At 53.6% G+C, this 51,338-nt stretch overlaps 1 protein-coding gene across 3 annotated transcripts; it reads right to left on the reverse strand.

Moving 5' to 3' along the window:
• Positions 1-2,502: 2,502 nt before the first annotated feature.
• On the reverse strand, positions 2,503-41,513 carry LOC122366254. Of its 3 annotated transcripts, none has more exons than XM_043338262.1 (4): positions 40,991-41,513; positions 13,204-13,517; positions 4,971-5,073; positions 2,503-4,476 (listed from the first exon to the last, which is right to left on the reverse strand). In XM_043338262.1, exons 2-4 carry the CDS (start codon positions 13,466-13,468, stop codon positions 3,642-3,644), a joined length of 1,203 nt encoding a protein of 400 aa, XP_043194197.1. In that variant the 5' UTR covers positions 13,469-13,517; positions 40,991-41,513; the 3' UTR covers positions 2,503-3,641. The 3 variants fall into 3 exon arrangements, with proteins under 3 accessions (XP_043194197.1, XP_043194198.1, XP_043194196.1); XM_043338263.1 differs by lacking the exon at positions 40,991-41,513 and adding an exon at positions 37,155-37,257; XM_043338261.1 differs by lacking the exon at positions 40,991-41,513 and adding an exon at positions 34,023-34,121.
• Positions 41,514-51,338: the final 9,825 nt, after the last annotated feature.

Genomic DNA, 51,338 nt, shown 5'->3' on the forward strand with positions numbered 1-51,338 from the left:
ATAGCCCAAAACATTTGCAATCGAGTCTGCTGGTTTCGAAAATCGCAATTAAACAATTATGAGCTATTGTCTTCAACAAGCGCAGTCGCGATTTCCAAAAGCTTGCACCTACTTTTCGGGCGTTGCAGTCTCCATTGGTTTTGCTTGGTGTTAGTGGCAGTAATAATACGGTGGTTTTCACGAAAGTCTCAGGCAGAGTTCGTGGGTGAAGAGTTTAAGCGTAGTTTCAGGTCGGTAGTTAATTGACTTTATTTAGTGTAGACGTTGTCAATACACTTTTAAAAGTCACGCCTGTAATGCGACCTTCGCTTCAGCGCAGCTAAACTCTGGACAAACCACGTCCGGCACCAGCCCATAATCTCAGTCGGAACTCGGACCAGACACGCTAGCGCCACAGACGCCTAGACGACACTCGAGCCCCTCGAGCCCGACCGCGGCAGCAGCACAGTGATAACTTTCGTCTGCTCTAACCATAATCATAGTACCCAAGCCACAATTGTGAGCCGTCTCGTGTCCAGAGCCTACTTGCCACTTGGCGAGGACGAGAACGACTCACCGCCTGGAGGCTTAGTGAGTTTCACCTCGAGGGGCTGCGGCCGCCAGTGTTGATTGAACTCTCGTGATGGTGTCGACTGTCGATGTATGCATTGGTGGTGAAGTTACTCATTCATTCTCAGGCCATGGCAAAGCCCGGTCCAAGTACCCGTAACCAGACCGTGGTCCCGGTCCTAAATGTCCACCCAGCAGAGCTTCCTCCAGCTCCAATGGTCTCTTACACTGGCGGATCTGCAGGGAGGGGGCATTTAGGGCTATGCCCCCTCAAAGGCCTAAAGTGGCCTGTTCGCCCCCCCCCCCCCCCCCAACGATAATGAAACATAGTTCAATTAGTGCGTGGCCCAGGAGCCGAGTTAAACAGGGGGTGTTTTACCAACTCCCGGCCCGCAAAGGTTGCGCCAAGCACCGATCCGGAGCGGGTTAGCTGGTCGACAAAAGCAATGTGAAGTGTTTATACAAAGTGATATAAAGGCATGGGTCGGGTGGGTTACCATTTCTATATTTTTTCTTTTTAATTAAAAAAATGTTTATCGTGTCAGGGCTGTGACGAAAAATAAGTGGCCTAAATCCGATGAGAAAATAGGATTTGGGGTTACGCTAGGTTTGGCTCCTACATCGAGTTGCCCCCCCCAAAAAAATGCAAATCTGGATCCGCTAGTCTTCCTCGCACGCAGCTTCCGTGGAGAAGCGATGTTCTCCGATGATTCCTGAAGCAGAGGAATGCTGCTAACGCAGAAGAGTGTCGCAGAAGCGTGTCGGCCATGACGGCCGATATCATTGTCAGCCGTGCGAAGTCAAGGCTCGACCTCCCACTTATCTGGACAAAAAAATTGGAATGGAGTGCGCTCAAGAGCAAGACAGAAACGTAGAAAACGCCATATATCATGTGTGTTGGCATTTTTACTGCATTTTACCTCGTCAGCGACATGGATATTAGCTTTTAGCATAACCTACTGTCAGCAGGATGATTATCACTCCAGGTAGCAATTTTTGGATACCTATGTTGCGCTAGGAAAGTGTTTTAGTAAATGTTTAGGCAACAAATGTATTGATTCATTGAAAGATCGCAAGCTGAAGCGAGAACGCATTTATACGGTTTACGTGAAAATAACACCGAAGAAAGCCTATGGAGACTGCAACGCCTGAAATTGTCAGGAAAGGGTTACAATAGACGAGGTGCGCTGGTTCTTAACATTAAATGAATTTTTTTTAATCATCATTTCATGTCATAATAAGGCTAGATGCAAGTGGTTTTTACTATAGGAAGTGAATTAATTTTTTTGACCCCACTTTCGAGACACCCTATTCCGCACTCCTTCCGCTAATTGCAGGGAAAATGGCAGCGCAGCTCGGGTAAAGATGACCGGTGCTAGTCCCCCGTCATATAGCGCTATGGCGCCGATCGGCTTGCCGATTTCATGGAGTAATGGCGCTGCTCTGATGACTCGACATGTCCTGTCGGACTGTCAACTCGTCTACACGGGAACAATGCCGCTGATGATTTTAAAGATGAACATTGGACACGTGCCGTAGGTGTCAGCACGAGTGGTGGCGAGTGATCGCGGGGGCGGATGGCGTGCTTTTAGGTCGGTATAACCGTGGCTGAGCTCGCGATATTTAGGTAGATCAGTCGCCCACACAGGCAGCGGACCAGTCTAAGTAGAGCTATCGACTCCACTGCTACGGCGTGGCCGTTTCGTACGGTTTGAGTTCGCCCGTCATGCCGATTTCGTCTTCAGTAAGATATAAGCTAAATAATAGGATAGACTAACTAATTTAGACTTGTGTGGATAATCCTAACGTACCGAGAACAAGACGTTTCGTATTCGCCGTTTCGTACGTGTAAATAGTAAATTGTACTTGGTACGTTTGACCCCTACATGTATGAGCACTCGTCGGTGAATCAAATCAGTTATCGCTTAGAGGGCACCTTTCAGAAGTAGAAACTGTTTCTGGGACTAGTTTGTTTATTTCGCATCCATCATTCATGTTCTATGTACATTGCACACCGTTTTATCCAAACATTGTGCATGACACAATTATCGATTGTTTACCATTTACGTATTTACATAGCTTGGCATCACACTAAGGGCGCACAGAAATTGCATGGCACATCTATAACTTGAGACTGTGACGTCACAAGAGAGGAACGAAACGGTGAGGTCGTCACGATAACACTGACGTCACCGGTCAATTAACCTGTCAAATCCGGCAATTAAGTAACACTCGAGTAGGAATGGCGACAACTGGAGAAAAAGGGAGTGAAGTCGAATCATGTTTCTTTTATCTGAAATAGTGCATTCAGTTGCGCTGACGCTTAAGCGGATAAAAGGTGTTCAGTTACACTAGCTAACAACCACTTCTGGTTGAAAGGGTACAGCAAGAAGTAGAACACGGCGATACATTACACTCAATATCACATTAAATCGCAAATACTCGTCTTTGGTATCAATATGCCACCTGAAGCTTAGTCAGCGTGACAATCGGTTAAAAAGTCCGACTCCTCAAACCTGGCCTTTTCTTCTGCATTCTGTACTATACTTTCCAGATTCTCCATCAATGTATCAGTCTCTGAGGCAACGACAAAGCAAACGACACTGAACAGCCAATGTCTGACCGACCAAAGGACAGAGTTGCATCAGTCTCGATGTTTTGTTGCAGAGCGGGCTCAGTCGGGCAAACATCCAACGCCTGAATTCATCTCATCCAAGCACATGATCGAGCTTCCTTTGCATTACAAAAGGGTCTGACAGTCAGTAATTGCTTCGTCTTGCCAGCTAGGGCCTGCTCGCAGACCAGAAGTGGCTTGGAACAGACCATCGAGAGTCCAAGCATCAGTCAACCGGGTGACCAGCTCTAAAATGACTAACATATCCTGGCCTTCACCACTGCGATGGTCAGCACAATTGCAGTACATGGCGGTCATTGCATTTCGGCACCTGGTCGGGCCATTTCGGCACTATTTCAGCACCATGCCGGCACCAAATCGGCGCCTGGCCTGCACCATCTCTGCACCTGGTCTGTACCAATTTAGCTGCAGCCTCGCAGCCTCCAGTGAACCTGATCTGGAACTCTAAAACCGTCTCTCAGACCACTGGCGAGGGGTAGGAGACATTGAGGCGTGCCTGGGGAGGTGTGTACTTCAGGAGACGCCCGTCCTCCGTCCGACGGTGCTGCCGTCCATTCAGCGGCGGCAGCTGGTGGAACTCGAGACTGCGGGGACTGGAGATAGACGGCGCTGCACGTCGCGGCCGCGGCGAGTTGCGGCTGAGGCTGTTGAGCAGCTTTGGCCGGTTCTTGGGCGATCGTCCCACCGAGCGGAACTGCGGCTTTTCGTAGATGTGCAGCGTCAGATCGACACCGGCCGGGGTCTGGTATCGCTCGTCCGGAGCCAAAGGACGGCCGGCTAGTGGCTCCTCGTAGCAGTGCTCCTCGTACTCCGGCTCTGCCGGCGGGTCGTCGCTGCGCCTCCTCAGCTGGTAGCTCTCCGTGCGCTGCGGACGGGCCCGAGGCGAGGCGGTCACCACACAGCCGTCCGGCGCCACGCGCGTCACCTGCATGGCCTCGTCCGAGGCGGCGTACGCTGTGTTATCGTGGGCCGGCAGGAGGTGGACGCCGTCCGGGATTCCAGCCCGGTACGCCTGAGGAGAGATGGACGTGTACCCGACCGAGCTGTAGTCGTCTGGAAACTCGAAACTGGAGGCTGTGATGCTCGCGGACTTCTGTTCGACCGGCTGCACATGCTCGATGGTGTAGTGGTTCTCCCGGGTACGCAGGCCGGCCCAGAGGGCACGGCTGGAGCGGCAAGCTGCAGACGAGGCGGTGCTCGGTGGAGGGTACAGGACTGCCTCACACTGACCGCTGCCCAGCGGCGGTTTGTTGGTGTCAACTGAGTCCAGGCCCAGTCGACTCTTTTTCTGCCTGTGAACGGGAAATAGATGGGGTCAAAGATAGATAAAGGTGGTGGCAAGTACATGGGAGCGCCTTCGTGACATGAGTAGAGCGGAGGACGATCCAGCGGGATTACAGCCGGTTTTTGGATTCTGCTTATGTGCAGTTCTGAGTCATCTCTGTGGTTTTAGGATGGTCAGAAATCACGTCACACTGGTCGGACGGTTCAGAGTTGCAGAGAAGCTCCAAGAATTTCATCTGAGCTCTGCACCGACTAGGAAGACAATGCAGGGAAGGAAACATCACAACAGCACAGCACACGAGATAAACGGAATAGGCAAGTGCGATATACTCGTATAATCAAGAAATCCTTGATGAGCTCAACCTTTCAATGAATTAAATGGATGTCAAATAGGCATGTACATAAGAAATTGACGTCCAGCTTTCCCGCCGGTATGCGGGTCAAAATAAAGAAAAGCCAGCTTGATCTCGTATGTGCATGATATATTCAATCTTTCACTTACTCTTTCAGCCTGAGGCAGAATATGGTGAGTAGGATTCCGAAGAGGGTGAGACCAACACACGCGCAGATGATGACAAAGAACCACGTGTCGTCGATTGCCGGACCTGTAACAAAAGAAAGGTGCGTTTGTAAGATGTGGGAAATATACCACGTTCTGCATGAAACGGAGTCGCATGACGTTAATCCATGACTGCTATGATGTGTCCATATCACCAAAAATTATAGCCATGACACGCATCAGAATAGGCCACTGCAGCTAGACAAAGGAGAATGCCTAAGGTAGAAGTCAATTTCAAGATGGCTTAAGCCATTTGTTTTGGTTAATACCGTCAATCGTCATGTCTATCACAGAGCACAAGGGTGGACCTCTGGTGATGTTCTACTGCATATTTAGTCTGAATAAAATATCACTCATGATTTCGGCCTAAAGGGCAGACCGAGAATGGATCGAGCTAGGAGTGCGCCCGGTGATGAGATCCCTCGCCAGGCCAGCTCTGTCATTTCATAACAATTATGTAGTTACGACCATAATGATACCAAATGACTATGCACGTCATAATGAAAATAAAAACCTCTCCTGCAAATAGTTAATGCTGTCAGCGGGCAATGTTTGACGCTGTGCAACAGGCCCGAGCAGATATATGTAACGTCCCAGCAGAAGACTGCGATTTCCTTTGCACCGGACTGGACCTGATGACTGGGATGTTTGGTCACTCATACACATGTATCCACTTCTTGGATCCATTTCTGCACTTAGCCTAATCTGGGATCTCTTTCGTTCGTGACATGGATGGAAACTCTGAAATTGACGACATACAGCGTGAGAGTTGTGGTTCCTATTCACGAGGCAGTAGGCACCGAAACATGGAATCTCGGAGATTGAAGTTGTAAAGAATTTCTGTAACAAGAGTAGGACGAATTATATCCACCTCATGGTCGTAACGCTATTGACGCTTATTCCATGTGGATGTGATTAAGTTGAGTTTGCTTTCAAGTAGGTACTAAAACATCGTGACAAAGCTCGAACAAATATCACGGGTATTGACGACTGTATAGTTTGTGGTGATGAACCAACACGGTTTGGTGATTAAGCACTTCTAAAATCCATCAGAATGGCTGTACACGAGGATTAGAGCGTCATAAACACGGGAGCCGACTTCAAGAGAGACTCAGTCATCCAATTATCACTAAAACCTCAGTCACGGATACTACTATCCAAGGGTGTTGCGTGTGACTATTTAGAGAGCCTGCTTTCAATCGTAGGTCCTCAGAAGGCAGCCCTGCCCTATTCCCACGATATGATACACCTGCGCAAAGCCTCCATCCATTAACATAATCTTCTGAAGCATTCCGAATGGGCGGTACTCCACCCTTATTCGATAATGCACCGATTTCGACCACCTGCAGGTACACACAACGGATTTACATGCTTCAAAAATAGTCTGCACCGTCCAAATATGGGATCGGACATACCAAATGTGTTTTCTCTATCTCTCTCCCTCCTCTCTCTCTCTCTCTCTCTCTCTCTCTCTCTCTCTCTCTCTCCAATCACCCCCCCCCCTCCTATCCCCACAAATGTCACCCATTTACAACCAGCGGCAGCGGCAGCCCATATGGCCCAGATCGACCAGCAGCACCTCTTTTATGGGGCGCCCGATCACGCGCCGGTAGCGCCGGCTTTGTCACTCGTGCGCCGCCACTGCCACGCCACGCCGCTCGTGACGCGAGAGCGCCACGAAAGCCGCAGGCGCTCCGACTTCGGCCGGCTGGCCACTATTCGGTATGCGGCCCTGGGGCAGTTATCAGTAAGGAACTGGAACCCACGAGAGATGCAGTCGCCAACAAAATTGAACTTCGAAACGTTTAGTAAGAGTGAGGCTCGACCGGTCGAATGCATCAATCTGTTAAAATGTTCACTCCTGGTAAACGTACTTGAAAAGAATGTTCATGATTTTGTATCCAAGCCAAAGATAACACCCGAAACGGGCATTTTGATGCTTATATAATTCATCTCTTCACCATTGTCACGCAATGCGCAACTCCGCTCCTCTCAGAATTCAGAACTCGTTGAACGGCTGCCTCGTCACCGTCTGCGCTCGGAACTCACACCCCCCCCCCCCCGGGCTGTGGAGAGCCATCACTATGCACGTGACGCCACCGTTCGGTCTCCACACCTCGTGCTGTTCGCCCCGGGCCGCATATTTACGTCTGGACAACGAGTTGCGGGGAAAAGTGCCGATTGTGTTGCAGTTTTAGGAGCCGGTGATTAGGCTGGATTTTTGGGTTACTTTTTCGTTCCGATTCATGTATTTCATAGTGTTTGGCTTTTGAATATTTTAGTTCTTTCAGATAAATATTACTTGCCTTACAACTTTTGTAAAAACGTTTCATTTTTTTATAAGCCGACGTTCAGAGTCCTAAAAATACATCAGCACTACAATCAATGTAAACAAACAAATGGAGCACCACTTGGCTCTGTTCCAAGGCCATTTTTTAGTTTATCTGGTGGTTTTCTTGCTCTTGTACGTCGTTTTGTTGGATGTTTTGAATCCCTTAAGATTGACTTATATCATATTTAAGAAGCATGTTGACTGAAAACAATCTGAAGTATCCAGGAGGCTGACAGAGGTCCTGACTACTGAGCAATATCAATATCAAGTTGAACAAATTATGAAATTTTGGTTGATAAACGCAAGTTGATCGGGCTCATATATCAGCAAGAAAAAGTAAAATTAAAAGAGCTTAGGTATTGTCCAAAAACAAGCTATAATATTGCAGACCTTGGAGCAATACTGAAGAGCACGCTGAGCAGGATCGTGCCAGAAAATGTTGACTGATGAGCGCATATTGATGTATTGGTATGAATATTGAATGATAACTTACAACAGCAAGATAAATTAGTGCTAACTGTCAAGTTAAAATCTAGAATGAATGGACTTGGGCAGTTTTACTATGCTTAAATGCTATGCAGATTGTAATGTGCATCAGGTACTCAGTGTCTGGCAAATGAAACAGGCGATCATTCCATTGCTACTGGAGGAGAAAGCTTGGATCACTAAATCCACTTTATGTTGATTTTGATGTTAATCATCATAACTGTATTTCTTGAAAAAAGGATTGTAGTAAAATTGTCAATGTGACAATCCATGCAACAATGTGATCATATTATGTGTTCATAGTCATTCGTGATAGTCATTATTGGTCCAATATACAATGACAAAGCTCTCAGTCTCAGCGTTTCTTCCTGTGGATGGCCAGCAGTGACTCAAAGCTTAGAAGTATTAGTTTTCTTCACAGGGCTGGGATAAACAGTACTGAGGGTAATCTTCCACCAAGGAACTCCACTTTGACATGGTATGAGATGTAGGCACAAGTAGGTAGGTGCTCAGTTCCTACTTCCTATAGTCAGTAGTTGTGTATGTTTACCTAAGATCAGATTGTTAGTTTTTTAATTTGCCAAATGTCCATAAAAATGTGACCTGAGCAATGAGCATACCTGAACCTGACTAACCTGACAGCTGACCTAACCTCAATCATCACACATATTTGCAGCCTACCCAAGACCTGCATGGCAGTGGCACCCAGTTATAGGTAGGTACTCACCCTAACTCAATCGTACCTGCTAACCTCCAACTTGCCAAAAGTAAGCTCACATTGCCACGCTGTGTCCAGGGAAACAGTCAACTGAGGAACTGGCTCATTGGGTGGCTGGTGTGAGACTGTGCATTTAAAGTGTTTCTTCTCTGAAGCTGCTCTGCACTGCTGTATGTCATGTTAGATGCTCAGAAAATGTGGGAAATGATTACTAAGCTACTTTAGTGCTTTGTTAATGCTCGAGACATGAACAAGTACAGATCCTGCAGGGTACAGCTATGAGTTAGGTGCTAACTGCTAGGTGAGTATGTTATGTGAATGTGCTGTTCCCTGTTTGACCGTAAGTATGCAAACAAGCACAGGGTCACAGTTATATTCAATCTCCACATAAACATACAACAAAAACGGCCATATAGCCTTACTCCGAACACACCACAGATAACTTAAGCCTTTGAAGGCACAAAAATGTTTTGATTAACAGGACAGGTTTACAATATATCCTCTGTCCTTGGGGGATCTTGCTGCCAAGTTGAGGTATGATGACTGAACTTCAGGATTGATCAACCTTTTCTTAGCCACTGCTTAGGTATATACGAGAAAGACCAAATGCTTGTTTGGTTTGATTTACAGGACATGTATACAATATATCCTCTGTCCTTGGGGGATCTTGCTGCCAAGTTGAGGTACGATGACTGAACTTCAGGATTGATCAACCTTTTCTTTGCCACTGCTTATAAACGAGAAAGACCAAATGCTTGTTTGTAAACTGCGTTGAAAATTTAATGATCCACCTTCAATTCTGACATGAAGGCACAAATGAAATAGTTCCCTCTTCCTTTGGAATACACAAAGCAAAATATTTAATAAATTTTAGTGGATGGACAAGAGCAATTAGTATAGCTTAGTAGCTGGCACTGTTGATGAATTACACTGACGCTTATTCGCTTCATATTTTGTAACAAACGCGCTAAAACTGCAATATAACAGCACTATATGCTTCTTGACAAAATGCAATAGTATTAAAAATTTAGCCCTGATGGCATTCATTCTTGGTGGAAACGTAATTACAAAATATTTTGTAGTAACTATTAAATTCCGGCCGAAAACAGTGCACGATTTAAAAAAGAATCATTCCAATGGCGGTCCATTCTTGCGGTCCTGAAATCGCCACTATTTCCGGCCTCTCCAACGCAACTCGTTGTCCAGACGTAAATATGCCCCCGGGCCACGCTGTCCTCCCTCCAGGAGACGCCGTGTCTTAATTAGACCTGGCGACTGGCGGGCAGGATGGGAAGCTGGGGAGAATGGCGTGTCGAGGTAAGAATACACGTGGGTTGTGCTGCAGGGTATGAGCAGCGGAAGAAGAGGGGGGATGAGGGATGGATGAGGAGATAAGAGATAGATGAAGGTAGTGAGGGAAATGATAAGGGATAAAATAGACGATGAGGAGAGAGAAAGAAGGGAAAAGGAGAGGAGAAAATAAGGGATGCGGGAAGGCGGAAGAAAGATGAAAATGAGGGAAGGCGATAGTTGATGGGTAGGAGAGAGAGAGAGAGAGAGGGAGAGAGAGAAAAAAGAGAGAACGGGATGCTATTGTTCAGGCCCCTGCACAATGCACATGCCACGGTGGGCACTGGGCAGCCTATCAAATCGGTGTAATCATTCGTGTTTCCTCTTTGTGCATACCGTTGCTGACGGTAAACACTCTCATACGTCAGCTCACTCGGCTCATCACTTAAATACTATCCGTGCAATATAACAGGCTGTGCACAACTAGTCTTGAATACAATAGGAATGACGGGTAAATGTTAGTGTTTCATGGGCCTCAAGCAACGGAGTGTTTGGCGGCTGCCGCCAAAGACAGTGCAAACATTGCAACAATGAGCACTTAATTAGTTCGCCTATTCGCTGTTAAGGTCGTTACACATCTTAGTCCAAGGAAAGTTTCCTCTTTTAACTGTTATACCTTGAGGCTAAGACGAGCATCTTGATGCGATCGCAAAGCATACACCAATGTGCGATTGGACGCCACAAACCCATCACTACACCACCTTGAACAAAGTCACCACCAGCACCGTCACCACTGCCCTCCCCTCCCCTCCCCCCCTCCGCCGGTTCCTCCTCGGTGATTAGCACCTATCATTAATCACCGGTCCGGCCCGTGCAGCGGCGCTGCAACTGCGCGGCAACTTCAACTGCAACTTTGGACGATCGGCGCGGCTGCAGTGTGGGGCTGGAGGAGAGACGCAGTGGACGGTGGTGGCGACTGAAGTGGTAGACTGTGGTAGGGGTCTGAGTAGACTGCTAAGGTGGGACTAGGATTGTAGACAGGGTTGGGTGGGTGAACGGATGAGTGGACGAGGACCTGATGAGCTTAGTGGATTGGTGCTGACTGCTGACAAATTAGTTATGAACAGGAGCGGACGAGTGAGGACAGATCGGATGTGCAGACTATACAGAGAGTGGTCAGAGGTGGACTGGACCGTAGATCAAATGCGGACTGGTAAAGGTGGACAGATGTCGACTGGGAGCGAAGACATATTTGATGTGGTCTGGTGAAGGCAGACAAACTGAAAGATGGGAAAGGGACACACAAATGCATAGAAGAGGTGGATTGAATGGTAACGCTATAATGGCAGCAGTAATGTCGAACGTAGACTGTTAGAGGATCGTGGGTAACTGACCATCAGAGAACCGTGAGTAAAACTGCCAGCTAGCCACGAGTAGCTAAGCGACCGTCAGAACACCGTGGGTAAGATCTTCGAGGACCAGACAACTGACCGCTGACCGCCAGCTCAGCGCCATTTACGGGCCATTAGTGAGGCAGTGTAGCGAAGCGGCCCATCCGACCATGCAGGCAGGGTCAGACGAAGAGGGCCGCCCGGGCGTTCACTGGTTCTGTTCTGGTCCGCTGGACTGGTACAGAGTACTGGTTCTCCAGACGGAGCAGGAGGCACAGTGTACTGGTCGGCTCGATGGCTTTTCGTAATATGTAATGCACAGGTCACCTGTAGCCAAAGGCAGCTTTATCCATTTTTCAACAAATGAGATGAAATCTTCTCTTGCTTGTGAGGAATATTTTAAAATATCCGATGCCGAAACTAAGTGCTATGCACAAAACCGACCCTACAATACGCACTTCTGTGTATCATGATGTAAGTGAAAATGGTGTATGTTTCTTTTTGTTCAGGTCTTATGCCCTCTTGTGCCTTACGATAACCGTTAATTACGACGTTAAACCGAGCCGCTGTGGGTACAGCTGATGGCTGTCGTTGGTTTGTGGTGACAGTAAGACGCAGAACAAGGCTGTTTTTGCTTGCAACTGCCATCCCTAAGCACCCGAAATGCTGTAACCCGAAACTAATCCTCCAAGGTTTGTGTGCATTTGTTGAAATACAACCTTTCATAACTTATGACTCTCCTACAGCAAAAACGCAGCGAACAGAGGATCACATTTTCTCCTTGAAGGCGTCAGAGCTTAAACGTGTCTCCAAAAATGCGCATTAGCTTCCTGTCAGAAGAGTGTGGTGAAGCACCTTGTACCGCCAGTAAATCTTCTTTGGCCTTCGACTCCAGCTGAGACATGATGGTTGGTGTACACTGTACTGTACATACAGGTGTGCAGACTGGCCGCTGAGCCATGCTGAGATGATGGTCGATCGAATCTACTCCGGGTCATGACCCCGAGCACATGGCCGGAGCGTGGCGCAGTGGGCTCGGAAAGGCTCGGAACGGCTCGGAAAGGCATAGCAACGTGCACGAGCAAAAGGGGAGAATGTAGGTAGAATCGTCTGAAATGGCAGACTATGCTGCTGTGGAAGGTAAAAAGACCAGCAGAAACTTTGAGAATTTGACATTCAGAAATGAGCGTGAGCTAAAGTAAGTTCATGCGTATGCATTTGAATTTTGACGTGTGGCAAGAGCAGTTAATTAACGCGTATGCGACTATATGTGTGATTGTTAGCTCGTGCTGTAGAAACTTGTGAATCACACTCATAAAATAAAAACCCGATGTTTTACTAGAGTTAAGGGAATGTTTCACATACTTGGTCACGCAAGAAATATTACAATGCATTATCTGGCCGTGTCCGTACAAGTTTGGGCTGTGTTAGGCCGAATCGAACCAACGGACACACCCATTCGGTGTTCAACCGGTGTAGCTGTCATTGAAACACCATAATGCAATTAAGAGCGGGCCGTCTTGAGGCGAGAGACTTGTAATGAAATGTCTTGAGCATACCTTATTGCCAATTACCGGCTAAGATAGGCCAGAGAACAAAAATCATTTTTCAAAATACTTTGAAAAAGTATTACCTGCGACAGAGTGAAAGTGAAATATCCACTCCCATCACATCTCAGATTGTAAATCCTGGGTATAACGGCATTGAACGGTGTGTGAACCTTCACCACCTTCACCAAATTGACTGTGCCGAAACATCTTCGAAATGACTAACTGTTACTAAGCTTTCAACATCGAAATCAGATATAAACGCTGGTAAATTAAAAAAAAAAAAAACTCTGCTGAGCTGAATGAATTCCAGAACCAATATACCACCTTCCAAAAATATTTTCAGATAATCCGTTCCGTCCACTGACCTCCCACACCCTCCCACCCCAGCCCGTCCACACTGTCCACTGACCTTGCCGCGGCATCTCCACATAGTCCACCGCTCCTCCGGACGCCCAGCGGCAAAGTCCACAGCTGTGGTTCATGAGCTGCGGCGCAGATTCGGCCAGGAAGGAGGGCAGCGGCGGCGGTGGCAGCGTCAGAATCATATCCGGAGGTGGACCGAGCTCCTCCAGCAGCGCGCACTCGCCGCCGGGGCATGAGGTGTTCGTTGGTTCCGACCAGACGTACGGAGCGCCGCCGCCCGCCGGCACCGACACCTCGTAGAACGAGCTCATGACGTCACTGGAGTGGTCCGGTGACGTCACTAGAGTAGCTCGATAGACTCTGGGGACACAGAGAGAAGCAGTGTTAAACTGGTGATCACAGAGCGTTGTGTTATTCTTATGCTGTCACTGCCTGGCACGGATATGGTGGCATATTTATTTTAGGCAGTCGAATAGAAACCAAATAGGATGCTTACAAAATACCGCTGTGAAATATCTTATCATTAAATCAAATTATGTTTATTCATCGGAGATCAAGCATCCACGTAGCTGATCTATCAACATAAAGAGCGAAAATTAGTAACTCGATGCAGGATTTTGAAGTACTGCGTGGTGTGGGTAAAAGTGTAACTGGAATGGCGGACGAAATTGCTGGAAATTGCAGGAGCTCTCTGGGATAGTGCCCCAATTTAGCCCCATTTAAAACAATACCAACAAAATGGAGACGGATGTGAGCGAGCGTGAGTACCGTCTGTTCAATTATGAGCAAACAGCTCACCGAAAACAATGCTCCCAGTGTTATGGCACAAAGACGGAACGTGTAACCTGAGCTTCATCACAGTTACGTATGGTATAATTCAGCGACAAATTGTTCATAATATCTCGGTAATTACAAGTTACAAAACTGATTACTTAATAGCCGCCTGGCCAAAGAGCCTTCACATTGGCAAGGTTGCCTGCGCTGCGGTTTTGAACTGCCATGTGGGCAGGTGACCCAGGCGGGCCTACCCGGCCTCCACACCGACAGCGCCGGCGACAGATGCCGCCTTCTGCGCCCGACAGAACAATAGACTACAGATGACTGTTCGCACGATCAAACAGACCGGCCCGGCCCGGCCCGCTGTCCTAACGACCACTCCTTTGATGACCATTTCCTCTCGTACAGTCACTAACGCAGTTAGTCAGGGCGCCAGTTTTTGTTCGGATTCGGCGGTGCACCAATAAAGCCATGAATTCAGTTGGAGGTGGGTGGGAGCGGGGCGGCGTTTTATGATCTCGAGACAGCCTTTCCGTCCCCAGTCACAGGCGGTGGGAGCACCTGCTACCACCGTCTGTAGACAGTCCGGTTACCGAGTTTTGTCGGTCTCTTTGTTTCTTCCGTCACGGAACAGGTCAACAGTGGGGTGGTGGGTTTGTTTAGTTAACCGTTCAATCGACCAACTAGCCAAATAAACAGTCATTAGGCCCCCCGTTGCCCGCGCCACTATCACCAAGCGTTCGCCTCAGTTGGCTGTCAGCGGCCGAAACCACTCGCGTCGGCTCGTTTGTAGGGTAGGACGGCCCCTAAAAAACGCACCGACGGAGTGATAACGACGAGGTATATGGTCGGGATTAAGGATATGCAGGTTTGACGAATCTCGAAGTCGCATCTATTAAATAGGTGAGGGTGGGTGGGAAACTTCTCGCCCACTCTCTGCTCCACTCGCCGTCCGTCGCAGTCGACGACTGCCGTTCGCGCCTCTCGGCTCTCCTGCCAGCGGCGCGCCCGTTCCTACACTCCCCTTCGCACCACCCCTAGTCAGGGTCTGCCCCGCGTCTGTCGGCGGGGTGATTTATCTATCTCCGACCCCCGTCTCCCTTTGCTCCGGTCACGTTCAGTGGCGCCCGGGCAGGGTCCTAACCTTCCATAGCCGCGTCGCCGCTATGAGTTGATTAGGCCCCCCGTTGCCCGCGCCACTATCACCAAGCGTTCGCCTCAGTTGGCTGTCAGCGGCCGAAACCACTCGCGTCGGCTCGTTTGTAGGGTAGGACGGCCCCTAAAAAACGCCAAATACACCCAATGGAATGAAAAAGTCTTAGGCTAAGCGTCCGCTGCCCACACCTTTCTCGATCTCTGCTGAGCAGTTAATGGTTTGACCACGAATCCGGGCACATGCCGCATGCGGAAGGTTCCCAGTGTGTTCCGCTGGCGATGCCCGGTCTGTTATTGCGGCATGGCTCTTGGTGGTGAGTTTGGGTCGAACCAGTTAGTGTGAACCGGGGCGGCGAGGGACTCCCTCCACCCCAAGGTCGGCTCCCGTCCTGAGTCAGCTGTGACTGGACCCCATACTCCCCGCACAGTGACGCCAGTGACTCACTGTCGACCGGCGTGGGGGCGCCGCGACCCACTAATGGAACGTGACCGTGTTCGGGGTGTTCGTTAGTCGTCTGCCTCTCGTGGCCGCCGGGGGACCAGCGGGGGAGCCGGGTCGTGCGGCGTCGGCTGGTATCAGGTTGCGGCGGGCGGCCCGTCCCGCCGCTGTCGCCCGGTTTGAGGACCGTGGCGGCCCCACTGTGAGCCTCTGTGGCCCCGCGGACAGTACCGGCAGGCGGGCCCGCGGCTGCCCCGGCGTTGACTGTCTCATCAGCCGGTCCGGTGTCATGGCGGTGCCGGGGCTGTGACAGCGGCCGGCGGCCGGCTCTGGCTCCGCCGATGGCTGTCTTTTCTGACTGGCGGTCGGCGGGGTCGGCCTTGGGGGAGGGGGTGGGGGGGGGGGAGGGGCGACTGTGGTTCCCGGCGGCCCTGCCGTGTCGTTCGCTGATATTCCGGTGTGTGTGAAGCCATGCCTGGACACACTGCGGTGAGAGGGGGGGGTCCGATCCGATGGTTTTGTCCTCGTGTCGGTCTTGGACCCCCGTGTTCACGGCCTCGGGGTTGTGATGTTTAGCCCGGCACGCTTCCCGGCGCCTAAACCGACGTCATCGGTGCTGGCTAAAATGGAATGCCGCGAATCTGGGATCAGTGGCCTGGTTTCGTCTTTGATATCGTGCTGCAGATTATCTAGTCGTCTGCAGCGGTCCCGTAGACCTATGTTGCGCGCAACTTAGCCGCGGCGTCGGCGGCGGACCCGGTTTACGTGCTCATACGACCGCACATACATAAATGGGGTTTGTATGGCCATGTGGCCGTGAATGACTGGTAGAAAAGGTTGTGCATAGATTCCGGTGCTGTGATGGCACCGCACGCAAAGCACAGTGCCTCACGGAAAGTAGGAACGGTGCATTGTTAGGGTACTTTAAACGCACCTACCCCTACCTAAGAATCACGTGCTGTTCATGAGGCCTGTGAGCACGGGCGCCGATGACTTTTCTGCCGCTCCGTTCTGGCCTGCGGGATGACAACTTTGCATTGCCAGCGCATATGGGGACTCACATTTGGCAGCTGCTCGCACGGGTTACCGTGGGTGGGCAGGGTTCGCGAAAGTGTCGGCTGCCAGCTTGCCGCAGATTGCAGTGTCGCGACGCTTACTCGGAGTCTCGAGAGTGGGGAGCCGGCAGGCAGCGGCGTAGTCGGTGTAGTTGTGTCCGGGCATGATCTTGCATGCATTTTGTCTGTGCTTGCTCGATTCCTGCACTCAGAATACACTTTGAGAGCAGTTTGAATATAAAGACTCAATTGAGCGCTGAAAACCAGCCTCAAATGTGTCTGATTTTAAAACGGTTTCAGTAAGGCTTCCTAAGGGCTCATGTACCCGAATACTGGATTCAAGCGATACCGAAACTGGGGTTCGGACTGGAAACTGGTTTCATAGTAAGACTAATTTTTAAAAGCTTGACACCGAAAATAGGTACCGACTGAGCTCTGTTTCTGCGATCAATGGCGTTGCTCAGAAAATATTCTCAAAATGTGTGATCTGTTTTGAATCGGGGACATTAGCCCGAAACTGATCTCTGAGACCGAAAAAGGAGAAACTGTTTTCTCAGTGTGTGCGGATTGTTCGTTCGGTCTCGTCTGCCACCGTTGAGCCCAGTATTTCAGACATTGGACGAAAGAAGTTCATAGTCTGTCGATAGCTAGATGCCTGTCGAGTTGCAGAGCAGCCGATGCATGACGCAGACCGGGTGTGTATGTGTGTGTGTGGGGGGGGGGGGTGCGTGTGTGTGTGTGTGTGTGTGTGTGTGTGTGCGTATGTGTTAAGCGCAAAGTGGCCGAGGCGTCGGCAGCGGACCAGGTGTGTAGTGTAGACAGAGTGGCCGAGGCGTCGGCAGCGGACCAGGTGTGTAGTGTAGACAGAGTAGCCGAGGCGTCGGCAGCGGACCAGGTGTGTAGTGTAGACAGAGTGGTCGAGGCGTCGGCGCCGGACCGGATGTATGCGTATGCCGATTTGCAGAAATACGGAGGCGGCCACTTAGAAAATACTTTGAGACCTTTTCACAAAGAGACTCCTTGAGTGCTAAACCGAGCCTCCGAGGTGACTGGCTGAGATGTGTTTCTGCGGCAGCGTATGTCCATCAGGTTGCGTTCGGAAGCGCTTCTCGAAATGCGTGGTCTGTTTTGACAAGGGGCCTTATCCCATCTAACCAACCCCGCCACGTTGCCTCGTCAACAAGTGCTGCTTTATCTCGCTATTGAAGCGGCTCCCAGGCAGGTTCGTGTCAGGTTTCGTGGCAAGATGTTATATGCGATGACAATAGCGTGTCTGAACTACGCCTGCCAGACTCCGATCGAATCGCCGGCGTGACTAAATGGTCTGCGTTCCGTGTTGTACGGTACGGCGGTGAACACCTCCACGAGTGACCAGGTCGCCGGCGATCGACTCAGGCTCTGATGTCACTAAAATGCGCTTTAGTAAGCTAAGTGCCTACCGTGTTGCAGAGGGCCGAGGTGACGGCGGCGCACCTGGCGCCTGTAAGTTGCAGAGTAGCCGAGGCGTCGGCGGCAGGCCTGATGCGTGTGCATGGGTTGCAGATTAGCCGAGGCGCCGGTGGCGGACCCGATGTGTGCAGGGGTTACAGTGCAGCCCAGGCGTCGGCGGCGGGCCCGATGTATGTGCATGAGTTGCAGAGTAGCTGAGGCGTCGGCGGCGGTCCTGATGTAGGTACTTACGTGCAAGGGGTGTAGCGTAGCCGAGGCGTCAGTGGCGGACCTGATGCGTGTGCGTGAGTTGCAGAGTAGCCGAAGCGTCGGCGGCGGACCTGATGTATGTGCCGTTGCAGAGTAACCGAGGCGTCGGCGGCGGACCTGATGCATGTGTGTGAGTTGCAGAGTAGCCGAGGCGTCGGCGGCGGACCTCATGTACGTGCGAACATGGGTGGAGAATTGTTTTCAAAGTTGGTATGGCGCCAGTTGCTCGAAACAATACTATCGTGTTTTATTCTTATCAAACTGAAATCCTTAAATTTCGTAGCTGTTACCCTGAAAAGTTGGTATGGCATTGCCATACCATCTTTTAAGTTGGTGTGGCGCGTGCCATGCCTGCCATACCATATTCTCGACCCATGCCGGTGCAGATTTTACGGGGTGGCTGAGGCTATACGACGGCGGGCCTGATGTGTGTGCATGAGTAGCAGAGGGGCCGAGGCGTCGGCGGCGGACCTGATGCATGTGCATGAGTTGCAGAGTAGCCGAGGCGTCGGCGGCGGACCTGATGTATGTGCGTGATTTGCGGAGTGGCCGGGGCGTTGTCGGCGAACCTGATGTGTGTGCGTGGGTTGCAGAGTAGCCGAGGCGTCGGTGGCGGACCTGTTGTATGTGCAGTGCAGTGTATTGATGTCAACTACGGAAAAACGGAATACCGATACCAAACCAAGTACCAGCCTATGGTTCATTATACCATCAAAATACCGAACACATTAGGAATCAAATACCAAGTACCGAGTTGGTATCAGTATGGTATCGGTATACCGAAAAGTTGTATCCGAGGACATCTCTACTGCAGAGTAGCCGAGGCGTCGGCGGCGGACCTGATGCGTGTGCGTGCCGAGGCGTCGGCGGCGGACCTGATGTATGTGCGGTGCAGAGTAGGACGTCGACTACGGAAAATCGGAATACCGATACCAAACCAAGTACCAACCTAGGGTGCATTATACCAACAAAATACCGAACACATTAGGAATCAAATACCAAGTACCGAGTTGGTATCAGTATGGTATCGGTATACCGAAAGTTGTATCCGAGGACATCTCTACAGCAGAGTAGCCGAGGCGTCGGCGGCGGACCTGATGCGTGTGGGTGCCGAGGCGTCGGCGGCGGACCTGATGCATGTGCGGTGCAGAGTAGGACGTCGACTACGGAAAATCGGAATACCGATACCAAACCAAGTACCAACCTAGGGTGCATTATACCAACAAAATACCGAACACATTAGGAATCAAATAGCAAGTACCGAGTTGGTATCAGTATGGTATCGGTATACCGAAAAGTTATATCCGAGGACATCTCTACTGCAGAGTAGCCGAGGCGTCGGCGGCGGACCTGATGCCTGTGCGTGCCGAGGCGTCGGCGGCGGACCTGATGTATGTGCAGTGCCGAGTAGGACGTCGACTACGGAAAATCGGAATACCGATACCAAACCAAGTACCAACCTAGGGTGCATTATACCAACAAAATACCGAACACATTAGGAATCAAATACCAAGTACCAAGTTGGTATCAGTATGGTATCGGTATACCGAAAGTTGTATCCGAGGACATCTCTACAGCAGCGTAGCCGAGGCGTCGGCGGCGGACCTGATGCGTGTGGGTGCCGAGGCGTCGGCGGCGGACCTGATGCGTGTGGGTGCCGAGGCGTCGGCGGCGGACCTGATGTATGTGCGGCGCAGAGTAGGACGTCGACTACGGAAAGTCGGAATACCGATACCAAACCAAGTACCAACCTAGGGTGCATTATACCAACAAAATACCGAACACATTAGGAATCAATTAGCAAGTACCGAGTTGGTATCAGTATGGTATCGGTATACCGAAAAGTTATATCCGAGGACATCTCTACTGCAGAGTAGCCGAGGCGTCGGCGGCGGACCTGATGCATGTGCGTGCCGAGGCGTCGGCGGCGGACCTGATGTATGTGCGTGCCGAGGCGTCGGCGGCGGACCTGATGCATGTGCATGAGTATGTATGTGCGTGAGTTGCAGAGTAGCCGAGGCGTCGGCAGCGGGCCTGATGTATTTGCAGTGCGGAGTTGCCGGGGCGTCGGACGCATTGCAGTTGCAGAGTAGCCGAGGGGTCGGCGGCGGACCTGATGTGTGTGCATGAGTTGTAGGGTGGCCGGAACCAGGTGTTTTGTGTGTATCGCGTCGCAGGTTGGGGTGCCGCGTTGCACGACCCTTCAAAGCGTGCCTACCAGGCTCCCCGGTTTCCTTTACGATTGCGTGTGCGCTTAATATGCCTCTGAATAGATGCGCGTCAGTCGCCGGGGAAACCATCCTCATGGTGGCGCCGCGTCAGTCGCCGGGCGACCATCCTCGTGGTGTCGCCGCCAAGGAACCGCACTCCGCTGTACGTACCCCCGAGCCGTGCTCGATACGCCTCACCTGCCGTGCCGGCGTTAGTATGCCTGACCATAGAATCCTTGTAGCCGTTGGTACTCCCCACAGCTTCCCTGGCTCCCTTCTCGCTCGCTCTCCGCTCCACTCGCCGGCGGCCATGTCGGCGTTAAGGAGTGCGTGATCGGATAATCCTCGTAGCCGTTGGCACTCCGCACGGATTCCTTAGCTCACTTCTCGCCCACTCTCTGCTCCACTCGCCGTCCGTCGCAGTCGACGACTGCCGTTCGCGCCTCTCGGCTCTCCTGCCAGCGGCGCGCCCGTTCCTACACTCCCCTTCGCACCACCCCTAGTCAGGGTCTGCCCCGCGTCTGTCGGCGGGGTGATTTATCTATCTCCGACCCCCGTCTCCCTTTGCTCCGGTCACGTTCAGTGGCGCCCGGGCAGGGTCCTAACCTTCCATAGCCGCGTCGCCGCTATGAGTTGAGTATGGCACAAACAGCCAGTCATCGTGCACCAGTCTCTAGAGGCAGCGGCCATCGGGTTACAGCCTATCGAGGTTGGCTTTAGTGAACTACAGCCGTAGAGTCACGATATCATAAAGTCACAGTCATAGCCAACCATCGAGTCATCGCAACCACCAACTGGAGGTCCGACCTCAGCATTGCCAGCCTTCGGGGGCCCAGCCATCGGGAAGTGTGTTCCCAAATAACAACTGCCCCGGTGCGGTCATTAAAGGGTTTTCGGCGTCGTGGCGGTCGGACGTGTCGACTTTTTGTCATCAGGGCCAGCCATGTGCCGACGCACGGGTGGAGCCATGCTGTCAGAGTGAAAAGGAAGTGTGTGGGGTAAGGGTAACGTGAGGTGAGCCAAGCTGTCGGGGATGGGAAGTGGAATGTGGATTACTGCTGAGTAGAGCTAATTGTTGCTGTTTTTAGGATTATGGTATATGGACTATTGACAATAATTTCTAATGAATGGATATTCTGACACTGATGACGCTGAAACCGAAGGTGATGACACGATAGTACGTCTTCCTGTTCGTGGAGACAGGAGGAAAAAGGTGACTCTTTCGACTCCTAAGACCACACTTCCATGGCACACCGCTACAATCACATGTTTCTTTCCCAGCTGCCCAGTGTATCATCCACAGGTCAGCCACTACCTGGGCTGGGCTGCTCGTGACTGGGGAGGAGGCCGGGGTGGGAGCGACCGGCCGGCCGGTCATACCTCGGCCATCCCGTAAACAGCCGAAGAGGGCGATTTGAGGGCGGCTCTCCTCACGTCTTGCCCCGCCCACACCAGCGATATACCAGGCTGACCGGCCGGCCGGCTCACTGGATCTTGCGCTCGACACCGTGTCAAACAAGGAGCAGCGCTCTGTCGGCAGGGGTGGATCGTCCCCGCGCTGATCGGCGATTGGAGAGCGCGAGGTGGTCGGGAGTGGGCGGACGGGTCCCGTGTCACACGGCGTGTCTCAAGGTGTTGCGATGTGTTGCGCGGTGTTGCGATGTAGCGATTTGTCGTGCCTCACGATCGTCCGTATGTTGCGCGATGTTGTGATGTGTCTCAAAGTGGCTCGTGTTGTTTCGGTGTCTCACGAGTGTCTTGCTGTGTTACTCGGTGTCTCGCGATGTCCCGATGTGTCTCGTGGTGTCTCCCTGTGTCTCGCAGTGTGAGGCAGATCGCTCGCGTGACTGACTGCTGAGCGGACAGGAATGCCGGTCTGTCTGTGATGCCGCCAAGACGAGACCGGACCGGAGACCGGGCCAGAGACCGACTCGGACCGACCGGCACCCGACAGACAGGTCCCGGCCGGCGCGGTGGCGGTGGCTACCACCCGAGTGTCACAACTGTCAAACAGAGGCTTTCAATTGTCACCAGAACGCAGCAGAATACATGTAGTCATGCCAATCCGTCGTGCAAAACAGAATTTAAATGAAAATCCACGATTGATTTACGATGACAGAGTTCAAGGCCTTGAAAGCGTTTTCCCCTCGAATGAGGAAACGTTCAGGTTAACTCGTCGTTTCTTAAGCTTATCTGGAATGTCAGATAAGCCCTTGGCATGTTAATTGGGATGGCCTTTCTGGTGGGCCAGCCATGAACAACAGCTAATGTAGGCTCGAAGCGTTTTGTTTTCCTTCCAATCTGAACATCTCGGCGGAATTAATTGCTTCCCCGGCCGACGCCCACCATCGCGGAAAGGGATGGACAGGTGGGCCAGATTAGACGTCTTGGAATGCCCAAACTGGACAGCTCCTCTTGGCAGGAATAAGGGCTATATACGTGGAATGCTTGTATTCGTCAGCAGCTGGAAAAAAATTAACTCATACTGGTATGAGTTAATTTTTTTTTTATCGTGGGGCATTCACGACCATACTGGAAAGAGTTAGGTAGTTAGGTATACAATTATGCATGATGTTATATAATTTCAGGTTCTAAGTCAAATTAACAAATATTTGAAGCTGTCCATATTTATGAGCGAGATTTGGATTGGAGATGGAGATTGGCCTAGGAGATGGATTAGCTAAGCTTATAGACTAAACCCTGCCTATAGACGAGACGTGTCAAGGCGTCCACTTATGCAAAACGTCCTGAACGTCATAACCGTATGTCAGCGTTCCAGTCACTTCCAGTATTTCAAACTGCTCTGTTTTCCACTGTAACTCAGCGGGTGTCTTACACTTGGTGAGCGATATTGACAGTGAACCGAGTCGAGACGGGGTGGGACTAGGCGGGGTGGCCACGGGACGGGATGAGAAGGTCGGGACGGGGCGGCACATGGCAGGACAACACCTAGTCAGAACTATCGGTAATCGCTGATAGGGATCTTCGGAGGCGACACCTTGGCAGGTGCAGATCGCCAGCGAGGGCGTTCACACACGATTCAGAGTAAACAAGGGAGGACCGGGAGGTGGGAAGAGGCTGGCGGAGAGAGAGAGAGGGGGGGAAGTCAAGGGCTTGTTAGGTGACAAGGGTACGGGTGTGGAAATGGTAGCCCTGGAAAATGACATCCCTATCCTAGAAAGGGATGCCATTGGAAAGCCTGGTCATCCGACACTTTATGAGAGAGACATAAGGAGGGGTGCCCAGCATTGTAAAAATTCCATTTGACAAGAGAGCGTTTTAAATGACATAGGATTGCGCTACTTCTTCTCTATCTCTTTACATTTCTGGTCGAAGTTGAACGAGATAACTGTATAAAAAGCACAAAAGTGCCGGCTCTCGGATCACAAAGCCCCGCCGCCTACCTATGCTGTGAAATATGCCGCACTTCCTGGACCACCCTGCTGTTCACAGACAGCTCCACAGAGGTTAACGTGCGTCTGGACGCCCTCCAGGCTGCTCTGACCTTCAAACCGCGTGTGTGCAGTCGCTATCCAGGTTATCATCTGACAATGGCGAGATCAACTATCGCATAACTTATGGTCCGCATCGGGCATTGGCATTTGTCAGATCTGAAGGCCGCAGCGGGGAAATAAAGACGAACGACTCTGCGCGCCTCAGAGCTGACAAAGCTGGCACGCTTTATTTGATAACCTTTGCGCCTGGAAACTGATAATTTGATCCTGATCTCGTGACGAATATTCACACGGAGCTGCCGCGTCCGCGGTATGTTTTTGCTCGGCGGCGTCTCATGGCCGGTCGGCCACACTGGCAGTCTCGCTGAGGCGCACCAGCGTCGGTCGGACGTGCACCGGCTATCTAAATTCCGAGCGGGGCCCGGCGATAGTGATTTATTGACAGCCTGAGCAGCGGCGGACGGCGGGCGGCGGCGGCGGCGGCGCAGCGCCCCGCGCGGCCCGTCAGGACACACCGTGCAGCCTCCCCGTCCCGGAGATCTTCAGTGCGACTCTCGCGCAAAGTTCGCGGAACGCGGTGTCTACTGACCGCAGCGGTGCTGAACAGAGGCCTCTAACGACTGCTCAGCGGCCGTAATCGGCCGGCAGCGCCTGCAGCCGGCGAGCAAATCCACTGATGGATGACTGGTGGTCTCGGCCGTCTGTGCCTGGCCGTTAGCTGCAATTAGTAGCTGGTAGTTTTTGCTGATAAACAGTTTTTCACCGTATGTTTTGCTTGTGATAATAAATCGAATCAAAGGGTATGCCAATTAGCCCATTCGCTTCTCGGTTTGAATGATCATTCGGCCGTCAAAGCGATGATAATAGCCGAAAGTCACTGTAAATAAACGCGTCTATAGGCTTCACACAAAGTTCACGTTCATCGCGAACCTGAGAATGAACTTTGGGCACACAAAAACACCCTCAAATGGCATAATTGTAGCTGATACGGAATTGATAGACGCTTGGCGGAACCGCATAGACCACAAATGGCTCCGAATCCACCAATCACTACCGATAATTACCATTCCACCGACAACGGCCGACGCTCGCCTCTGTGGCTCCTTCTCCTCCTCCGCTACCCCTCCCCTTTCCCAGCGGGCCAGGCCCCGGGATGCCAGCGCGCGTGCATTTTGCCGAGCTAAATCCAAAGGCACTCTTTTTGTCGCCCCTTTCTGACATTACTGGGACACAAAAACGGCCGACCGTAATGACCGGTGCTGCCCCGACTCCGTATCACATGTTCTATAATTAGGGAGCTTCGGAAAGCGGCGAGGCATAATTAGATTGTGCCGGCGCGGCCGACTACTGTTCTCACCAGGCTCCTGGCCCGGCCGGCCGGCCGACTCCTTCCACTGCGCTCCGCAGACCCGCCGACATGTCCGCCAAATTACACGTGTTAATCAGCGTCAGCTTTTGATTCGACTTCATTAACGCGATGATTGCCATTTGGGGTTATTTATTGAATCTAAGGCGTCAAGCGGCAGCAAATGGTCGTTTCCAGCTGTGACTGTTCCATTATTACACCGCAAGTTCCACCCTTACTTCTGCAATTCACATACACCTCGTCAAAAGGCCGACAGATTAATTCTCGCCCAGCACGCATGCGCAAACAGGCGTCGGCGGCGCGCTGCCTGGGTGTTCCGCGACCCTGAGTGACCTTTACAACTCCATTGGGCGCGCAGCCGTTGGCAACTGCCGGCGGCTGCCCACGCTCTCTCGGACGCGCAGTAAAAATCGGGCCCCGGTAATGCTGATCGAATGATTCGGCCCTGGGAGCCCGCCGGCGCACGGGCTGCTCGTTAGCGGGCGGTGAGCTCAACGCCGACAGAAAGATAACACCGGCTGCAGCGGCCGCCTGCACGGAATCGGGCATACTGTGCCGCAGGACATGAGACTACAACGCAGACTGCAAGTGTATCTTCATAGAACACATACTGCGCCGTAGGGCAAGGAAACTGCATTGCAGAGTATGTGTGTATCATACTTTGAAGAGAAAGCAATGCTGCCAAGGCGAACGTTTCATGAACTTGAACAGTGGACACCTTAGCTGTTGGTAAATAATTTTCTGAGGCGCTTGAACTCAGCATACCTACAAGTGCAGATTCAAGTGCCTTATCTTCCCGCCCCCACCCAGAGATACTCCCACCTAAATGTTCGCACCGCCTTATAGAAATGAACGCTGCAATACATTGTGCAACATGAGATTTAATGGGAACGAGGTCATGTCGTGTACCGCTTTACAGCCATCTTCAGGTCGTTATTATTGCGACATGGCCGCCAATTAGGGCTCTTATCACTGATGATAATACTGCAAACCAGGACAGATCAGCACGTTAAACGGCCTCTTCGGGCTCATGACCAGGTTGAGCGGGACCGTCTCTGCGGTTAGTTAGCTGAACACGGACACGTAAATCACGTTCTGTAAGCTGCATCAGTTACATTATTTCCTTTACAGTTTACCTGTGCTACGTGCAAATGACGGGTCCTAGTTTCTACCCATAAGTTAGCTGAAATGAAAGCCACTTATTTAGCTAATGGCTATCATATTGGTGAAATATATCGCGCCCATGTTACCGCGGTCTATGGCCTGACCCCCGTGCCAGTCTGGCCGAGCCACCCAGCGAGTTTCGGTGAGGTGGTCTCTGCGGTTTGCCTCACTGGCGACCTCCTCACGCCTTTACAGCCTACTCAGGTCGGTGTGTGGCCACTAAACGGCGCAGGTCACAGCTGAGACCTACTCCACGAATACACTGTGCGTTTTCCAACAGTCACCCATGCGCGGGAGAGGGAATGGTTGGCTATTCGGCAGGTCTTGTTCGTCTATAAGTTTCTGTCGATTATGCGCAATCAGTATCCAAATCAATCAGCTATTTAGGGTCAGGTCTCATCTGAGGTCACGATGTTTTTGCGCTACCTGTGAGACCGCCATGAGCAAGTGTGCTACCCAGCGGACCTTGTTAGTCCCACGCTGCGCTCCTCTGTGCAGCCAATCCTTATTTCTCAGTGTGAACTAGCGCTCATCACACTTCACCTGGCGACCTCAAAGGGTTGGCCACCGCTCCGGCCGGTGACAAACTGATTCACACGGCCGGAAACTGGCGAAAACACCTTGAAAGGACGCCGCCGCCGCCATCACCGCCGCGGTGCCTGCAGCCGGTATCGCTGCTGAGTTAGGGGCGCAGAGACGAGCCGGTCCGACTAGAACCCCGTGAGATAGTTCAGCTGGGGACATAGCGGATTTACCGGTATCGTACCGGGAATCACATGGGAACGCAGCGGTCCTCCCAGGAGAGACTGACGCCTAGTTAGATCACCGTTCGCGTCGTCTGCTGTACTGCGCACAGACCCGGAAAGATAGCCGCTAAATTCATCTTGACAGTCGCAGATAAACTAATTAATGCGGCAGCCGGAGAGCGAGAATATCTGTATTAGGAGACGCTGATATTCATGAGGAGCAGCGAAGTGGCTCGGTCGTGGCCCCGTGAGTTCGCGGCATGTCGTCAGAGGGGACGGAGCAGCGTACAGTGACCCAGCGGGGGACCGTGTCGACGACAGGTCCTAGCGACTCAGGACAGCCGCCAGGGCCGACCTCATGTAAATCTGCTGTGAATTAGGGCAGGCAGGGACAGTCGGGAGGCCGTCGAATGTCTCATCTGCATAATATGCGGTCATTTGGTGGTTCAGGAAGCGGAATGGATGCGACCCAGACGGATACACGGGCAGTGACAGGAGCGTACTTGCGGGAGACATTGTGCATGAGAGAGAGAGAGAGAGAGAGAGAGAGAGAGAGAGAGAGAGAGAGAGAGAGAGAGAGAGAGAGAGAGAGAGAGAGAGACGAGGGAGGAGAGGAAGAAGAAGAGAAACGAGAAGGGAAATAAGTAGGCAGAACGATGAAAGTAAAACCATAGGTAAAACACAACGACGTCAAAATAGTCACCAGCATAATTCTTCATTGAGCTAAGATTGGACGGAGAAACTATACTTAGCGGGTCTGTTTAGCATGTGTGTGTTCACTTTCCACTAAATGAAAAACACTGTCACTGAGCGTATCTAAGGACCCACGATATCCAGCTGTTTGTGTATGAGAGGTTTGGAGAAATGAGGTAATGCTAGATTACATCGCAGAGGAATGCCAAATATTCTTCGCCAATTACAGAAACGTTTTAAAGACGTGGAACTGGACAATACTTCTATTTATCTCCTAAAATATCATTAGGATGATTTATCGAACAATGCAGTTTTCAAATAAAAGCGCGCAATTATTCGTGAGGCGTGAGCACGGCGAACGAAAATGCTTGAGCTGCATTTCCTAGCTTGAATGACTGCATTTTATTTGAATACTTCTTTACTCTGCTGAACCACAGCAGCGAATACCAATCAGTCGGCCCTTGGTTCTCTTTATGCGGCTGCCCTGAATGCGTCATTCTTCCCAGTCCGTTTTGTCCTGTCACCGTCCCGTGTGGCCTGGCGGTTCTGAAGGCTGGTCCAGCACAGCTCGGAGCGCCGCGTCACCTTCGACAGAGCCTCGGGAGGCGGCGGGGGAGCGGGCAGAGTAGCGGAGGAGCGGACAGAGTGGCGGAGGAGCTGAGCGCCGCGCCCAGCAGCTCCCCGGGCCGACATCCCTCTCTGATGAATTATTTCCCCATGGCGTGATTCATTACGCGATGCCCGCCAGCGGCCGCCACGGCGGCCAATCGCAAGGACGCCGAGCGCAGACGCCGCCGGCGCGCCGCGCCCGCCGCACTGCGCCGCTCACGTCTTCATCGGCGACGCCGCGCCGCGGGTGTCACACCGCGCCGGAAGTGTCGAAGACCGCGACGAGCAGGGTGCGCCGAGCGGTTAGCGGCGGGCGCGGTTGGCTCATGCTGTCATCATGGACGCGCCGCGGTGCGGATTGTTTTGTTCGTGGAGGCGGAAGAGGGTCGGCTTGTGCTGACTGTAATGGTGCGGGGCGGCAGCGGTGGCGGCCGCAAAGGGGCCAGGACGGTGACAATCCGCCATTAACGACTCACTAATGAGCTCGACTGTGACGTTTGCTGGGAAGTGCGGCCAATTAAGGACAGGAGGTATTGACTACCTGTGGGTAGGAGGGGAGGAGCTACACCAGACTAAAATAACTACTCTGGTGACTGATTCACCCCTCGTCCACACACCCCATCCAACACAGAAGCACCCTTTTTCTCCGGTCAGCACATTTCCATAGAGTCAGGTAGTCAGCCGACACAGGAAACCATTCTGGGAAAACCTCACGCCCGAAGCACCGAAACGATAACTAGTTCTGTTCGAGCCGTGCCGATCGTCACGGAATGACCAGCAGAGTGTGTGGTTACATCACGACTGGAGCTCTCCGTCTCAAACTAGAAAGTGGAGTCGAAACAACGGAGGCCTGCTTTGATTCTGAGGCCTGCTTTGATTCTGTTCACGCTACATCAGGTCACTAACCAGCCATCCCGACGCGGCAGACAGAGCGTGAGCCCCGTCTTATCCGGGCCGCCGCAGACGACCGCTCGGCGGGGTCGTCCTCAGTGAGGTTCCAGACTCGAGGGACGATCGATGAACCGTTACCATGGCAACACCACGCCTCGAACTACTCTGTGCGGAAGCGAAATGCCGAATCAAGTGGCACTTACAACTCGAGGGGACCAAAATAGCCAATCGACTCGGTAAGTGGCAAGGTTTTGAAAGCAAGAGATGAATTGATCAGAAAATGCAACACAATTTTACAGTTTTTTCATTTTCTTCGGCATATCGATATTCCAATCTCTGACTAAAATAAGCGATGAATTTCAGTTCTTTATACTTTTCTTTAAAGTTCCTATATAATGACATATTTTCCAAGACCAATCTTCAATTTGCAGATCTAGTGGTCATACATATAATTGCATTATTTTTTTCAAATCCATACAAGGAGCAGGAAGTGGGCGATGAGGCTGCAGGCAGTGGGTCCTTCACCAGTCTTCAATATTTGTTAAGCACCATCGTTCCCGGCGTTGTCTGACCGGCGGTCCGTCCCTGTGACTACCCCTCACGGTGCTGAGCTGGCGCCGGGGCTCGACAGCGCCGCTCTCCGCCGGCCCATCCCATTATCGTCACATCCGGCGGACGCGTCCCCCGACTCCCGCGGCCGCATCAAGCCGACGTTTGCAAGCTGTATCGGGGGCCCGTCCGAGGGGAGGAAATAGCACCGGGCGCCGACGCGCGCGCCTCAGTTCTCCGCCGGCACCAGACGCGTGTTCTGCGTCATATTAGCATCGGGGGACGGATGGATCAGAAATTGAATTAGAGTGCGATCGTTTTCAATTTGGGCACGCTGCACGTGCCCTGAAAGGGGGCTTTGGCGCTCCCCTGACAGGGCTGCCTGTAGCTTGGCGGCACAATGGACAGGCACGCGACTCGGCTGCGCAGAGTAGTGATCGCTTCCTGCGATGTTATTGGAGAGTCTGGTTGACGTGCTGTCGGCCGTGGAACCCCCCCCCCCCCCACAGCCGCCAGCTGCCGCCGCTGTGACTGGCGGCGGTCGGTGTGTCCCAGTGGTCGGTCCGGCCGTTATTGTTTTCACTTCCTGCGAGAGTCGACCGCGGATTCCCACCATTCACACCCGATTCCAGCAGTGTTTGGTCGGACCGGGCCCCACACGGCGCCACCCACGACTGGCTGGGGTGGGGGCGGGGGCGGCAGTGGAGTCGAGGACCGCCCAAACCAATCTCCGCCGGCAGTCGTACAATCTGACGCCCATTCACGGCCGTATCCGGGATTAGAGCTACTTGGAGATGACGCGGCGGGCGCCTCTCTCCGGCCACCGACCGGCGGCGGCCACCTGTCACCACCGGGGCGGCAGTTGACAGGCCGTCAACCGCCAGCCGCCAGCTGTCAGTAGCACGCCAGCCATCGGCTGCCGGCCTACAGCCGTCAACAGCAGCCATTCAGCAGTCAGCGGGAAGCAGACAGAGGACAGGCGGTGTGCCGGGTTCCGTCAAAATCCAGAGCAGACAGCAGACAGCAGACAACAATCGGTTGATAGCCTGTCTGCTGATCATCTGCCGCCAATTGTTCGAGGTGATCAGTCCCTGTACTTCATCTTCCGTCATCATCCGTCATCATCCGTCATCACCCGTCATCCGTCCGTCATCCGTCCGTCAGCGGCCAGTCACCTCACGCCAACCGTCAGCCCACCGATCAGTGAATCCTCGACGTGAGACTGACAGACGCCAGCTGTCACTCATATCCTTCCTAGACGAGTCGGATGAGCCGGTGGGATCGCCACGCCATATCAATATGTGGAAGGCTTTTGGTGTCAATACATACATACATACATGGGACCACACAGTGAACTAGGGCTAACCAGTCCATCCCGTCCGGGCTGGCCCGTCGTGTCAGTGAACTGACATCGGACCGGCCGCCGCCGAGCGGCTTTATCGGTGAGGTAATCGGTCTTCCGGCCGGCCCCGGTTCCCGAGAGAACATGGCCGGTCGGATATGGAGCTGGTTAGCGGGTTAGATGGATGTAGCGCACTAGTCACCGTGGGAGTTCATGATGGAGCTTCTGTGTTCGAGGCTCCGTTATATGGTCGTGTCAGCTGGGCAGTTGGGTTCATCTCTGGGCAGTTGGGGAGAGTTAAGCTACATACTATTCAGAAATATGGTAGTGTCATAAAGATTTCAAGGGAATTGTACATCTCATGCCGATGGATCAATAGTACACAAAGAAGCCAAATCACACCTCAACATACGTTGAGGAAAGAGCAACAAGCACTGAAGTTCAGAAGTCCCTCCGGTAGGTCTCAACGACCCCCGGTAGCGGACAATGTCGAGATCCCGCTACACATTCCCCGCCGTCCAGGAGAGCCATAAACTCAGTCCCGGATAGTTCGGAAGCAGGTCCGGTCCTCCGCGGCACGCGGCGTTTAAAACACCTCGCATGCCTCACTGCCTTGGCGGGGCAGATCCCAGACAGAGAGAAAAACTGACAGGACCCGCATAGTCGCTGTACTGTTAGAACGTGGAACGGTGGCGCAGCATTATAAGTAAGTGGGACATTCCTCGATAAACTGCTGAGCGTTACATGGTACTGGTGACAGCAAGTCTCGCTAGTGGCCCGAACACTGGCAAGCACACGCAAGCTGTTTTCGAGAGGAAATAATCCGATTTTCTCGGCGCATTTTTTGTACGAGATTCATCGCCCTGGATTCGTGCCGCTCTGGTCGGGTCGGGACGGTCGCCTTCTGTCTCCCTTGTTCACGACCCCTCCAGACTCCGCCCGAGCGCCGGGACAACCAGCGGGGTGCAAACCGTGCCTCACCTCAGCCGGTCAACAAAAAATACACCGGCCGCCGATCGGTGAGCCATCTGATCAGATAGAAGGCGCGGAGGTCGGCGCGTCACACGTTAGCCTTCGACAGGGGACCGCGACGGTGTCAGGCTGAACAATCGTGGAGGGATATCATAGAATGAGACCAGGAGAACAGTGAGAGCTTGTCGCGTGAATGGTATGAGATGTGAGACTTAGCTAGTGAGGCATGTAGCCGGTCAAACGGAAATAAGACAGACCATTTATACCTCGCTCGGAATACTTAGGTTTTCATGGGATCTTTGACCCCAAAATCGTATTGATGGGACCAATCGTGGTGGGCTGGTAGGGCTGGACGCTGCCCTGGGGATCCTTTTTTCTCAGCTGGACTCCACGGCAGGGGTTCTATGGGACGACTCGGGGTAGAATAACAGACCCTCCTGCCAGGTAACCCTTACAGAAAGCAGGACAAGAGCGAGAACCGAGCGACCATTGAGGGGGCGTGCTGGGCTCCTCGCACACACAGCCACCTAACTACCCACATTCACAGCTGCGATCACCACGCAGAGTGCAATAAACAGCTCGGTCCGAATTCTCTGCGCGTTCTCACGTCATCTGAACCCGTCCTCTCAGCCCGTTCGACCCGTGTCTGCGCGCGGCGCGAGTCTCGTCTGCGCTCAGTGCCGGGCTCGGCCGTGCCTGCCGCGCCTGCATGCCCCGGACTAATGATACCTCGCGCGGTAATTGCGCGGCGAAAATGATGATTAGCGCGGCGCGGCGAGGCCGGCACAGGCTGGTGGCTGCATCCAGATCAGGTGCCCGGTGCCCGGGGTGCGTGGGGGGGGGGTCTCCACACCGCCCCCGGCGCCGGCAGGCCGTCCCCACGTCTGCACGGTCGGCTAGCCGTGTTATCAGGCGGCTGAGTTACGACGGTTTACCGAAGTTACGGCGGCCGACGGCAGCCTCGGCGGATTGTGGGCCGGATTTTGACGCAGCCACCACCCGCCGGCGCTGGGCTATTTCCCAAACGTCCGGCGCCGGCAGATTCCAATTGAGATACTGTCTGGCGGCGTCCTGATCAGGTTTTTTATCCAGTGCCGTCGGACGGTAACATGATATCGGCGCGCCAGGGAAAGTCGTGCGGCCCTCCCCCCACTCCTGACACACTATTCACGCGGCGACCGACCCACCACCGCCCCTGGCAGCGAGCGGTGATTTGGGACCGTTTCACAACATGGCTCCTCAATGACACTCGGAGTGGCGTGATTGCACCCTCTCTCTCTCTCTTCTAAAGGTTCACGCCACCGTGATACAAGGATACTAAACGGTACTTAGGTGTCATGTCGCAATCGGTACTGACAGGAGAGTTGTGAATGTGCCTGAGTGTCTGTGCGTCTGTGTGTATGGGTGTCTGTGTAGCTGTGTGTCTGTGTTTATGTGTCTGTATTCCTGTGTGTCTGTGTCTGTGTGTCTGTGCCCGTGTGCTTTGTCTGTGTCTGTATGTCTGTGTCTGTATATCTGTGTCTGTATGTCTGTGTGTCTGTATTCCTGTGTGTCTGTGTATGTGTCTGTGTGTCTGTGCCCGTGTGCTAGGTCTGTGTCTGTATGTCTGTGTGTCTGCGTGTGACCGCCGCGCCGTCCCGTCAGCAGGTCGTGCCGGCCGGGGCGGAGTCTCCGTCGGACCCGGCACGATCCGCTGATAGATGAGAACGGACACACGCCGTCGGTGGGCTCCGGTCGCGCTCACCTGCTCTGTCCCGGGTGGTCGCCGGTCGGTCACGGTGTCTCGGTCAGCTCGGGTCAGGTCACAGAGGCGCGGCGCGGCCGGCCGACCCTCGGCGCCACTGTGTCGTTACCGACGCTCGTCGCCGGCCGCCGCCCGCGCAGGATCGATGTGGGCCGCGCCGACCGAGCCGAGCCTAATCGATACCGACGACAGTGGCGCGGCGGCGGCAAAAGGTGCGCAGCGCCGCGCCGCCGTCGCCGCCGCCGCCGCTTCTCAAACCGACAGACCGTCCAGCGCCGCCGGCCAACGCAATTAGAAAGCCGACAAATGTCACGACGCCGCAATGACGCAACCCGGTTCGACAGTCATCTCCGCAAATGCTTGGAGGCTGTCCCGTGTGAAGCTCTCTGTCTCACAGACGCCAAAGCTGATTCGCGATTTTTTCCAGTGTCAGCGAGACACAAAGCGGGCGGGTGAGGCGACGGGCCTTGACCCCAGCTGTGGGGAGGGAGGATACAATACGCGTTGCCAAATCACTGTTCATCGTGCTGCGGCGGGGAGAGGGGGTGAGGAGAACAGTCAGAGGAGAGTGTCCCTGTCAGGGCTCTCTGTGGCTTGGTGTATTGTCCGATTGAGTCCCGTGCAGCCCCGACGAGGGAGAGGCGTCCGATGTCGTCACCTCTGCTTTAGGTCGGAGATGGGCAGTGGGGAGGGTGTTTTAGGCCGCGAAGGGTGCAGATACGTCAGATCACGTGGCAAATGTTACACTGTATTATACCTGTGATTGCATTTAGGAAGATACGAAGCCCTTTTTATCAGCAACGAGAAATCTACTTACATGTGTCTTGATGATGAGTCTTCCTAACCTAACGCCCATTTAGGGGACATCTATTGATACCTAATGACATCTGATACTTAGTGCCTGTGACATAAACTAACAATTTGCACCACTTTCTCGCACTCACTAGTCACTCCCACACGCTGACACTTTCTGACACCCATTGACACCGCTGCATCCGCCAGCTCCGGCTCGGATTGAGCAGACGAGGGACCCGCCCGCGGCTGGGCCAACAAGCGCTAACGGTCTGGGTCGTTGTGCAGAAATAGGCCGACGTCCGTGATCACCCCGTGTTAGCGCGCTCGCAAAACACAGCCACCATTACGGCCAGGAATATTAAGCAGGTGCTCTGACGCCCCCGGCTAGCCGCAGTTACCGTGTATTTCATACACCCTTGTGAAATGTATATATCTTCTGAGAACGCGGCGAAGTAAAATGGAAATCACAATGATTGAATATCTAGCAACATAGCGGGGGCTGATCATAAAACTCCTTATGGGGTGTCGCGTTCAATAATATTTCACAGGAGCTCATGAGAAGCGGGCTATCCTGATCTCAGGCACCTTCTATGCCGACGTACGGGAAATGATCGGTTACCATATATCATATTCCTGTCAGCGGCAGCCGATCTGCATTCGACTCGCCGTATCAAATGGTCAAACTTCTCCAGCAATGTCGCCATGGAATTTACTGCGCGCTTTATTGTGAATCCATTTACCTAAATGAGCACGGGGTCTCGGTACGGCCATGCCGTTCTGGAAGTGCAATGTTGCCAAATCTGGCCCGGGGCCCGCTCGATGAGTATGAGAGGTTCCTAACGAGCGTTGGGCACGAAGTAAAAGGGCAGGTCCACACAGGCTGACTGCCTGTAAATCTGCTGTAGCGGGTAACCGAGCAACCCTCGGGCATGCATGCAGAATTAGCCACCTCTCAACAGCCTTTCCGAAGAGTTATAAAATGTAATTAGTTTGACTCTCTTCTCGTTGGTGTAAGTGTGCATCGGCATATGCGAGCAAGCTTTCATTTCGTTTAACTAATAATCACGCCCACTAATACAGAACAGATTGGTTTTCATGTTGGTACCCAAATTCCTCGTGCAGTCCTGTAATGACCATTCATCCAATATCGCATCCGACGTCATCTTTATGTCATTGAACTGAGTGTGAATCCAAGATGTGTACGCTCCAAAGCCGGAGGAAACTGCGCACTGCGTGCAGCACGTGGCCTGAGTCAAATACTGCGTGTTTTGCGTCAATTGCACGACTCAATGGTGAATAAACATGTTATTCGCCACTAACTGATGATTACGTTAATACAATGTCGAGGTTGAAGCTATAATAAGCATATTGCAGAGGTATTAATCGAATGAAAGGCTTCCAAAATTACGCATTAAGTGCAACAAGTCAAATTAATGCAAACAATCAACACATGTTTGTGCATACTAAGGAACTTCTACCTAAATTACGATTCTCACAGGCTTCTGATATTCCAGCCGAACCCGTTTATCCTAACTCTCCCGTATGCACCAGCAAGCAGCAGGAAAGGTTTTCTAGCCGAGAGACCCCGCTGCTTCTCAGGATATAGTCAGACGTGCTCAGAATTGGCCGTTTTTCTACGAACGTGCAGTCGCCGTGTGTGGATTTATAATCTGTTGGCAGATCGCATATCAAGTCATCGAAATGCAAAGCTGACGGCGACTGCGTGCAGCGGATAGCAACTGGCGAGTCGGCGCCGCCGGTCGCCGACTCGCCAGTGCCGGATGCAGTGCCGGTGCCGATGGCGATTTTCAGTTCATGAACCCGGCGGTTAACAGCTCCGCCCGCGAGGCGCTGCGATGCAGCGGAGCAGCCGCCGGCACTCAGCGGTGCTGAGGAGCGCCGTACCGCGTACGGAGAGATACAAACACAGCTCCGTAAGAGGGAGGGTGTGTGGGGAACTGCAGGGGCGGGGCAGGCCGTACCGTGGACCGGCGCGGTGGTCGAGCCTCACTCGGTCCCATCTGGCGTCGCCAGTTTCTCACGCGGCGGGAGACATACATCGTCGGAATTATCCCCGGCTGTAATTGAAAAGCACGTCCTGCTCTGTGTGCCTCAAAGGCGGGCCGCGGCTGACTGCTTTGGGGACCCACCGGTGTCCGAGAGGGGAAAGGCAGTGTCACCGGCCCAGGAGGCCTCGTTCGCCCATAATCCCCGCTCTGTTGGGATCGTATTATGCTGTCAAAGAAAGGGTTCTGAAAGGATCGGGCACATTAATCAATTGCGTCCCCCAGCCAATAGGGCCTGAATGCCGTGTGGCTATTGGGGGCAATAACGTACCTTTCAGTGGATCCTGGGAGTGCGGAGATTGTCCTGAATCGAGGTCTTCACGTGGATACCATCCACGACAAACTGCGACGTCAGTTCTGGATGGCGGTATCCTCGAGTCGAGACGCAACTGTCTCGACTCCGAGACAGTTGCGTCTCGGAGTCGCCTCCTCCGCGACTCCGAGACGCAACTGCGCCGCAACCGGCACGTCTGCGCCACTTCCCGCGGCGCCCAGTGGCGGTGTGGTGTGGCTTCCTGTGCCAGAGAGTCTCCACACAGTGCAGCTCGGCTGCTGATGACGGCTGTGTGCGCCGGCCGGGTAGTGCCCGAGGCGGCGCGCCAGGCGGAGTCTGCAGAGGTGCGCACTCGTGACTTATTTATCGACCGCGGAGAGCGCGGCGCTGCAGCCTCCGTCATTACCCGACCGAGAGTTCGTCATTTTCAGTTCATGAACCCGGCGGTTAACAGCTCCGCCCGCGAGGCGCTGCGATGCAGCGGAGCAGCCGCCGGCACTCAGCGGTGCTGAGGAGCGCCGTACCGCGTACGGAGAGATACAAACACAGCTCCGTAAGAGGGAGGGTGTGTGGGGAACTGCAGGGGCGGGGCAGGCCGTACCGTGGACCGGCGCGGTGGTCGAGCCTCACTCGGTCCCATCTGGCGTCGCCAGTTTCTCACGCGGCGGGAGACATACATCGTCGGAATTATCCCCGGCTGTAATTGAAAAGCACGTCCTGCTCTGTGTGCCTCAAAGGCGGGCCGCGGCTGACTGCTTTGGGGACCCACCGGTGTCCGAGAGGGGAAAGGCAGTGTCACCGGCCCAGGAGGCCTCGTTCGCCCATAATCCCCGCTCTGTTGGGATCGTATTATGCTGTCAAAGAAAGGGTTCTGAAAGGATCGGGCACATTAATCAATTGCGTCCCCCAGCCAATAGGGCCTGAATGCCGTGTGGCTATTGGGGGCAATAACGTACCTTTCAGTGGATCCTGGGAGTGCGGAGATTGTCCTGAATCGAGGTCTTCACGTGGATACCATCCACGACAAACTGCGACGTCAGTTCTGGATGGCGGTATCCTCGAGTCGAGACGCAACTGTCTCGACTCCGAGACAGTTGCGTCTCGGAGTCGCCTCCTCCGCGACTCCGAGACGCAACTGCGCCGCAACCGGCACGTCTGCGCCACTTCCCGCGGCGCCCAGTGGCGGTGTGGTGTGGCTTCCTGTGCCAGAGAGTCTCCACACAGTGCAGCTCGGCTGCTGATGACGGCTGTGTGCGCCGGCCGGGTAGTGCCCGAGGCGGCGCGCCAGGCGGAGTCTGCAGAGGTGCGCACTCGTGACTTATTTATCGACCGCGGAGAGCGCGGCGCTGCAGCCTCCGTCATTACCCGACCGAGAGTTCGTCATTTTCAGTTCATGAACCCGGCGGTTAACAGCTCCGCCCGCGAGGCGCTGCGATGCAGCGGAGCAGCCGCCGGCACTCAGCGGTGCTGAGGAGCGCCGTACCGCGTACGGAGAGATACAAACACAGCTCCGTAAGAGGGAGGGTGTGTGGGGAACTGCAGGGGCGGGGCAGGCCGTACCGTGGACCGGCGCGGTGGTCGAGCCTCACTCGGTCCCATCTGGCGTCGCCAGTTTCTCACGCGGCGGGAGACATACATCGTCGGAATTATCCCCGGCTGTAATTGAAAAGCACGTCCTGCTCTGTGTGCCTCAAAGGCGGGCCGCGGCTGACTGCTTTGGGGACCCACCGGTGTCCGAGAGGGGAAAGGCAGTGTCACCGGCCCAGGAGGCCTCGTTCGCCCATAATCCCCGCTCTGTTGGGATCGTATTATGCTGTCAAAGAAAGGGTTCTGAAAGGATCGGGCACATTAATCAATTGCGTCCCCCAGCCAATAGGGCCTGAATGCCGTGTGGCTATTGGGGGCAATAACGTACCTTTCAGTGGATCCTGGGAGTGCGGAGATTGTCCTGAATCGAGGTCTTCACGTGGATACCATCCACGACAAACTGCGACGTCAGTTCTGGATGGCGGTATCCTCGAGTCGAGACGCAACTGTCTCGACTCCGAGACAGTTGCGTCTCGGAGTCGCCTCCTCCGCGACTCCGAGACGCAACTGCGCCGCAACCGGCACGTCTGCGCCACTTCCCGCGGCGCCCAGTGGCGGTGTGGTGTGGCTTCCTGTGCCAGAGAGTCTCCACACAGTGCAGCTCGGCTGCTGATGACGGCTGTGTGCGCCGGCCGGGTAGTGCCCGAGGCGGCGCGCCAGGCGGAGTCTGCAGAGGTGCGCACTCGTGACTTATTTATCGACCGCGGAGAGCGCGGCGCTGCAGCCTCCGTCATTACCCGACCGAGAGTTCGTCATTTTCAGTTCATGAACCCGGCGGTTAACAGCTCCGCCCGCGAGGCGCTGCGATGCAGCGGAGCAGCCGCCGGCACTCAGCGGTGCTGAGGAGCGCCGTACCGCGTACGGAGAGATACAAACACAGCTCCGTAAGAGGGAGGGTGTGTGGGGAACTGCAGGGGCGGGGCAGGCCGTACCGTGGACCGGCGCGGTGGTCGAGCCTCACTCGGTCCCATCTGGCGTCGCCAGTTTCTCACGCGGCGGGAGACATACATCGTCGGAATTATCCCCGGCTGTAATTGAAAAGCACGTCCTGCTCTGTGTGCCTCAAAGGCGGGCCGCGGCTGACTGCTTTGGGGACCCACCGGTGTCCGAGAGGGGAAAGGCAGTGTCACCGGCCCAGGAGGCCTCGTTCGCCCATAATCCCCGCTCTGTTGGGATCGTATTATGCTGTCAAAGAAAGGGTTCTGAAAGGATCGGGCACATTAATCAATTGCGTCCCCCAGCCAATAGGGCCTGAATGCCGTGTGGCTATTGGGGGCAATAACGTACCTTTCAGTGGATCCTGGGAGTGCGGAGATTGTCCTGAATCGAGGTCTTCACGTGGATACCATCCACGACAAACTGCGACGTCAGTTCTGGATGGCGGTATCCTCGAGTCGAGACGCAACTGTCTCGACTCCGAGACAGTTGCGTCTCGGAGTCGCCTCCTCCGCGACTCCGAGACGCAACTGCGCCGCAACCGGCACGTCTGCGCCACTTCCCGCGGCGCCCAGTGGCGGTGTGGTGTGGCTTCCTGTGCCAGAGAGTCTCCACACAGTGCAGCTCGGCTGCTGATGACGGCTGTGTGCGCCGGCCGGGTAGTGCCCGAGGCGGCGCGCCAGGCGGAGTCTGCAGAGGTGCGCACTCGTGACTTATTTATCGACCGCGGAGAGCGCGGCGCTGCAGCCTCCGTCATTACCCGACCGAGAGTTCGTCATTTTCAGTTCATGAACCCGGCGGTTAACAGCTCCGCCCGCGAGGCGCTGCGATGCAGCGGAGCAGCCGCCGGCACTCAGCGGTGCTGAGGAGCGCCGTACCGCGTACGGAGAGATACAAACACAGCTCCGTAAGAGGGAGGGTGTGTGGGGAACTGCAGGGGCGGGGCAGGCCGTACCGTGGACCGGCGCGGTGGTCGAGCCTCACTCGGTCCCATCTGGCGTCGCCAGTTTCTCACGCGGCGGGAGACATACATCGTCGGAATTATCCCCGGCTGTAATTGAAAAGCACGTCCTGCTCTGTGTGCCTCAAAGGCGGGCCGCGGCTGACTGCTTTGGGGACCCACCGGTGTCCGAGAGGGGAAAGGCAGTGTCACCGGCCCAGGAGGCCTCGTTCGCCCATAATCCCCGCTCTGTTGGGATCGTATTATGCTGTCAAAGAAAGGGTTCTGAAAGGATCGGGCACATTAATCAATTGCGTCCCCCAGCCAATAGGGCCTGAATGCCGTGTGGCTATTGGGGGCAATAACGTACCTTTCAGTGGATCCTGGGAGTGCGGAGATTGTCCTGAATCGAGGTCTTCACGTGGATACCATCCACGACAAACTGCGACGTCAGTTCTGGATGGCGGTATCCTTCAAATGACTGTCATTTGCTTATTTCGAGCAATCAAAAACGACATCCGCAGTAGCACCGGTTCAAAACCATCTAGCACCTGCCGTTGGTGGCAATTTTCGGTCTCACACTCGCGCGCGGAGCTAACCACTGGGCAGCCGGCACCTGCCGTGGACGACCACACACGACGCGGGCGCCTGCCAGGCTTCTGGTTCTCCTTCTTAGGAACACGCCACGATCAGACTTCACACCAGTCCGTCTCTATATCATAATCGACAACCAGAGTATCACTCTTTTTCCCTCACAGAACAACGCAGCGCTCGAACTTCCCCACGGACGGCTCTGCGCTCAGCCGGAGCGGCGCGCGCGCTCCCCTCCCGACGGTCCAGGCAGCACTGGACGCCCGCCGCCGCCGCCGCCGCCGCCGCGCTGAGCCGCCGCCGCGCTGAGCCGCCGCTGGGCGGGAGCGCTGGGATGATAGAGCCGTAGAGGCGGGCCGGCGGGCGGCGGGCAGGCGGCGGGGAGCCCGAGGGTCGGCCGGCCGGAGCCCGTGCGCGGCGGGAGACGTGTCTGGGCTCGGCAGGACCACAGGGCCAGGGGCCGACAGGGGACGCGGCGGGACGTGGCAGCGACCTCTGAAACACAGCCGAGAGAGGCTGTCTGGTCTGGATGGAATAGAAAAAGACACTCCACAGTAGCAGAACATTAGATGCAGAAACTCTGACTAAAAAGCGTGTGACAGGATGTCCTGCTTTATATGATGCTTGGAAGTTTGAGGACCTACATAGTAAATATATAGCGCTAAATAGCATATGCTTGCTAAGTAGCAAGCCTATGTAGTTATCACAAGTTCACAACCTCTCTCATAATTGTGACAGGTTGTTTCCTCTAAGTCTAACAAGAGAAACTGCCCTATCGAGTGTTTACTCAGACGGTGGACGGAATAACGAGTGCCGGGACCGGGGAAGCTATACGGTTTCTGACGGAGGCAAATCGATTTAGCCGTAACTCGAGGAAACATGAGGGCTATGTGATCTATCTGAGCTGAAGATCAAGAACATGGCTTTAGTAGATTAAAGGAGGAAACAGGAGCAGCAGGGAGGGCCAGAAATGCTAGACATTTCAGAGCATGAACAGTTTTGAGCTTTACTCCATTGCTGAACCGCTCTCCGCATTCCAAAAGATCTATCTCGAGAAAAACGGCATCCGGCGGCGGCGGATAAACCCTGGGTCTCGTGTTCCGGGCATGAATGTGCCACGTAGTCATGAACACAAGTGCGGAGAGGATTGCATGTTCCCGGGGGAGGTTGCAGCGTCGACAACGTGATGCGAACTCCACAGTAATTACTGGGCCGCACCCTGGTCCGACCGGCCATGATTTAGACACAGCTCAATTAACAAGTGCAACGCATTGGCATGCAGCCGCCATCGGCACTGCATCTCATTGCCGGCCGTTCGATTGGCCCCATCGCCGTTTGGCAACGTCAGCACGGTCACACCGCCGCCGGTGCCCGCTGCTGGTGAGGAGCGCTGCTGGTGAGGACCGCAGGTGTCCGCTGCTGGTGTCCGCGCTGCTGGAACGACCTGCTGTGCTGCTGATGTGAGCTGCTGGGCAGCTGGACAGCTGGTGCGAGCCGTTGGTGCTTGTTTCCAGTAATCACTAGTGTTCACTGGTGTCCACTTATGTTAGCTGCTGGTGCTGCTGGTGTCCGCTGGTATGGTTTGGTGTCCGTCCACTTCTGGCAAAAGCTGCTACTACTCGCTGCTAGTGCACGCCTCCTCCTCAGCCATCGCAGCCAGTCACCGCGTGTCGACAGTGAAAATTAGCCGGCATGATTCCCATCTGTACCTGTTGCCAGCGCATCATCTAATAATGGCCGCAACGTTTGCAGTTTTCTTCGGCCGGGTGCGGCTGGTCCGTGCAATTAGAGCCACGACGACGGCAGATAATTGAGCCGCGCTTCAGCTGCAGGTGTGCCGCTGATGGGCTGAAGTAGAACAATGCATGGCTTGAGATTGAGAGTGCGAGTGGAAAATATTATTGCACAGTTTTATTGCCCTTTAAAGTTGTTATGAGTTTTGATGCGCCGTTAGGGTGAACTGTTGCAGTAGCACTGTTGTGTCAATGCAAGTAAATCCAGCATCAACATGAATTCATGGGATACCTATTCTGAAACATTTACCTAAGCACATTGAGGTTCCATTATCATCCAACATTTTAAATCACGTCCATCCGTACACTCGTGTACCATTCTTATTGCCTCATGTCCCTCTTTACCAGAGCCATTGCACGTCAAACGTTAAAATATTGAACCATGCCATGCATGTCAACATAGCGCGGCCCAGTTCACGTCCCGGACCTGTCTCTTGCCATCTCCATCCGAGCGGGTCGTGTCAGCCCGCCCGTCCTCGCGGCCTCCCGTCGGCCTGGAACACCGCTCCAGGGTCGTTCACTGGCCCCCTGCGGCGACACCGGCGGCCCGCACTCCATCACACCCGAGGGCAGCGCGTGATGTCTTCATGGCGCGGCCGCCCCCGCCCCCGCCCCCGCCCGCGCCCGCGCCGCCGCCGCCGTGGCCACAGCAGCAGCTGCCATGCGCCGCGCACCACCGCTCGACTCGCGTAATTGCGTTGTTTTGGCGTTGCGGTCGGCGTGGCGGCTGCTGAGGTGGTGTAGGTGGGGCGGGGAAGGGGTGAGAAGGGCAGGTGTGTGGGGGGGAGACAAGGAGCTCCACCCCAGACTATGATGTCGACTAAACAATGATCCACACGGTAGGCGATGAAATAGGGGAAGGGCGGACCACACACATGCACAGAAGATCGGCTCTGCCTTGCTTGTTCCAACACATCCTCCTTTTTCACGAAATAGCAGCATTAAAGGCTCACCAGAGTCTATATAAGGCGCCAGAGTCTCGGGTAGCAAGACAAGGACACTGGCACTGGGATCCTTCCAACAGCCCGAGCTATAGGAGGACAGTTCCTACGCTCGAGACTTGAATCCAAACAAGACAACATCTATAGTCTGCAAGCAAATACCGGCATGGATCGCCAAAAGAAAAGAGGAGAGCTTTACATGGATAGGGGCCTATATACAGAGCAGCATGAGTTGGACGTGCTCTGCTCTCAGGTCAGCATCGCCAGCCAAAATTCGTCCTCCACGACCGCCTACTGACCGCCGCGGAGGCCCGTGGGCCGCCCGGCTTTGCAGAAAGATTTATGCGAGTGATCGATACGGGGCCATGATATATTTGTGTGTCGGAGGCTGGTCGGATACTGCCTTCCCTGCTGGGCAGTAATTGGTGTCCAGCGTGCTGGGGGACGGGCCAGGAAAATTGGAGCCACTCTTAGTGGCTCCATTAGGTCTGTGCTCTGTAGTGACAGTTATGGGGATGTTAACTGGTCATGCTATGCTGGGTATTTATGTATGTTGGGTTCGCTTCGGTTGATATCGTGGTTAACCGATAGAATAAGGGTTAGGGCTGATAGGACGTGACACCAAATACTGTTACATTATCGATGGGCCTGACTAGGACAGGAACAAAGGTAGACCAGTTTTTGAAAGCCTTGCTTAATTCGACACTGATATAAAGATGATCATGTTTTCTAGCAATGCGCAACGCCCAGGCTATTCTTAATCATTTCCGTCAGTTCAATTCCAGAGCTCCGATTTAAAGCATGACTGTGGCACCTGTCGAGATCTAGTGCAAAAACGGTGCGCTTATTTCAACTTGGTGACGCTTTAATTTGATAATTAACAACATACCATTGTGTACCGTCTACTTACTCATAAATCAAAAAGTAATTCCGATTCCCGTAAAAGTAACGGTTTACAGCATGAGGCGATGTGTGGCTCAGCACTGGCGTATGAAGCCGATACAGTTCAGGTCCGTCTGCCCCGATACAAACATCACATTTCCCGGCGCGTTTTCGACTCACGGCGGCAGATTCCGACATCATCATCCATATCCTTAATCTTAATCACTGCGCACCGCGATCCACCGCCCGGAGACAATAGTGGCGCACGGCGGGTGGTGGACGGCGCGGCAATTTATGGCGCAGTGGCGGCGGCGGCGGTCGCGGCACTGGCGGCCTGATATCGTGATGGGAGGCCTCACGCGGACTGGCCATTCCTCAGAGCGCGTGAGGCATGCCCAGCCCGGAACTGCCGACCCAGCGTGGCCGGTTGGGCGTTTGATCGATCAGAACCACGGCCCAATGTGGCGCAGAGCGAGACGCGGCGCACGAGTGCGAAGATAGACGGTGTTCGGACGGCGGTACTGAAGAGGTCGCCCGCTCGCGCCTGGAGACTGCAGTGGCTGGAGGCATGCACAGAAAGATAGCACTAGTGCCCACTGGCCGCTCTGGCAGATAGGATGCGAGTTTGCCTGGCGGACAGCGAGCAGAGGATGGATGGATGAAAAAGCAGATGAGTATGTGTGTGTGTCCTATATATGTAGGCAAATATTTTTGCCATCACGTAAAGGTGACTGTCGATCGAATTGCATCACAAACATCAGCGGCGTAACGCAGTTGCACGAGTGATAGACCCACCCTCTTCAAACGACCACCATCCGTGCTGACCGCCCCACTCCGCCCAGCCCACCCCACCTCACGGCCATTCTGTAACAGGAGTCGGGTCGCTCGGGCGCAGAAAACACGGCCATATATCAGAGCCGGATTTCGTCCTTGGACACCAATGAGGGCCATTAACATCGATGCTGACGTTAGCAAGCCGACTGTTGTCTTCGTACGCCGCTGTTGCCTGTCTTCGTAAGAGGCCGATTAACAGAGGCTTAGGCTGAAAAGTGAGGCCACTTCTGGCAATAGCCTCTGCTTCATCTAAGTCCGAAGCAAATAAGAGACAGTCTGACCGGACTATTTAAGTAGCATGAAATGGTAGAAAGTGGTAAAATGATTAAAAGAAATTTGAAATGAATTTTTAAAGACTCGCCGGCCACGATATCAAAGAGCTTGTCTCTCACCAGCCGAGGTTACTAGTTTCAGAAACACAATTATCCGGCTGAGTCGCATAACATCTACAATCGTTGCCATCATATCACTGTCTGGCTATCGGCCAGGGCGTAGCCCGGCTCCTCTGGGACCGTCCCAGCGTTATGCGCTATCTTTATTCGATCACAGATCCGCGACCGCTCGGCGGTGGATGACACAGCGCCGGTCGACCCCAGAGCGACAGCGAAATATCCGCAACAGCGCACAGCGCCGGCCGTTAGATCAACTTTATTCGGCTATCATATTTCGCGATGGCGGTATTAATTGTGTCTGGTGGCCGGAGGCGGAGTGGATGGGTCCGCTGGAGGTTAGGAGCAGCGATCCGCAGCCGGAGCAGTCGCAGTACTCATCAGCTGAACGATCTAAACGAGCCCTAACTACTGCCGCGCAAGCGGCTCAAATTCATAGGCAGGACAACGGCTACATGGTTTATATCGTTCATAGAAGTTATGCCAAGTGCTTACTATTCGACATGCACTTGAAGGGTATGTTTTGTTATCTATTAGGTCATTTATATCAGAGTTGAAATATGACACGATCTTTAGGGCAATGAACTTTACGAGAGCTCCATGGTCTGGTCAGAAGTTCAAAAGTTCAGAGAATGTTTTGAACTGCAATAAGTACTGCTCTGCACATTGCATATAACATCTAAGTTTTCAAGTTCAGCTTAACTTATGCACTGGTGAACCTAGATTATCTTATTAAAAGAACATTTCAAACAATTTGACAGAGATGACCGAAACTGAGAAGTGCCATCGACCACGGACCCGGCCCAGATTTCCCTCCGGTTTGCCCGGCTCCACTCGCCAAGGCCCTGCAGCTGGGAGAGAGGGGCGGGATAATGAAGGGATTGGGCAGAGTGACGAGCGGCCCGGCGCCCTCTCGGTGGGCAGAGTGGTGCCCGGGTGCCGCTCTCGCCAGCCTTCACAGTGAGCGCTCTGCAGGGCGCTGAAACCGGTTAATATACCGCCCGCTGCACTGCACGGCCTCGCTCAACTGCCGGCTTCGCAAACAATTTGTCAACATAAACATGTGAACATGGTAGACAGTCTGCAACAGCTGATGTCGGCCGCTCCCGGCTGCAGAGTTCAGACAATTATGTTAAATACGGCGCATTTGTGCTTCCTTTGGATCGGCATGTCAGCGATTTCCCAGGGTGAGGAACATCGAGGCAAGTACCTAATCTTCCGGCATTATCTGCAGCTGGCTGTCACTTTGTTCTTCCCGAATTGCCTGGCACTCATTTACTAAATAGAATATGAAAATACGCGGAGTGAATTTTTAATCACCATTTTCCTACCTTTTTTCCCAGTCATGGATAACCTTGCAACATGCAAAAATGTCATCTCAAACAGGACTGTAATCACCAACATCCACCGAATCACTCTTCCCTCATGACTATTGAGTCTTCTCAGGTTCCCTGTCCACACCCGTGCGGCCGCCCTATGCGCCGCTGAGTGCTGACCGATCGACGGCGGCGCCTATCAGCTGACGAAGCGCGCTGCCTCTAACGGGCCGGCTCGACGATCACACAATGAGGGCGTGCACTGCCGGCCATTGAAACCGCTCGACCGCCGGCCAGCCGAGCCCTTTGTCTCATTAAGACTACAAATTCAGAACAACAGTAATTGAGATATTTATCAGCGAGCTCGGATGAGCTACGCCGTCTATTGTCATGGAAATGCGGGGGCCGGGCCGGCGCCGTTTATTTGGACGGCGCCCGCTCCGAGAGGCTCGCTCTCTGTGGTGTGGGCCGGTGGACGGCACGATCGACCCGCCCCGGGCCGCGTCTAACAGTTCGGACAGTCACGGAGATGGGCCGGGGTGGGGCGGCCGTGGCTGTGCTTACCACTGCTGGATGAGCGAGTTGTGGGACCGACTGGGGTGACTGGCGACCGGGCCAGCGGCATGGTGGTATTCACTTACACCTTGGGAGATGTCGGTCGGTCTGCATAAATCGGCCAGAAGTCGTAGGTCGTGAACATACTTTGATTATCTCAATCACCAAGATCTCTTTAGATTACATTTTCATCTGCTTCATCAAATCAAGATCTTTCATTTCCAACGATGAGTCCTCCTGCGCTTCCACCTGCTTCCATCGTCTCATTTCTCGTGTCCCATTGTCCTCCTGGGCTATCACCAACTCCACACCCTTCCTCTAAATTGGTGGGGAAGTGGTGCCTCAGGCTCACCGGCAGTAGAGCCCAAACCAGCCCGTCACACGCGGTAAACTCGACCTTACGGCCAGTTCAAGGGCCGGCTGAAAGTTAAACGTCTTGATTATGTTTTTCGCCCGCGGACGGTGGGTTAGAGGAGGGTTTGAGTTGGGACCTCCGGTAGCCTCGTGTCGGAGACCTGTCGAACGTGTCGGCGCAGGTAAACACTCCACAATTTCCCCTGCGACCGCCGCCACATCCTCCCTGCTGTGGGAACCTGACTCCCCCGAGCACTTGCCATGGAAACATCGACACACACAGCTACTAACCACCGGCACACCTGTAATTGGCGTCCAAAAGCACGGCCCGCATCAACTCAACTAGCCCATGATCTTAGTATCGAATGTCTGGCGAACTCCCTTACAGTCACGATTGACAAAGGTCATCGAAATTATTTACGCGTAAATAATTTCGATGACCTTTGTCAATCGTCCACAATAATAAGTGCGATCAATAAGTGCGTTCGCCAGACATTCGATACTAAATGACGCGTCATCTAAGGATCCGTCCGAGATAAAGATGCATTGCTCAATCAAATAATTATCATATATTCCACAAATGCTTATTACGGAGCGAGCGAAGCGAGCGTAGTCTTTCCTTAGATTAACGGAAATTTCTGAGTATGAGCGGCCGGCCGGCCGGCCGGCCGGCCGTGGTCACGCTTTTGCGAGGCTTATATCTCAGCAACCACTTGACCGATTTACACGCGGTAATTTTTGTAGGGTAGCTTCATTCCTTCTACCAAGTATTGGACTATTCCTGATGCATGTGGGCGACCCCTTATGCACGTGCCACGTGCAAAACGAAGAGGTGTCCGTTTTGTAATTGTTGCAATATCTCGGTAACTACTTGGCCGATTGCGCTGAAAGTTGGCATGTAGGTAGGCACCCACTAGGCACTGCATATCCATGTGCCACAGTTGGGGTGCTGCTGCACGTGCGCACGTGCAGGGGTCGTTTCCAGATCTCGAGAACGGCTCGACCGATTGCGCTCAAATTTGGTACACAGTTAGGGACCAGTTAGTAGGGTGCCGTGCACAATTCAGTTGGGACCCATTTTGCACGTGCGCACGTGCAGGGTGCCGCTTCCAGATCTCGAGAACGGCTGGGCCAATTGTGCCCAAATTTGGCACATCGCTAGAGACCGGTTAGTAGGGTGCCGTGCACAAGTCAGTTGGAGGTACCCCCTCGCAATTTCGCACGTGCAAGGCCCACCCTCTCGCTCGCTCCGTTAATCGCCCCAAAAGGCGTTATACTGGTCTTATATATGTATAGAGCTGCCATGCGTAGCCCTCAATCTATCATTATGCATGTGGATGTAAATCGAGCGGCACCTCTTTGGCAACAAACATGCTGGCACATTTCCTCGTAACTCTCTTCGGTATAAATGCCTACCCGCATCTCTACTTAGTTGATAGGCATCAAAAAAGGAAATAAATGATACGCCACTCATCACCCTTGATTACCGCCAATTACACTCGAAAGCAGCTACCCTGCGAATCACTTCCTTTCATCGCCAACATGACAGGACACTGGCAGAAGGTGACACCCTTACACCTGCGCCGGGGCGCTACGATTCATCACAGCGTGTGAAGCGCCAGCCCCGGCGCGCACCACCTAGGTGGTCCCTAATTTCCCGGTCACAGGATGCTCTAATGGCCGGGGGCAGGTCCGGTGCCCGCAGGACGCCGCCACCGAGCCAGACATCGCCACTGTGAACGCTTTTTGTCGCGCCGGCGCCAGGTCCGCCGCAGCGCGCCAGACGCGACCAAAACGCGCTGGATCGTCACAGAGCGCCGCACTGTGTGTGGTTTCGAAGCAAACATGCCTCCATGTTTCGATAAGAGCCAGGCATGCCTGGAGGCTGGACTTATACATGACGAATACTTCTCAGGCTTCGGCTGTTCTCGCGCGAACAACCGTAAAAAATGGACAGAGGAAAGGCTATGTTATCTTTATTCGTGATAGTAGCAATTGTCACGGCTTTTTGTGTGCCTGTGCTTGCATTTCAGTGCTTTAGAGACCGGGCATTGGAAGGACTCCAGTTAAATATTTACCGACTTAAATGCTTTACTCACTCGTGCTTCCTGAAACCGACACAGCGACACCCCAAATCACCGGACACCCACACCCACAGTCACCGGACGCTGACACTCTAAACGGTGGACACTGCGGCCGGCCGGAAACGGCTGGTCGGACACCGCGCCTCCGTCCGCGTCGCGGACACCGCCCGCTCCAAATGACGTAATGATCGGCTGCTGACGACAGCTGTGGCGACCGGGCGAACAAAACCCGGCCATTGTCACGGGGTCAGACGGCAAGGACGTGACTTATGTCCGGAAACACGGCACTATGGGAGGCTGATGGCCACGGACGGAGGTCTATGTGGCGGTTTGGAGGCTGCAGCTGTGTTTGGAGGTCGCCAGAGGCGGGAGACGACCGGTCTCTTGATGAGAGATCGACGGAACACAGGTGCGATTTGATTTAGGTTGACCTTGAAGTCGTTTGTCAGAGGACGAAAATTAAAGCCATTGGGATCCTTTGAAAACCACTTGCCTACTCTGACCGCCCATTGCATTCACTGCTTTAGACGTTATATGTTCAAGCTTCTGCACAGATCCTATGGCGTACGACATCTCGAAGTAAAAAGGCTAACGCTGCCTTTTATCAAAATTATGAGAGGTAAATAAATGCGAAAATTTGTTTGCTTTCCATTTCATCAATGACTAACATAGGCCGTGAATTTTTATAGACAATGAGCAATATGCACGGACACCAAATAAAGCGTGCGAGTTAATAACCTTCCGTGCCCTGCCCTGACGAGTATGAGCGCACACACAAGTCTCGATAGTGTCCGATAGCTGGCTTCGCCAACCCTGTGAGCGGCGAACGCAATCAAGTTCTCAAGCTCTCAGCCTCTGAACTGGGAGCTCTAACTAAAGAGCTACCCCAGAGCTCTCGACTTTCACTTTACACATCACCCTTGACCCCGACCGTAAACATTCTGTCAATCGGAGCACTTACACTGCCGACAGACACTCG

The sequence above is a fragment of the Amphibalanus amphitrite genome, unplaced genomic scaffold (assembly GCF_019059575.1).
Source record: "Amphibalanus amphitrite isolate SeventyFive unplaced genomic scaffold, NRLGWU_Aamphi_draft 000792F_arrow, whole genome shotgun sequence".
In the NCBI taxonomy this organism is placed as follows: domain Eukaryota; kingdom Metazoa; phylum Arthropoda; class Thecostraca; order Balanomorpha; family Balanidae; genus Amphibalanus; species Amphibalanus amphitrite.

Bases quoted from the DNA above. Each gene is read 5' to 3' on its own strand.
- LOC122366254 (XM_043338262.1), bottom strand. From the start codon at position 13,468: ATGAGCTCGTTCTACGAGGTGTCGGTGCCGGCGGGCGGCGGCGCTCCG. The intron at 5,074-13,203 runs GTCAGTGGACAG...CTTTTGTTACAG, and splicing joins TGTGGAGATGCCGCGGCAAG to GTCCGGCAATCGACGACACG. The intron at 4,477-4,970 runs GTAAGTGAAAGA...TCCCGTTCACAG, and splicing joins TTCTGCCTCAGGCTGAAAGA to GCAGAAAAAGAGTCGACTGG.